This window comes from Zingiber officinale, chromosome 2B, assembly GCF_018446385.1.
Source record: "Zingiber officinale cultivar Zhangliang chromosome 2B, Zo_v1.1, whole genome shotgun sequence".
Classification (NCBI taxonomy): Eukaryota; Viridiplantae; Streptophyta; class Magnoliopsida; order Zingiberales; family Zingiberaceae; genus Zingiber; species Zingiber officinale.
The window spans coordinates 61,422,181-61,494,269 of NC_055989.1; the positions used below are offsets into that span (position 1 = coordinate 61,422,181).

Genomic DNA, 72,089 nt, shown 5'->3' on the forward strand with positions numbered 1-72,089 from the left:
AAATACTCCTTGTGGGTGGAGAAACCTCGCCACAATAGCTTGCAACAGCAATATGGAAATACAAAGAAGAGCAAGAACAAAATACACAACGAATGTACAAATACTCGCTTGCCTTCTCGTCGACTGAAGTCCCGGATGAAGCAACAACTTCACGGACGAATGCCAACAAGCAACTCACAGCAGCAACTGATTAGTCAAGGAAAGCTCATCCGAAGCTTCAAGAAGGAGCTCACACGAAGCTCAGTAAGCTAAGAGCTCAGTAAAGCTCGATCACAGTCAGGAGTAGGAAGAAGAAGAGCAGCTCTGTAGAGGCCCTTGAACTCCTTTTATAACCTGCACTCACCTGCGAAGAAGAAGCCAGAAGACAGCAGAAGACAGAAGACCGTTGTGAGCCAACGGATAGTTCTGGACCGATCAGGCTGAAGCCTGATCGGTCCACACTGTCCCTGATCGGTCTTGGGGACCGATCAAGCTAAGCCTGGACCGATCAGGCTATGTCCTGATCGGTCCAGGAGGAGTCTGATCGGTCCCTGGACCGATCAGCCTTTCTCCTTCTTCTCTTCTGTTTGCTTCCTGATCGGTCTTCAGACCGATCAGATAACCCAAAGAAGCATTCTGTTTGGTTACTGATCGGTCACCAGACCGATCAGCCGTATCACTGGATCGGTCCCAAGATCGATCCAGAGCTTGGTTTTTCCCAATACTTAGTCCCAAGTCTCCCACACCAACATCCGGTCAACCTTGACCTATTGGTACATCATGCTTAGCATCCGGTCACTCCCTTGACCTGCTAAGACTCCCCACCAAGTGTCCGGTCAATCCCTTTGACCCACTTGGTCTTTCCAACACCAGATGTCCGATCACCCTTGATCCATCTGGATTTTTCCCTTGCCCGGCTTCACTCACCAGGACTTCCCAACTGCCTAGCTTCACTCACTAGGACTTTCCCTTGCCTGGCTTCACTCACCAGGACTTTCCAACTGCCTGGCTTCACTCACCAGGACTTCCCAACTGCCTAGCTTCACTCACTAGGACTTTCCGACTGCCTGGCTTCACTCACCAGGACTTCCACCAACTGCCTGGCTTCACTCACCAAGACTTTCACTTTCACCTAGCTTCACTCACTAGGATTTTCACCTGGCTTCACTCACCAGGATTTCCTGACTGCCTGGCTTCACTCACTAGGACTTTCCGAACTGCCTGGCTTCACTTACCAGGACTTTTCGAACTGCCTGGTTTCACTCACCAGGACTTTCCGAACTGCCTAACATCCCAGTTAGGACTTCCCAATCAAGTATCCGGTCAACCTTGACCTACTTGACTCTTCTTCATCCAACCTGATCAGACCCTGATCAGTATCTCTCCGCATGGACAACTGCACCTGCATTGTCCATGTCTACATGTCTTTCTGTATTGTCAAACATCGAAACCATGACCAAGGTTTACACTTGGTCAACTAGGTCAACCTTAACCTACTGGAAATTGCACCAACATATATCCCTCTACATTAATACTCCTAGCCTCTCTAATAGTTCTCTCTTTTGTGATAGTATAGGTTCGACTAAGTAGCAAGAACGAGAAAGAATATGGGAAAAAACTATTGAAAACTGAGTTAAACAGTCATCAGTTGATTATATCATATATCAGTCAATTGATACTATCAGCAGTCAAGTTCCCACATTTATCAATCGGCTAACACATTGTATGTTCCCAGTTCTGGTCACACCAGTCGATTGGTGTTGAACTCCTGTCGACTGGTCTTCAGTAGTCAAGTCTTGCAGTCGAATCAGATAAGCTTCTATTCATGACTTCTCAAGCATCAGTCGATTGAGATTTATGACAATTGACTGATGGAATCAGTTGAATGCCCTAGTCAAGTTTGACTCACTTTTGTTCATAACCTTATGAGCATCAGTCGACTAGGATACTACAGTAGTCGACTGATAGAATCAGTCGAATGCTCCAATTAAGTCTGATACGCTTTTGTTCGCTAATTCTAGCACATCAGTCGACTGAGCCTAATAACAGTCGACTGATGGAATCAGTCGAATGCTCTAATCGAGTCAAATACGCTCTGTACCCAAATTCATACTGATCAGTCGACTGGTGATCCATATTAGTTGATTGATTACTGAAATCTATATTTCTAACATTGATCAGTTGACTGGTGATCCACATCAGTCGACTGACGACTGAAATCTGCATTTCTGAATGTGATTTTTTAGCACGAGAAAACTTAAAACAATGTCATCATTTGCATTCTTCGGGGATAATATGAAAAACTCAATTTCTAAGTTATAATCCTAAGTTTCCCAATGCTATATTCGATGCCTATGCATCAATTTACTCATCCAAAAGGAATCAAATGCAAAATCGATGTATACATACCAAATAGTTAAAAACAATCCTTATGCCTTAAAAGAAGATGATAAACTAATACTTAGCTCTTATACCAATTAAAAGCGATATAGATACATCAAAACAAACTAAAGGATGCATCTAACGATCTAGTTATCTAACGATCTCATCCATTAGGCTACATTCGATAGAAACCAAAACAACGGTAAATGAATGGTCAAACCTAAATTCATCACATTAGCCATTGATCTTACTTATCACAAGAGTTTCTATAAGCACGAAATTATCTTCTACAAGAATGATTGACAATCCAAATCTTGATCTCAATGGGGAAGAGTCTAAGGAGAAAGAAGCTCTCAAACCCTCTTGATACAATAAGATGCCTTAATTGGAAAAGTTTCTTCCCTTATATATCAAATTCATCTTATATAAACCATTCACATAAAGCTCATATATCATTAATAGCCTATTAATATTAATGAATAGGGTTAACGAATCTATATATTAAATTCACATTCAAATCTCCTTTATGCTATAAGTATTATATCACTTAATTAAGATTTAGTTTCTTAATAACAATTAATTGTGCTTATTAGCGTAAGTTCACCTTAATGAAATTAAGTCCCATATGAATTCGTGTGGACTTAATCTTCATGGAAGGGGCTGAAGCGGACGGAGTAGCCGCTGAAGGGCGTCTTGAACATCGGCATCGCCGATTGAGCTTCGTTAGGGATTAGAAGACAAAGATCGGGTGTGGTGACGTAAGTGTCAATTTGGGGATCAGAATACTCTTTAAAGTTTAATCACGAACAAATTTTCATTTATTCACTGAAGCAGTGATGAACTTCGATCATATTATTCACTGCAATGTTCATCGGAATCAGCTTCTTCTTCTTCTACTTCAAGTACTTGACATATGCGACGTGCGACGAGTTCGACACCCTGCTCAACGTCCCCAGCAGCGGCGTCAGCCAGCACCTCGATTCGTTCTCCCAGAACAAGAACCCTCTGCACTTGCAGTCGGCGCTGCATCTCCTCCTGCACTCCTCCACCTTCAATTTCCCTTCGCCGTTGCTGTACGTGCTCAGGAAGTTCTCCACCCCTTCCACTTTGAAGTACTTCGCCGCCGTGTCCCCTGCTTTGCAGCCTGCCAGGCTCGGCGGCGCGCATCCCCTGCTCCACCCCACCAGTCCGCCCCTGCTCGGGCACGCCACGCACATCTGGTCCTCGCACACCCCCAACTCGCCGCAGCGGCTCGGCAGTGCGCATCCAGCGAGCCAGCCCCTCGCGTCGTCGAAGAAGGCGAAGGTCCGCTCCCACGCCTGGGTGTCCACCGGGTCGTAGTACGTGTACACCGCCAAGTTTCCGTCGACGTCCAGGCGGAGGAACGATAAGGTGGCGTTGTACTTGGGACGCGCCAGGTTTATGATCAGTCTGCACTCCCATGCGAACGCGTCCTCCGTCTCGGGCTCGCACACGAACGTGACCGACTCGCCGGAGAAGCTGAGCAAGCCGTCGGAGTAGTTGTAGTACGCGAGCGGCCTGGCAGCCACGCTGTTGATGTACAGGGTAATCCCGCCGGGCGAGAACACGAGGCTGTAGATGCCGAAGGAGCCGTCGACGACGGATCTCCGGCTGACGAGCTTGTTAGGGCCGCGGAGGCGGAGGGACTGCCCGACGAGAAGCGTGTCGGTGGGGTGGTCGAAGCTTTGCCACACGAACCGGCCCTTGGCGTCGTAGAGGACGACATTTCCGGTGGGCAGTAGGCGGAATCCGACGACGCCTCGGTTAGCGGTTCCTGTCGACCAGACGACGCGGCCGTCGGCTTCGGCGAGGACGAGGTCGCCGGAGGACAGGAGCGAGAAGGTGGCGTTCTCGCCGACGGGGCGGCCGCGGTTGGCCTCCCAGACCCAGCGGAACAGCGACTCAGACCGGACGGTGCCCATGCGGAGGGCGAGGTAGAAGGCCCCGGGAGTGGTGTTGTAGAAGGCGAACTGGAAGGGCGAGCTGGCGACGGGGAGGACGCGGTAGCTGGCGTCGTACTCCGTGATGTAGGGCCCGAACTCGCCTTCGTTGACGTAGGTGAAGGTTTGCACGGTTTGGCCTCGAGCCAACGCGATAGCAGAAGAAAGAAGCAGAATCAGAAACCACACCACAAAAGAAGATGAAACAGCAGCCATTTTTGAATTGATCAGTGATGATGAACAATGCGAAGCAACTTTGGACAAGCCATTGTTTATATACTCGTCTTGGATCTCAATAAATGCTGTTCTTGCCAGCTATACACGTCTCTGTTTTTGAGTTTCGGATAAGATCTTATTGATGGTCAGTTGAAAAGAGTTCATTATGTGGGTGTCGGTGTGGAGGAAGACGTCAATTTTTGAAACAAAACTAAGCTTACTTTCGAGCATCGCTGAGAAGTTCCAAGTTTTTGTATGTCATAATCGTCGGCGCGCTGCTGCCTGTGATGGGGATAAGAATGAAGGCGGGCACATGCAGAGCTGACTCGACCGCGGATGCAGCAGTGCGTATGATGACAGCCGCGCATCACTCTGTGGGTTGTGGCTTGTGGCTTGTGGCTTGTGGCTTGTGATGGTGGGGAAAAGGGTCACTGGTCATTCCCAGGCGAAGGTGGATTTTATATGTTATCTTTTTCTTCGATAAGGGCAGACAACAATGGAGCTAGTGGGGGTCCTGGAATTCAAGAAAGACAAATAAGCAGCTAATCTTGGCTACGGTTTCCTCTTTTTTAAAGAAAAAAATGGTAGGGCATTCTTCGTCGTCGATGGTGTCCTTTTTCGTTGCTCGGTTTCTTGTTTCTGATTTCTCGTCTCCGGAACTCATTTGTAATCAAGGTTACTGTAGTCTTCGAGGTGGTTAAGTGAGTAAAAAGACACTGTGCTCATCCCAACTCCCCCGTCAACCAAGGTCGTGGCTAAGCTCCAATGGCATGCGGAGCCAAGAACATCAGGGATGGGTGGCATTACCAATACAGCAAAGAAAATCAGCAACGCAAAGTGAATCAGAGGATGAAGTGTTAGAGAATTCTGCCAAAAAGAGTCACATTCGAGCCTGAGAAGAAAATCATACCATAATTTACCTTTGAATGTTATTATTATATAACCGTTGGAAAGAAATCTCCATATAGCTATCTTAGAGGCGACAGCTAAGGGACTAAAGGGTGCCCGCTGTTGAAGAAAATCCCTACATGGGCGGTCACGTTCCCATCCGCTATCCATTTGAGGGAAAGTTAGGGCCTTAGGGGATAGCCATGGAAGGAAATCTCCAAGTGGGCTGTCACGTATACATCAACTATCCATTTGAGAGGAGGTTAAGGGATAATCATTGATCCCATCTGAAAGATGAGTCAGATGAGGAAGCCGGTGATGAAAGTATGGACGTTGACGAAATGAGAACTTGGATCTAAGGTCTGCAGGGGTGTTGTAAGCTTTCTCGCCTTACAACGAAGTAGGGTGGGGGATGAAGAAAAGGTCACTGATGGTACCCACGAGTCTACACACATGTAGAGACATCACGCGAGTGCATTAGAACGAGAATCAGGGAAGAAGTCTCTGACACAAGTCCTCTGACTCTCAAGTCAGGAGCAGTAAAATGTCGAAAGAAGATGAACAATAGTACTTTAATAGATGTGTATGTGTGTGCGTATCTGACCAATGAAGAGAATTTTCCTTTTTATATTGCCCCTCATAACCTCTGATCCGTGATGATGAAGCATCAAAAAATGTTGGGTGTCAGAGTATGTCGGGTGATAACTGAAGTACGACGAATTCCCATTAGGTAGAGAAAAGTTCCATGTTATGCATATAACAGAGTATCAGAATATTCCCTGACGAATAGTTATTATTCTCTAACAAGTTGTTGTAATTATCTGACAATGTTATCTCCTGACAATAATCCGACCGGCATTAGAACCGACTGGGAATAGACTTGGGCGGTGCCCAGGGGAAATAAGGGGATTGAGCCTAGGTGGCCGACCAGGTAAGAAGCCGATCGAAAGTAGATAGGGTGGTGCCCAGGAGAAATAAGGGGGTTGAGCCCTGGGGCCCAACCATCTAAGACCGGTCGGAGTAGACCGGGAGGTGCCTAGAAATGGGAGGACTATCACTAACAAATAAGCCAACTGGGAGTAAACTGAGGCAGTGCCTACGAGAAATGAGGGAATTGAGCCCTGAGGGCCCGACGAGCTAAGGAGCCGCCTGGGAGTCTATCAAGAGCCGTGTTTATGAGGTAGGAGAGCCAAGTCCTAGAAGAACTTCTCAGCCTTACTGTTACTGTAAGATACGACAAATTTAAGAATAAGTGTTATTGGAGTAATAACCTTATTAAATTTTTTAGAATTTTTTTTTAAAAAATTTGGGATTTAAACGGAGTCTGTATGACTCGTTTTGAGGGGAAGAATCAGTTGGGCTAGGAGGAAGCCTGCTTGGAATATTTTAAGTGGGAGTATATTAATTTCGATTAACCTAAGTTATTAATAATCAAACCCTAAGTTGATATTCTTATCTTCCCTGATCCTATCTTTCTCCCCTCATTTGCGTTGATTTCTCCCTTCTCCATCGCGACACCCATCGCGCTCGGATGCCACTGCCGCCATCACCGCGTGACCGCCCCTCGTTGGATCATTGACTCTTCTTCCTCTCATCATTTCCTGAGCCCTAACTCCTCGATCCACCGCCGGATCACCGATCCAGGTCGTCACCCTCTCCCTTCCTCATCAAAATCGTCGTCACCTTGGCTTGAGGTCAGATCCACAACACAGTTGATTGTGGGAGTGTTGTATGTATTGGCTCAACGGGGCCGGCAAGAGAGAGATGAATTGCCTGAAATAGAAAAATAAAACTCCTTCCTGATTCTTAGACTTAAACTAGAAACACAATTAAAAACAAAATTAACAACTTAAAGAAATAAGTAAAAAACCACTATTTACTTGGTTACAACCTAGTTGGTTGTTAATCCAAAGCGATTGAAAAGCTCATTAAGAATCTCCTTCTCTGAAGGCGGAGAAGCCTTTTATACACACTGAAAGCTCAGAAATAACTAGGAAAGTTATTACAGAAGTTGTTGTTCTATTTTCTAGCTCCAGGGGTCTTTTTATGGCTCCTGGAAATCCTATCATAACTTGAGGGCGCCTCCAAAGGACTTTGAGGGCGCCTCCAGCGAGGCACCAAGGGATAGAGTTTTATCCCTTGGCAACGGTTAGTTTTACTGGTCGAAGGCGCCTTCCATGCTCATGGAGGGCGCCTTCTATGCTTACGGAGGAGGGTACCTTCCATGCTCATGGGAGGCGCCTTCCGCCTGAAGGTGGCAAAGGCGCGCGGGCGCATTGGAGGGGCCTTCAACTCCTGTTGAGGGTGCTTTCAACAGTCTTCATCAGCTTCTTTCGCTCTTCTGCTGCTCCGACCGCCTGGGTGATTGCGGTCAACTGAAATAGGGCTCACCCGAACCTAATTTCCGACCTTCTCCTCGAGCAGACTTCCGATCTGGCTTCTCGTCCCTCGAACGTCGTGTATGTTCTTTTCGTCCACCGGTGTACTCTTCCGCAGCACCTCATTCCTCGGATGCACCGAGCCCGTTGGCTCCCTTCCCGTGACATCCTTCTCGTTAGCTGCATCTTCCGCTTGACTTCCTATGCTCCTAAGCTCCTTCACACTTAGACACAAGGATCAAACCAAAACAGGACCTAACTTAACTTGGTTGATCACACCAAAACAACCACGGCATCCAACAATCTCTCCTTTTTTTTATATGCATTAACCCAAGTTCAAGTTAAGATAATAACGAACAAAATGCAATAAAATAATTTGCAAAACAAACATTTTAAGTATAAAGTTGCAAATAAAAGAAATGACAACATATAGAGTTAGTAGAATTCAAAAAATTCTAACTCCCCCTAAACTTGTACATATTCCTCCCCCTTTGATCACATCAAAAAAATAGGGTACAATAAGAAAATAACTTGAATTTAAAATAATTTCTAAGTTATGAAGATTTCAAATAATTGACAAAGATTGAAAATATTTCATTAATTTTACAAACTTATCAGTTTGTTAATTAAATATTCAATTCAATAATTGGATTCCAGGCTATAGCGAGGCACTAGGCCTTCTTAGTTATTGGATCATCAACCACTTCTAGACAAAGTCTTTTAAAGAATTTAAATATTTAACTTTTCTGAAAGCCTTAGATTCAAAGAAAAAATGTTAATCTAAGTATGATTTTGGAACCCAATATAGATTCCTTCCTACTGGGTTAGCTAAGAATCTAGGGGGTATATGTCCTTTGGGAATTCTTCTAAGTTGTCCCTGATGTTTTCTAATGTACCAATTTAACCTTCCATAAATTCTAATAAAGTTATTTGGTTTTAAGCATGCACCTTTTTTCAAACTTTCGATTTTCATTTTCAATTTTATCATTTTTTAACTTTAAATTGTTAAATAATTCTAAGGGACATGTCTTAGCTAAGTTCAATTTTAACTCAGTATTTTTCTTTTCTAACTTCACTAAATCTTTAGAAAGAATTTTGATAAAGTTAAAAGACTATTTGGGAGATAGAGCACGTACCTTACTTACCTCAATTTTTGATGCTACCCCTTCATCACTACTTTCTTCTGATGACCCTCACCCTTCATCGATGCTCATCTCTGAGCTGGTTTCATCTTCTACTTGATGATTGGCCATTAGGGCTAGTCCTGAGAAGGCCTTAACCTCAGACTCAGCGGATGATGATTCATCCCATGTGACTTTCAAGTTCTTGTGTTTGGAGGATGTTAGTCTTTTGTACTTTTTCTCTTCTTTCTTCTTTGTTTAGGGCATTCATCCTTGATGTGCCCTTCTTCGTTGCAGTTGTAACAGCGAACTTTCCTTTTGCTTCAATAATCCTTATTGGTTTGCGATTTAAATTTATTAGATCGAATAAACTTATTGAACTTTCTTACCATTAGGGTAGCTTCATCTTCATCAATTGATTTTTCAGAGTCAGAATCGTTCATTCTTGCCTTTAGGGCAATGTTCTAGCTCAGTCTCTTTTGTCCTGCACACTGAGATTCGTGTAATTCAAAAATGAAAAAGAGATTGTTTAGTGTACTTACCTCGAGATCCTTTGAGATATAGTAGGAGTCTACTATAGATGTCCATTCTGGTGTTCTTGGGAACACATTTAATGCATACCTTTGTGCGTCCCAATTCATTACCATTTCTCTGAGGTTTGATAATCTGGTGATTAGCTCCTTGAGTCTTTTGTGTAGTTGTGCTATTGACTCTCCTTCTTCCATCCGGAGGTTCGTCAATTGATTCCGGAGCACGTCCCGTCTCGCAAGTTTTGTTTCGGAAGTTCTTTCGTGCAGTTCCAGAAACTTCCCCCAAAGTGCCTTTGTTGAATCATAATCTATGATTCGATTTACCTCCTGGGGTGGAAGTATATTGAGTAGGTGGAACTCGACTCATCCATTTGCTATGAAGTCTGCTTGCTCCTTCTTGATCCACTGATATTCTTCTTTCTCTTCTCCTTGGGAGGGGGGGGGGGGTTTAGGAGCTACAAAATCGTATTTAATTATTAGCAATATTTCAAAATCGGTTTTGAAGAATATCTCCATGCGTTTTTTCCATGACGTAAATTTTTCTTTGAATTTTGGTGGATAGATCGTTGGTTCGACCATCGTCTTGATCTTGATGCTTCAGTCGACGATTAGTCCTTCTGAGGCAGTTAGACTCTGATACCACTTATTGGCGCAGCAGGCTGGCAAGAGGGGGTGAATTGCCTGAAATAGAAAAATAAAACCCCTTCCCGATCCTTGGACTTAGACTAGAAACGCAATTAAAAATAGAATTAATAACTTAAAGAAATAAGTAAAAGATCACTATTTACTTGGTTACAACCTAGTTGGTTGTTAATCCAAGGCGGTTGAAAAGCTCACTAACAATCTCCTTTTCTGAAGGCGGAGAAGCCTTTTACACACACTGAAAGCTCAGAAATAACTAGGAAAGTGATTATAGAAGTTGTTGTTCTATTTCCTAGCTCCAGGGGTATTTTTATAGCTCTTGGAAATCCTATCCATAGCTTGAGGGTGCCTCCAGTGAGGCACCAAGGGGTAGAGTTTTATCCCTTGGCAACAGTCAGTTTTCCTGGTTGAAGGCGCCTTCCATGCTCATGTTGGGTGCCTTCCATGCTTATGGAGGGTGTCTTCCATGATCATGGGAGGCGCCTTTCGCCTGAAGGTGGCATAGGTGCGTGGGCGCATTGGAGGCGCCTTCAACTCCTATTGAGGGCGCCTTCAACAGTCTTCATTAGCTTTTTTTGCTCTTCTGCTGCTTTGATCGCCTAGGTGATTGCGGCCGACCGAAATGAGGCTCACCCGAACTCAATTTTCGGCCTTCTCCTTGAGCAAGCTTTGGCTCTGACTTCTCGTCCCTCGAACGTTGTGTACGCTCTTCTCATCTACCAGTGTACTCTTCCGTGGCACCTCATCCCTCAAATGTACCGAGCCTGTCAGCACCCTTCCCATGTCATCCTTCTCGCTAGTTGCATCTTCCGCTCGACTTCCTGTGCTCCTAAGCTCTTGCACACTTAGACAGAAAGATCAAACCAAAACAGGACATAACTTAACTTGGTTAATCACACCAAAACAATCACGAGATCCAACAGTAGGTTCCCTGTGCTCCGATCTCCCCTAGTCATCGACCTCTCCCACTCACGCACACCCTCACCGTTGAAATAACCAGTGCAGCGATGCCGTCGCAGGTGCTCCGTCCGTGCCCTAGCTCCCATTGCAGTTACTCGTCACCAATCACCACTTTCCTCTGCCCTGGGACGGCGCCACAGCAATATCCCGATTCCCTCCTAGAGCATCTTGGATTTGGTTCAGGGGTAAGCCATGCTCAATGTTGTATTAGTATGGTTTTGATTTCATATTCTGTTTGGGATGTGGAGCTTTGATGCTTGGCTAGTTTTTTTTTTTTTGTAGCATTCAGCCAACACTGTTCGACGGAGATCCATAATTCCGTCCATCCTATACCAGTAATGAACCTCTTCAGTCGTGAGTCGACAAAGGAGTAATCCAATTAGGGTAAGTTGGCATTAGATACCAGATTTACATAGGGTGGATTTCATGTCTATTTTGGGTTGATTAATAAATATGAGTTGATGGTGTTTGTAAACAGTTGTAGTTTGTTCAATTTGAGATTGGTTGAATTTAGGAGTGAAAGAATGATCAACAGGAGGGTTATCTGGGGATTTATTTGTTATTGTTTAGTTGAATGGTTGGTGTAGATGATTTCATGATGGTTAATTGGGTTCGTTAGATTGATATTGTGATGTGTTGGGATGGATTTGTATTCATGTTGAGTTGACTTGTTTCTAAGTGGGTTACTACATGGATGAATTAAGGAGTTGATAATATTGGGGTAAATCTAATTCAATTAAGGAATTGATATTAGTTGGAGTTAATAATCAATCGGGGATTTGCTGAAGATTATATTTCGATTGTGGTTACCCTAAAATAGTTTGGAGATTTAATTTAGCTATTTAATTCATATTAATTAGCTAAATTTGTATTTTTTTAGGTAGCATTCAGCCTGTTTTATACTTATGTTTGACCTTTGAGATGATCTATTTATTTCATATACAGTCTTAAGTTTTGAATACCTATACTCTGTTGTATATTCACATGTAGAGTATGTATCGTAGATATATCTTGTTGACTGAGTTAACATGCTGATTATGCAAATGATGTTATGTGTACACATATTTGGTATGTACCATAAGAGTTATCATGCTGACCGTGCATATATATGTTGTATGTGTACACATGTTTGGTGTTATCTATTGGAGGTTTCATATTGATTGTATCCATATTGTGTGTACATGTGTCTGATATGTACTATTGGAGAAATCATGTCGATAATGTCTATGTTGATGATCTTATGTGTCTAGTGTGATATTGGAGGTATCGTGTTGATTATACCTACGTTGTAGGGTGCGTACGTGTATGGTGTGTATGTGTTTGGTGTTGTTACTTATTGCATTTGTTATTTAGTAGACACCAGTTGGATCTACCCATTTCTAAAGATATAGGTGTTTGATTGATCATTGTATTGGAGGTATTTATGATGGACTGAGGTATTGCATTGATGATGACTATTCTGTATTACGATTATTTACATCATATTCATCATTCATTGCATACTGACGACCATTATGTCCCTTGTGGTGTGAGAGAGTCGTCAGTCATTTATAGCTTCCATTCGGCCACTGTAGGAGAGTGGGAGGTAGGAGTGAAGCTAGTCCTGTCGTGCTCACTTGACCACTCAGTGTTATACTCTGTCAGTCTCGGTCACTCATGAGTGTGGTATCTGGAGGGTACAGTAGTCTAGGGGCTAGAGATGTGAGTAGTTAGATAACTACTTAGCGAATTGTCTGCCTCGGCCGCTCTATAGTGGTTGTACTGGAGGCTAGTTGATGTGCGTAGATATTATGATCGTTTATGCATGCTTTAACGCATATTCACTTGCTTTATTTGTATATATTCTTTGCACGATCATCTCTCTTATCGTTTATTTAGTATTTATTACTCTTTTGTCAGAGATCTGCTCTTTATTTGGTTTATGTTGACAGGGACAACTTTTGGAGCGAAAACGATGATTGTCGATGTACCCGAGCAAAGCAAAGCACGGTCGTGCACCCCTGCACGGCCGTGTGGTGATTCCAGACAGAGAGCAGAGCACGACCGTGCAACCCTGCACGGTCGTGTGACCATTCACCGAGAGCAGAGCATGACCGTGCAACCTTGCACGGCCGTGCCTCACAACCAGCAGACAAGATCCACACGGTCGTATGGACTAGGGATGACAATTTCACCCGAACCCGATGGAGGATCCGATACCCGACCCGAATGGAGGAGGGTATGGAGGGACTATCAATACCCGATACCCGACCCGGACACCCGATTAAATAATATATATACATATATTAAATAAAATTTTCTTTTTCCAAAATCAACTTGCTATTTTTGTTGATATTAGGAGGAGACTATATAGATGTTTAATCTATTTTTTAATTATATATATATATTTTAATAAGATATTAATTTTAATATATTTTTGTTGAATGATAATAGTTGGATAGAAAGAAGAAAACTTGAAATTATACAAGATATCCGATCCTTTAATGGGTATGAGTATACCCATAGGAGATCCTATACCCGATGGGTATGGGGACGGAGGATATAGAATCCGACCCGAACCCGACCCATTGTCATCCCTAGTGTGAACCTCACACGGTCGTGCAGTGCAACCCGAGCCAAAGCAAGACACGGGCGTGCAGATGTGGCACGACCGTGCTACTTTATCCGAAGACAAGAAGAGCTTGGCCATGCAGATTTCGCACGGTCGTGGCACGAGCCATGAGGCGCCCGTGCCCTAGCCTATATAAAGGCTTTTAGCTCTTCTTCTAGGGGGAGGAGGCGAGCAGTCATAAAGAATTTACCAGAGTTGTAAGCTCCTTCATAATCCTATTATTATCCGCCATGGAAAAATCCAAGTGTGGAGGACTACAGTCATATGAATCAGATGACCTCTCTTATATCCTCAAAGCCGAAATGTCCTCTATCTCTCGGTCAAGATCAAGTAATTTGTCAAGACATGGTCATACACCAAAATCAACAATTAGAACACAAGTAGATAGACAATAAAATGAAGAAAATATAAACAAAGAAAAGAGAAACTATGCACAATCTAAAAATAAACAAACAATACTAGTTCCCCGGTAACAGTGCCAAAATTTAATTGAGCTAAGATTGTCATAAGTGTAGCTCCCAAATTAATAAATTGTTCTCAATTGTAACCCTTCAACTACATAGTGATAATATAGTATAGATCCCAAGGTCGATTATCCCATGAAAATAATAATAGGATGTTTATCTTAGATTAAGTGGAGTAAAAGCTATTTTGGGGTTTTCCTTGGATGATGGGTTGTTGTATTAAAAAAGAAATTGTAAATACTAAAAGAAAAACTGATCTAATGCAATAAATAAATCCTAACTGCAAACTAAACAAATTAACACTTAACAACTAATCTTAAGCTAAGCTAGCACTTATGAACCAAACTAAGCAACTTAACAATAATTCAAATTGAACGAAATTGAAAAGATGCTAAAACGTTTGAACTAACTCAACAAATTGTCATACACATTCTGTTCAAAACTAGAGATGTCGAAACTGAAAAGAACATGCAAAAACAAGAATTGCAGTAACTAAATTATAGAAATTAAATTACAAAAACTAAATTGCAGAAACTAAATTATCCACACTCAATCACAATCGAGCTTCTCAATCAACCATCTTGTCATCACACAAGAAGCCAAAGGTGAAACCTCAACTTCAATAGTTAGAGAAGAAGAAGATAACTATTGAACTTGAGAACAATCTATAGCTTGCAATCCTTCACCGAAGACACCTCTTTGATGAAGAAGACGAATAACTAAATCTGAATGTTGTTGCTGCAAAAACACCTAAAGTCTATCAATCTGAACCAATTGATGGAATGCGAAGATGGATGATGATTGGAATGATGTTAGGAACCATCGGTAAAACCTCTTCGATGAAGGACGATGACGGATGGATACACCTCTACTTTCTGTTGGTGTAATCGACCTCTAGGGTTTCAATGTTTGATAATATACCTAAGTTTGGTCAATTTGACCAAGCGTTGATCCAAACATGACTTGATGTTTGAAAGAGAGAAGTTTAGTCAGGACTAGATGACTAGCAAAGGTAAGTCCTACCTAAAGGATAGGCAGGTGAGAAGTCTACTAAGTGACTAGTCCTAATTGGAGGTTAGACAAAGTGAAAGTCCTGATGAGTGAAGCTAGGTAGTGGAAGTCCTGGTGAGTTAAGTCGGGCCTTAGTGAGTGAAGTTAGGTAGTGGAAGTCCTGGTGAGTTAAGCTAGGTCCTAGTGAGTGAAGTTAGGTGGTGGAAGTCCTGGTAAGTGAAGTCGGACCCTAGTGAGTGAAGCTAGGTAGTGAAAGTCCTAGTGAGTGAATCCAGACCCTAGTGAGTAAAGTTAGGTGGTGGAAGTCCTGGTGAGTGAAGCCGAGCCCTAGTGAGTGAAGCTAGGTGGAGGAAGTCCTAGTGAGTGAAGTTAGGCAACCCTAAGGGGAGATAACCCTACGTTATACTTGAATTCTGTTAACACTATTTTACCTTATCATTTTATCTATTGTGCTAACTCGGTGTTGCAGGGAAGTTCAGATAGGTTGACGAGCTGACCGGATAGCTGGCACGAAGTTTAGACAGGTCGACGTGGCTGACCGGATGTCTGACAGCTAAGTTAAGGTAAGTCACTGGAGGGGAGTAACTTGGTGAGGACGTGTTCCCAGTTAGGGAAATGTAGGTGTCGATCCAACTTAGAACTATTTTAAAAATCTAAGTTGAGATCGTGACTAGATTCTGGTCTCGAGGAGATATAATCTAATTATTACTCTATTTGACTATAATTGTGCTAACACTTTATTTTGCAGGATAGTATACTTTGTATTTACCTCAGACTAACATTTTCTTGTAGGAAAGTGAGTTGTTGGAAAATGATGGTCCGGGCGCCATGATGGGATCCGAGCGGTCGGAGTTGGTCCGGGTGCCCGGAGCTGGCTCGAGCGCCCGGAAGGCAAATCTTATCTCCACCAGTTAGGAGCGCGCCGATTGGTTGGACGACATTACGGTCCAAGTGCCCGGAAGGGATCCAGGCACCCAAAGCACTCCTATAAAAGAAGCCTTCTGCCTAGAGCAGGAACAAGAATTTCCTTCTGCGATTGCTTTGTTGCGCACTACTCCTGTGACGCTACGAAGCTCTTTCGGCAACCTGCGACTCAATTTCTTGTTGCTGTTGTCGGTATTTCTTTTTATATAATTCTTGTACTCAAACGTGTAACATTTTACGAATTATTAGTGATTGTCCAACGAAAGCACTCTCATATGCGGGCCTTGGAGTAGGAGTCGACAAAGGCTCCGAACCAAGTAAAATTAGTCTTGTTAGCATTGTGTTTTCTATTTTCGCTGCTTACTCGATAACGATTTTCGAAGATCGCTATTCACCCCCCCCCCCCTCTAGGGAACTTTATGATCCAACACTTTCTTCATTATTTCAAGTAGAGGAGACGGGTGATTCAGATCGTAGAGGACTCATCGACGAAACCTCTACGGTGAGCTTCTAGATGATCAAACGTGGTCTAGCAGCTGCCTTGAGCTTCCACACCTATTCATTACTTAAGGAGTTGACCGGGATGAAGAAATGGGGGTTGTAAAGGAAATGCAACGATGAACAGTAATGCAAGCCACTGTTCATCGTCGTGATTTTTGGTTTTTAAACCTCCTTTGAACCGAACTTGGACTTTAGCATGGTCTAGTTCATTGGGAATTAGGATTTTGGTGTGGGGATTTGGACTCAGGTTGAGCTCAAGAAGTTGGATCCTTTTACTTTGGTTGAAATCAGTTTGAACTCTAGTAGGGTTTAAGTCGAGCATCTTCATTTGGTTCAATGAACCAAGCTTCCTATAAAAGAAAATGCAATTATTAGATGAAATTTCATAAAATATAGAAAAATTACATCAAAGCTCTAAATAAATCTCAACTCATAAAATGTAAGATAAATCAATAATTAATCATATGAGGAGATAAAAAAAACATTCAATATAAGAGCTAAAAGAATGTATCAAGATGTTAATTATTAGGCGTTTGACTTGGAGGGGGGGTATCCCGCTAGTCGTCTCAACTTAGATCGACGAGGCAGCTGAGCCCATAGAGGAGGAGATGTCGGAGTTCACCTTGTTGGGACCAAGGGGAGCTAGAGGGAGGTGGGGGTGAATAGCTCGCTCGTTTCATTGAAGATGATCTTGCAGTAGAATACTTGAAGCGAACAACTCTTCAATGCTAACACTGTAACACCCCAAATTTCATGATTTAGAGTTCTGAAAGACCTTATTAAATTCTAGAAATGTTTTAGAAAAATTCTAGAGATTTTTAGGAATTTATAGAGTATTTTTATGTAATTTTTGGAGTTCGTTTGGTATTTTTACCAAGAGGAAGAAGTTTAAAAAAAAAAAAAGAAGAAGAAAGAAAAATGTTTAAGCTGGGTTTTGAACCTAAGACCTCGGGCTTGACCCGAGTCTTAACCGAACTCAGACAACCAGCTGGTCCATGGCTGTTTTGTTATAATTTAAGGGAATTAAATATGATTAAGTAGTTTTAAGAAATGAAATTAAAATTCCGTTTAAAAGAAAGATAAAGAGTCGAGGGCGGCTCGAACCCGAGACCTTCGGGAATCCATTTTTCCAGCAAACCAAGCGCGCACGTTGATATTTCGTGAACAAATCAATCACGAATTGGTCTTAAGCCGTAGGTTATAAAAGGATAAGAAAGAGAGAGGGTTAAGTTATATTCTTTTCTCTCCCGTGACCTAATTCCTTCGACCTTCCCTCTCTCGCGACCTAAGCTTTCCCAACCTCGATTCTTCGAGCGGTGCTATTTTGTGCTCGGGCGAAGACGAAGCCAAGAAAGGGTTTCTCTCCGGCGGCCGGTGAAGGGCAAGTCCCGGGAGCTCTTCACCGAATAGGGACTCTCCTGTCGAGGAAAATCCGTGGGCTCGAAGGGGCGACCGAAGAGTTGCGATCTCAAGCTCGCCGAAGCCCTAGAAGCTTTCTTCCGGCTGTGAGTTCAAGAACACGAGGTAAGTCGCTACTCACCTGCAGTAGGATAGTTCCGGATTTCGATTCGTTTTGGTGTTCTTTTCCTTTTGTTTCGAATTTTTTGTGAAGAATGTGGTTTAGGGCTTACTGCCGTGAGTTGTTAAGGAAGAGGGAAAGGGATTTTGTTTGGATGTTTTCTTGTTTTCCTTGAATTCGCAGCATGTTGTAAGATTTGTTGGTTGTGACTTGATGAGAATGTCCGGGTTGAAGGGAAACTTGCAATCTTGTGTTTTTCTTTTGTTGCCGTGGCACATAGCATGTAGAACAAGTATGGTTTTGAGGTTACAATAGCAATTTTCATTAGATTTGTTGGTTGTGACTTGATGAGAATGTCCGGGTTGAAGGGAAGCTTGCAATCTTGTGTTTTTCTTTTGTTGCCGTGGCGCATAGCAGGAGGAACAATTACCACAGTGCAGTTTTGATTTGTTATCAATTCATTGGTATGTTGTTAGCCATTTTATCACTTATTCCCTAACCGCAGCTTTAGTTTTTGTTTAAGTTGTGTAGATTAGCAATGAAAAGATTGTGTTCAGTGCTGGCTTTATAGATTCAGTGCAATGTGGATTAGATTGCTGTTAGACCCTTTTCGTCCATGCTCAGTACTGATGCTTTCTTAATTAGTTGGAACAACCTTGCCTTAAGCTTGCTAGTTAGATCTCTTTACGCTATGCATTGGGCAAGAACAGTCCTCATTTTTAAAGTATGCAGTATAGATTTTCTATTAAGCTATTATGCAGATTTTTATTAAGCTAGTATGCATATTTCTGTTAAGCATTAGTGCAGATTTTTGATAAGTATTGTATGTGCATATTTCTTTTGTATTCTATGCATGATTATGTGTTACATAGTTAGTTTCATTCATAGATGCATAAGAAAGATAAAGAAAAGTATAAGAAAGATAAAGAAAAGAAAAGAAAAGGCCGAGGCCTTAAGTAGATCCCAAAGTCGAGACTTTAGGGATTTTTGGCACACAAGGTGCCTATTAAAATGCCAAGGCATTTAAAGAAGAAGTAATTAAGATTATAAGTATTTTACTTTTAAGAAGAGGCTAGTACCCGACTTCCGAGGTTGTCGTTAAACAAATCCAGGTGTCCAATTCCGATGTCTTGGCCCTGGTAGACCGAGGTCTGCTCTTTTAGGATTGGTGGCTCGCTACCCCAACCTATTAGGGAACGCGCATGAGATGGTACTATGCCTGGGCCCAAGAAGAAGTTGATTACTATTTTGAAGTATTATAAGTATAAGTTTTTGAACAAGTAAAACGAGTTTTACATAAACATAAAGTATTAAAGATTAAGTTAGAACAAATGAAATAAGTTTCATATGGTTCTAAAAATCAATAAGTTTAGTTCCTTATTCTACCATGTTTATCTAGTAGATGAGTAGTTTTCATGTTTACCTATTAGATGAGCAGCATGATTAACTATTAGAACTACATGAGTAGATTCCTTAGCTTTTCTTTGCTATTAGTTTGACATGAGCAGTTATATTTATGCTTTATTTCTTTTTAGAGCATATAGTTTCTAGTTCTTTTCGTATACATGCACATTCGTGATTTTGTGAGTTAGATAGCGCTTACTAAGCAAATTTTGCTTATAGACTACACTTCCTCTTACTGCAGATAAAGGAAAAGAAAAGATTTAGCAAGGAAGGCGACAAGGTGGCGCGGATGGTGTGTGATGCCAGGACTATGGAAGCCTTGGGACTTAGTTTAAGAATTTATTAAGATTGTCATTTATTAAGAATGTATTAGATGAGTCATTTAGTCTTCCGCTGTTAGTTAATTGTATGTTTTTATTCTGTTTCCACTATTCATTACTTGCATGATTTGATTTCATTAAACTGCGTGGTGATGTTATTCCTTTTGTGTGTTTGATATGTGTTCCAGCCGCCTGTGGCTGTGTATATTATGTTATGTATGTCAGTTTAAGGTCACCGGTACAGGGGAGACTCTGTCGAAATTTTTCGGTAGGGTTTCCATGTGATTTTTAATCATACCGGTTAAGTAGAGTTAGTAGTTAAGTAACGGTCATCCTTAGAGAGTTGTAGTAGTAAGAAGGGTGGTCGTTACAAACACAAGGATTTACTTAGTATCCACCTTCTTGAGGTGACTAATCCAAGAAACCACACAGTGCACACATCTACACTATGAAATCACTCATTCTCGAAAACAATCCGAAGATGGAGAAGTCTCTTACAAGCTCACAACACAAAATACACCAAGAAGAGGAAGAACAAATACAATGAAATCTTAACTTGCTCTTTTCTTGTTGCTTGTCTCTTGGTGGATGGAAATGCAACATCACTAAGCTCCAAAAACTCCCAAGAGCTGGCGTTGAGTTGTGTTATGGAGAACAATCACGAAAGACCCTTTTCTAGGGTTAACTCGGGTGCCTTAATCGATTCATCTTTTCCCTAATCGGCTGCCACATCATTCAACAGTCCAACACTTTCGGAATGACTCTTTTTTTGAACCCTAATCGATTGGTGAGCCATCCCAATCGATTCAGAGAGTTTTAATTAATTACCCAATCGATTCTGTAACTCTTTGTTCACTCGGAAAAATGCCTTAATCGATTAACACAATTGATTAAGCCTTCTCGCGATAAAACACCACCTAATCGATTGACCCAATCGATTAGCAGTGGCTGAATTGATTGAGCCAATCGATTTAGCCTTGTTTTAGCTAATTCCTCTCCGTCAATCTTTTGGTCCTAATAAATTGGTCCAATCAATTAGGCTCGACCCAATCGATTTGGGTCTTTTCTATGTTTTCGCAAGAAGCTCCTAATCGATTAGCTTAGGACCAATTGATTGCCCAATCCTAACTTGTTTAATCATGACATGTTGGGACTTCTCTACTAAGTGTCTGGTCAATCTTTTGCCCACTTGAACTTTTCTCCTCGTGTCAAATGTCTAGTCCTCCATGACCCACTTGGACTTCGAAACACCAAGTGTCCAGTCAACTTTTGACCCACCTGAACTTTTCTTCTTGTGCCAAATGTTCGGTCCTCCATGACCCACTTGGAATTCCAAACACCAAGTGTCCAGTTAACCTTTGACCCACCTGAATTTTTCAATTGGTTTCACTCACCAAGATTTTCTCACTGTTTAGCTTCACTCACCAGGACTTTCTAATTGCCTGACTTCACTCACTAGGACTTTTTTCCATTGCCCAACTTCACTCATTAGGACTTCTCGCACAAAGTGTATGGTCCTCCATGAACCACTTGGTTTTTCTTCTTCTGCCAACCATCTCATTGGTCTTGCTCTTGCCTAATCTCTAGTTAGGACTTTCCCAATCAAGTATCCAGTTAACCTTGACCTACTGGACTACTCTCTTATATCAAATTGGTCAACCTTTGACCAGTGGATAATTGCACCAACAATCTCTCAAATAGACAATTACACCTGCAATATCCATATATTATCAAATATTAAAACTCAAGTTTGAGTCAAACTAGTCAACTTTGACCCCCAAACAATTACACCAACACACCTTTCCCAACATCATTACAACTCTTTCATTTCTAACCCAGCCTTCAACTTCCCAGTCCTTAGAGGAGCGCATTGTGAGACTCGAGGAGACTTCCTCCCCTCTCCATGAGGAGGTGGCTACTAGATTTTGGTGGATGGATTGGAGGATGGACGACATTCTTCATATCTTACATTTAATTCACTCTCCTCCACCCCCATCAGCTGATGACCCTAAAACATTCTTGGTACTTTGGTTTATGTTCCTTTTTTTGGACATGCTTGTACCTTCTATATGTTTGACTTACTGGTTTCTTTTGAGTATATATGTATATTCCTTTGGTTATCCATTGATTGTTTATTCTTGTTTACTTATACTACTTAGTTTATATTTTGATGAATACCAGAATGGGAGGATAACGAGTTAAAAATAATAAAAATCATAACCCAACATAAAAATAATGTTAAGAGAATGAACATACTACTAATTATTTTTTTCTCATAAATAAATTTATGTTTTATTATTTTTATAAATTTTTCTACCTTTAACTCAGGTTGTCATTATATCAAAAAAATGAGGAGATTAGTTGTGCAGTTTATATTGATAATCAAACTCAGGTTTTGATGTATGATAAAAGGTTAAAGTTAGATGTTATATGTTCTAAATCTATTTATCAAGTGTGTAGGACGGAAAGATGTGATGAGATCTGACACCAGGCTGAAATTTAGTAAGGTCTGGAGGACTTGATAACTGGCAGAAAGACCATATAGGTTGATATCTGGTAGGAAGTCTAGTTAGATCCACAGGACCTAACAATTGGCTGAAGTCAGGCATCTGACAGGAACACCTGGTGGATCAACAGTTGAGTAAGTCTGCAATGGTAAGTGAGATAAGCACTGGAGGAGAGTCATTCAGTGAGGACAAGCCCTAGTGGGGCTGTAGGTGCTGGTATAGCTTAGATCTATTTTAAAATTTTAAGTTGATACCATTACTAGACCATGGTCTTGAGAAGACAGAATCTAATTAATACATTTTATTCATGTGCTAACTCTGTTTTGCAGGGTATCTTTGTTATTTGATCTAACATGTTTACATGAACTAAAATACAAAACTTAGCATCCGATGAACAGTACTCGAGGCACTTAGAAGCTAACTGGAGGCGCCTCGGAGCTGAATGGAGGCACCCTGGATAGCACGGAGGTGCCCTCTCGTAAATAAGTTTCAAAGATAAAATTTCACTGATGGGAGGTGCCTCGGAGCAAAATGGAGGCGCCCTGGAGCGCATTGAAGGCGCCTAAGAGTCTATGGAGTCACCCTCCATGGTTAAGACCGCGGTCTTCGAATCATATAACCGCAACTAAAGGCTCCCTGAAGCATTGGAGGCGCCTCCAACACTATTTATAAGGAGCATTCGATCAACAACTTTGAGCATCATCCCTTCTACGCTTCAAGCTTCGTTACGCTTTTAAAACGATAATAATCTATTGCATTCAAGTCTCAATGACACGACGTCGCTACATGCTCAAACGAGCCTAGACTTGGGTAACATGTAATTGTTGTTTTATATTACTCTCGTTTTATTCCTATATTTTATATTCTAAGGTTGGTAGTCTTGTTACCGACCTATCTTTTATAAAAAAATGATTGGATAGTGAATTAACCATAAAAAATGTCCAAAGTGTGTGAGTCTTGGAATAAAAGTCACCAAAGACTCTGAATTAAGTAAATCAGTATGTTTTATTTATTTCGCTTCCTTCTTACTTGATTGTTTATTCCACTGTACACTTGTTTTTTAAAGTATGAAAAAGACTCATTTTTAAATACATGTGATTCATCCCCTCTTATATGCCTACGATCCTACATAATGGCCTTTTTAAAATTGATGTAGTTGGCCACTACGAATTGGTCCAAATTCAATCTCAATCTCAATCTCATACTGTCATCAATTTATCATGTCTCCTTGTGTTATTGATAACAAACAGTCATCGCAGGTGCTAGGCAATGAAGGAAATGAAGATGAAAAGGAAGTGTAGGAGATTAGATTTTTTTTTAAAGAATAAAATAAAATAAAAAGAAAGAGATGTATTATGAAAAAGAAAATGATAAGCGATATTTGATTAATCTGAAAATAGGTACTCATTTTGGACAATATACACAAACCAGCACTTTGTAAATTGGCGAAGAAAAAAATTAAAAGAAATTGAAACAATCCCCTGCTTTGCGCCGCCACGCCCCAATGGCTCAAATACTCAAAGTCAATGCCTTGGCACTGCGATCAGCACCACCGAGTGCGGCCGACGAGTGCCCGGCGGCTGGAAATCCTTAAATCCTTCCTTAATCTCTCTCTCTCTCTCTCTCTCGCTTTGATTACAGGAATTCACGGCCGCTGCGAGCCCGTCCGGAGGCTACCGAGATCCCAGCCGCGCCTCCTTCCCCGCGCGGCTTTCGACGAGCGCACACCCACAAGCTCTTTCCCCTTTCTGCTTCGATCTTCTAAGAGCTAGCCACATCCCGCAGCCCCCTCTTTGAATCCCTCTTCTTGTAATCAAACTTTCTGTTCTCGCTGTCTCTCTAACTATTAACAACGGACATGCCATAGATTTTGTGGTTACTGTTTTTGCTAAAATAGCGTTTAAATTCAGTCCAATACACGCCATGGATTTGGTGTATTAGACTTACGATGCCTTTTGCATTGCCCATTACATGTTTGATTTAATGCTTTACTGAAAAAGTAGTTGATTTTAGTTACCTTGACGCACCATGTGAAGTATAACCTTTCAATTCACTCCTTTTCTTCTTCTTCTTTTTTTTTTTTTTTTCAGAATCAGAGTGATAGCTTCTAAGAAGGGGATGCTACTCCGGAAGATATTTATGCGCCATAGTTCTTGTACAAGAACACAGATAAGAACTCCACGATTTAGTTTTTCAGCTCACTTTGCTTCTCAAAGATCGGTTAGGAACAATGAAGAAATTGAAGATAAGAGAGATGTTGATAGTGGAGAAGACTTTGCTTATTCTGAAGTCCTGAGGCCTGGTCCAAAATGGCAGAGGAAACCTTATCCGACCCCTATGAAGGTGCTGATTAGGAGGGCCAAGGAAGAGAAGCTAGCTAGGAAGTTAAATCCATGCCGGATCCTCGAAAGTGCCCCGGAGAACGGCCTTCTCGTCCCAGACCTTATAGAAGTAGCTCATCAAGTTTATAATGCCAGAGAGTCGATGCTTCATGGTCTCTCAATCCTTGTCGAAGGTGAGGCAGCCATTCCCATTAACAAGTGCAGGTATGCTGTTTGACATATTTTCGCCGAAAGTGTCAACGAAGCAGTGGATAACTGACATTTTATGATAACCAGGTTTTGCTCTGAAGTGCACATTGGCCATGTGGGTCATGTAATAAGGTCATGCGAAGGCCGGAATAGCGGAATGAGGAATTCAAAACATTTATGGAGAAGAGGAGGAATAAAAGATATCATTGGTCTCCCATATTGTTACCATCTCTACGATAGAGTGGGAAAGCCGAGAGTTGGGCACAAAGAAAGATTTGGTATCAAAAGGCTTCCGGCAATTGTAGAGCTATGCATTCAAGCAGGTCTCGACCTTGAAGCTTACCCAACCAAGCGAAGAACCAAGCCTGTTTACTCAATTGAGGGGAGAATTGTAGACTTTGAGCCAGGAGAGGATACTGACATATTGGTAGAAGACAATTTTCGGACTGGAAATCACATTGTTCCCACCTTCTTGGAGGATAGGAGGCTCGAAGATGGAGAAACAGTTAGCGAGTTGAGTGCTAGGACCTTAAAGTCCTGGTTGGATATGAGATCAGGAGCTGTGAAACTTATGAAGAAATACAGTGTGATCACCTGTGGGTACTGCCCTGAAGTCCAGGTAGGTCCTAAGGGACACAAAGTTAGGTTGTGCAAAGCAACCAAGCACCAGTCTCGGGATGGCTTACATGCATGGCAAGAAGCCACCATTGATGATCTAATTAGGCCAAACTACGTATGGCATGTTCGAGCTCTTGACGGCCCCCCTCTGATCAATGAGCTGAAGAGGTACTACGGAAAGGCTCCCGCCCTTGTGGAGCTTTGCGTACGGGCAGGCGCCCCGATACCCAAGCAATATGAAAGCATGATGAGGTTGGATGTGGTGCCTCCTGCACCCGATGAATATGATCTTGTTGTCTAAGATCTACATATTTATTTGAGTGTGAGGAGCAAGGTTGGCTATTTTGCCTCTCCTTTCGATGAGATTCACCTGTTAATTCATTCTTGTTAGAGTGATCCCAAGAAAATAAATAAATTTTCTATTACCTTCCACAACACATTTCTCATATCCAATCCATCTAATAGTTTAGTTTGTAACATTCAACTCATATGATATAGGGATATAAACAAATCAAGCCAAGTCAAATTTTGTAATGTTCATTGGATAAAGAAATCGAGTCAAACTAAGTCAAGCATAAAATTAATCAAACCATTGAAATAGTTGTTCAAGTTTGGTTTTGTTTCTTTTTTACGAATTTGAGTTTGGTTCAAGCTTAGCTTGATTCATTTAGATGTTATCTAATTTTCGAGTTAAATTTGTTTGATTTTGGGTTAAATTTGTTTGATTGTTTGAAAAATTTTATAATTTTAAATTTATTTGATTGGTTATTAAATTGAATAAGACTCGTACATATCAAAGGAAAATCATCGACACAAACTTTGGTCATGAAAATTATTCACAAGCCCTTGAGACAATGGTATAGAGGCAATGTGTTTTCTCAATTTCCCATATATCTAAGGATTAAGTCTCAACTTCGACAAATTAATAGATAAATTTTTTTTAATAAGAAATTGACCTAAGAATGCTAAGCTGACGGGGCACTTGCTTACTCGTACATATCAAAGGAAAATCATCGACACAAACTTTGGTCATGAAAATTATTCACAAGCCCTTGGGACAATGGTATAGAGGCAATGTGTTTTCTCAATTTCCCATATATCTAAGGATTAAGTCTCAACTTCGACAAATTAATGGATAAATTTTTCTTAATAAGAAATTGACCTAAGAATGCTAAGCTGACGGGCCACTTGCTTTTAGTGCTTCTCGATTTACACTTACAGCAAGTGAAAAATTTCATGAAATCAAGCCGATCACCCTTAAGATTAGTCAACATAAATTCAGTGCCTGCTACCAACTAAAAACAAAAAACAAACACTATTTATAAATAATTCACAATTCTTGCTTATGAACATTAACAACTGAACATATATATTTAAATTTATTTACTTAATTTAACGAGTTATTTAAATTTATTTATTTAATTAATTTTATATATTTAATAAATATTTAATTTAACGAGTTGTTTAAATTTATTTATTTAATTGACTTTCTATATTTAACTATAATTCAAACACCAAACTTAATCATTAAATGCTAATGGTGTCTCCAATTCACTAAAATAAATGCATTGTTAAGTATGACATTTAATGTAATAATTAAGTAGGCTCTTAGTGCAACAATAGTTAGATGAAACTAATCTCCATTCCCACAATGAAATGCTTGAAGTAAAAACGAAGTTTACAACTGCACATCACAATAGATTCATTCTGAACACACAATTGATTTATATACACCAAACAAATATGCTTCTCATGAACAAATAGCAGAACATCAAACAAACACACAATAGGGAATATCCATTCATCCAAAACAGAAATATCAATAAGCACCAGCTGCAGCCATGGATGAAAGAAGTGTTGAGTATAAGCTTCAATTCCTTGAAGAAGAGGAAGTCGAGGAGTCAAAGGGCGGGATCCTGCGCCTCTTGTTAGAAAACAAGGATCTTGGCAGATGACCTACTTGCGAATTTGCTTTATCAAGTATGGACTCGAGGCCTTGGTGGACTGAGGTCGCAAAAAGATGCCTGTCAACAATGCCAGAATTCCCTTCAGGTGTCATCACAAGTACATTCTTTACTCGGCCATTTAAAGTGGAGATCTCGCCCTTAATAATTTTCAGATGTAAACTTTGGAGTGTTTGCATAAGATCTGCAATGATATCTGGTCGGTCCTCGCAACATATTGATGCTTTGATGATAAAAATACCAGTATTTGTTGCATCGCGTTCAATTTCAACTCGTACTTCATCGGCATCAGAGGGGATGGTGTAACCTTTGCTATTTTCTGCAGCATTCTTCTTCAGTTTTTTTACATGATTGATCACTTGTGCAAGTAAGGCAGCTTTGTCCAACTGCAAGAAACAAATAAATTTCTCGGTTGTCTTATACTAAAATTAACTGAAAATATATTAAAGGGAAAAAAAGTCCCCGAGTTACTTCTTCACTGAACCACGAGCTTCACTGGAAACATGCACAGGAGATTGACGACTTGTGAATCTAATGGTACTATTATTTGTGAAAAATAATAAAGTTTTGACATAAAAAAATAAAAAAGGAAAAAACATATGTAAAAAAAAAATGCTTCACAAACACATATCTAGTTTTGATTTGTGGTCTGGAGCTATTTTGGTTCGTTAAGTCATTGTAACTCAAAATTGTATGATGGATCACCAAATCTATTCCATATCACAAATAAGATTCATAGATTGGAGTTGTGATCCTCAAGCTACAAGGAACACAAATCTAGGCCCGACCACAATTCAGAACTGCCGATTTGACGGTTCGAGACAGGTCAATCCTTAACTTCAATCGTCCAAGACGGTTACGGTTTACGGTTCGAAACCGCCGATTCACAATTTGTCGTGATTCAAGATTTATAAATTTATAAAAAATATATATAAAGAAAGACTTGCACTTATTTAAGTTGTTAACGTATCTCCTACGATTTCAACAGAGTATCCTGAACCGTGGAAGTATCGCTATTGGTACTTCCTTATGTCTTGGGTGTCGGCACTTGTTTAAATTTATCATCGATAAATTAAATACAGTGATCCTCATTCGGATTGACTATTTTCTTACCCCTATCGATATGATGAACCTCTTCCTTCCATTATAATTGAACAATTAAAATCGAAAGCGACAGAGATTTCAGAATTGACAGATGAGAGTAGAGAAGCTCCTTAGTTAGAGTTTAAAGAATGATAAAAAAAAACAGCCAAATAATTTCAACGGTTAAAAAATACAAAAAAAAAATCTCTCTTTCCCCCATCGGAATTGCTTTTACTCATTCCCTCTAGCTTTTAAATCACATTAGTATAAACGAACTGTTACAAAGTTGAAAGAAATCATTTACTCGCTTACACGTCTTCCAGCTATTAAGAATAACAATATAGCAAAAGAAAACTATTGATTAATTATTAACTAACACAAAGACATCAATAGTAGTAGTCTAGTTGGTTAGGATGCTCCGGTCTTATTCGAGAGAGACTCGAGTTTGAACCCCAGTAATGAAATTTTATTTAACAAATTTTCATTTATATAAAAAAAACAGTTAAATGGGGGCTTGAACCTTAACCGGCCTGAGCCGAGCCGGTTACAGTATAGGCCCGGTGACCCATGCCAACGAGTGGTCGGGTCTACACATATCTGGTTTTAATTTATATTTTGAAGTTGATTTAATTCAAGTAATTTTAAATCAAAATTGCTTGATAGGGAGTATATTGAGCATGAATAGAGGGGATGAATGATTTAAAAAAAAGAGAGATTTGAGTGTGTCATTTGGTGAACTGAAACTATTATTTGAAAATTACTCAGACATATCTGATAATTATCAAAACTTCTGTTTTAATTAACAAATGTATTTTATGGTAGTAATAATTAATAATACATCATGAGTAATGTATCTGATAAATTATTCAAACTGTTATTGTTTGACTTGTTTTTAGTATATTATTATTTAATAATATCCTTAATAGATTAATAGTATGATTATCAATATTTGATGTGTTATGTATTAGTCAGATTGAATAGAGATTAGCAACCTTATGACTAATTTTATTATAAATTAGTATTACAAAATTTAAAGTGAAAATCCTTACTTGCGCTTGTGCAATTTGCAGACCACTACGGTCTCCACCTCTTATCGACATCTCATACTAATAGAACTTGTGTGAAGATCCCTTTCAAAAGATGTTGTATTCAAATCTCAAAGCGCTAAAGGGGAGCCGCTACTATAATTAAAGGATAGAATCTACCCACCGAAATAAAAAACATAGCGCCATAACTAAATGGAAGCATCTAATATAACTGAAGGCACCTAGTATAATCAAAAGGTAGCATCTATGTGGTGGGAACAAAAATGATAACACCTATCGTAACAAAATGGTAGCATCTACGATAACTAAATGGTACCACCTACCTACTTGTAATAAAAAATGATAGCATATAACTAAAGGGTAATATCTGGCACAACTGAATCGTAGTGCCTTGAATGACCAAATGGTAACACCTAATTGCATGGAATAAAAACAAATGGTAGCAACTAATATAACTAAATGATAACACCTAACATAACAAAACAAAGTAGCAAAAATTCAAACAAGATACATGTTAGATGAAGAAGGTTGATTTTTCAGTAAATCAGTTGGTTCTTCAAATAATCAAATCTCACCTGATGTCATACTTAATCCATCTCTTTCCATCAATTGCCCTTAATTTTTTGTTGCTTTCTTGGCTCAATCTTATGATTTTGATATGATGTTAGAAAAATCGAATGATCTCAAATCAGTCATGGTCATTTCACATCCAACTAAGCTGATCCGTTTCAGAATTGGCCAAGTTTTCAATTAAAATCTTATTACAGATACTGAAAACACATTTAGAAGTCTTATAATCAAAATCATAAACTAGAAATTAGGAGCAACAATGCCTACAGATAGTCAATAAGAAAGTGCATGTTTTTAAAGAGGCCCCTGGAAACATAAATCAAATTTAAAACAATAAACACAGACTAAATGCTATTGGCTTCGATATATGGAACATGAATAAACTACAATAATAATTGGTGAATCCATTAGCCATAACGGATAGGGAAGAATGATAGCAGCTTATTAAAGAAAATAAACAAAAAGATGCTGAAATTCAAAACAAAGAAAAAACCCTATTAACCATTAACCAGATACTTCAATGAATATCTAAGAAGGGTGTTCTGATTTTGTTGTTTTTGTTGTTTCATTCCCAGTATCCTCTATCTCGTTTTACTTCTTGCTCATTGCATTCATATAACAGGAACAGTTACAAGTGTAGACGTTAAAGACATGATTCGTATTAGACATGAGCAAGTACGCAAGTCATGAAGGTTAAGGAAAAGGCTGCTCAGTTGTAACTGTAGGAAGTTCTTACTAGCAACAGATTGACACAAAAAAGGAAATAGTCATTTAATCGAACAGAAGACGAGCAAAGAGATAGCAACACGAACCTTGTTTGTGCAGGGAACCATACGCCGCAGCACGGCGAGGTGGCCGTTTATCCTCTCCCTCCGCCGCCTCTCCGCCTCGCTGTGGCTCTTCAGTGCCATGGCCGTCTTCACATCCACGATCCCTCTACCATCCTTCTTCACCCCCAATCGGGAAGGTGCCACCACAAACTCTCTTCTTTCTCCGTCCATCCCAAACGAAGAAGACGACGAATCCAGCCGAAACCCAGACACCAGGCCATTAGGAAAACCCCTAAAAAGCCCCAACTCCCCAGCAGGAACAGAACTCATCAATCGCAGCAACAAAGACAGGATCCAAAGAAAAAGGAAGGCAAAGAATAAGAGGACTAGGACAACGAATCAGAAAAAAGCAACCCAAGATCCAAACTTTATTATCGTTCAGGGAGGTCAGGAACCAGGAGGACGGCATGGCGGATAAGACCAGAAGGGAAGTCTCACGCGCCGCAACTTCCTCACTTCGCCATCTTCGATCGATCCGTTCGTCGCTCTTCTTCTAATAATCCAATCGATTGCTTCCATGGCGAGGATAAAAATGAGGGAATCAAAACCAGGAACTTATAGGAGGGCTCATCTTCGATCTTCTACTGAACGTTATCACATCCCACGCCGACAACAAGCAGAAGAACTCGGAGTTCGCACAAAGGCGAGACCTTTTTCCTAAGGAAGAAGGAAAAGTGGATTACTATCACAAGCAGAGCTTATGATTTTATACACCATCAATTTGGATAAAACATTCAGCAAAAAACCGAAAGAAGCGTGTTTTCCTCAGCCTACCCACCACCGCCCCACGTCTTTTTTAGTTTTTACAAAGTCTTTTAACATTTTTTTAAGTTTTAATTTTTTTTATTATATATGTAATGAAATGAAAAATGATATAATTACAAAAGACGAATGCGTTTGTTGTTAGTGCTCCTATCAAATCTATCAAATCGTCTCGGATTAATATAAAGGAAATAAATTATGAACGATTTGAATAATGATTAACATGTAAGAAAATATTTATCTTAACTTTATCAAAATGAAAAATAATATGCACGTACAAGTGATGGATTAAAAAAAATTGAAAATAATAGACCATAATATATATTTATCTCAAAATTTTCTATATATATATATCATTATTCTAATGAAATATAATATTCATAAAATATTCCTCTCATCTTATTATTATTTTATTAAGAATTTAGATGTTTTATTAAACAACTTTCCATTAATTTAGTCAAATTTAAAATGAAATTATGTTAATATTTTTTTAAAAATAATTTTAAAATTTATTAATAATTTCTATAAATACATTAATCAGGAATGTAGAGTTCGAGATTCAACTGCGACGTATTATTAAAAAAAAATTTCTTTAGTTTCATATTTTAGAATTGACAATATTATTAACGGAGAAATTTTTATAAATACCTTGGACCTAAAGAATATTAATTTTTTATAAGGGGAGTTCGTTATAATAGCTTGTTGTTGGGATTCTCGAACATCATTTTTGCATTATACTATTACATGAGTTTGACGTATCCTTACCTAATTTATGGACGATATTTTAACTAAAATTAAATGTAGTATTTATTTTTATCAGTTTAATATTTGATATAAAAATTAAATTACTTTTTTATAAAGGAGAGTGACTTAAAGATGTAAGGGCGACATTCTAAAATAAATTATATTATTATTAAAAAATCTTATTTAATTACTCGATAAAAAATATATGTTCATATATTATATTACATACACAAGATATATGCAACATATGTATTCGGTCCCTAATTATTATTAAAATTACTCTATTTTTAATAAATTTTGATTATATTATTAACTTCTTAATTATTATTTGATTGTTCATAACTTTAACATATTTAAATTATTTTGATTGGTTAGCAAATTTGATATTATAAATTTATTAGAGATTTTGATAAGAGCGTTATGGATAAATATAATTTAAAATTTATATTTGCTCAACAATACAGTGTAATGTTTAACTTGTTCATTTAATTGCCCCAGGGCAATGGTGCCGAATGAGGCTTTAATGATTGAGCTTTAATTTTAATAAATTAAGGGATTAAAATTTTTTTAATAGATGATTAATCTAAGAAGGGTGAAATTATGTACAATGAATTTTTTTTCGGGATCTCGTATAACGGGAGTTTCGTGCATCAGACTGTCCTTTTTAAATAATTAATCTAAAAAATATTAAATTAATGGATCGTTTGTTATAAATATTTTTTAATTTATCTAGTGGTTAATAAAAACTTTTTATATGAAGGTTGAATTAATCATCTCAGGATTAATCGACATAAATTGAATATCTAATATTATTTTAAAATATATATATTTAATTTAATAAACTTTTCAAATTTATTATGAATAAATATAAATAAACTCGTATTAAATAATTGAACCCTCGTAAACTTTATATTCCTACCATCCTACATCTTGATTTATAGAAGTTTGACCAAGTAATTTATCCACTACAGCCATTTAGTATCTGAAGTATTATTTTTTACAAACCCGTTTTAATATTAATGTGTACAGCTGAATAAATTGACACTCTACCAAAAGTCAACTGCTCCAGCCAAAGCCAGGTCAACCACTAGAACAGTATCTTAATAATTGATGTGGCCACCTTAACTTTTCTCCTAACATTTCACAAGTCAATCCTTTGACACTTTGTTAGCATCAAGAGCCCTGAAAGCTCGAGGAAGTTTCATTATTTGTACAGCTTGTGCGATAGTGAAGGTCATTGGCCTCTCTCTACTCAGAGTCGTAAAACTAATAATACTAATGCCAAACTTGATCTTGTGTCCCTTTACGTCTACTTCGTCTCTTTCATTTTCGTAACTTCCACTATTAACATATCATTTAAATGGACAACGTTGAAAACTATGGTTGTGTTTATGATGTCACCACAAAATTTTAATAAAATGATGACTTGGACCTCGGGTAAATTCGGAACATAATTTATACATATTCAGAAGTCGATCCATTTTCAAAATATTCATCTCATATTTGTGATTCAATATTTTACCAATGTGTCATACCCGTGGAGGTAAAAATATATTTTGATAGACTTGTCCATCGTGAGATTCATTCTTTTTGACAAATTAAACTTGTCCATTCCATTTGATATGAATAATCAAATATCTATTTTAAATTTCATTGACAAAATATTGAAAATCTCCCATGTTTATCATCTCATATTTCTTTTTCATCTCAGATTTGGAATTTTGGATCAAATATGAAATATGTATCACCTCTTGTAACCAAAAGATTGTCAACATGCATCGATTAGCATATGTTTTCCATCGTAAAAATGTTGGAGAGTCTATTACTAAAAATTTTAAGAAAAAATATTAAATTTATAAATTAAATTCAAACTTACTGTCGGCCTTATATCACCGACTCCAAGTGACGAGTTCAGGAGAAATCACAGTATCACCCCAATAAATATCGAGTCGGTACCTCATTACTTAATTAGTGTTAGTGTTGGCGTAACATTTCATGGATCAAAATTGATCAGATTGATTAAGTTTAAGTTGGTTTAAATTTGAATATTGATGTTTGATAATATGTAGAGATTGTAGGTGCAATCGTTCGATTGGAGAGATTACTGATGCAATTCTCCTCTGGTCAGGATTTAACTAGATTGGTGTGAAAAAAAGTCAAGTAGGTTAAGACTAAACAAATACTTGATTGGGAAAGTCCTAACGGGAGGTTAGGCAGTTGGAAGTCCTAGTAAGTGAAGTTAGGTGAAAGTCCTGGTGAGTGAAGTCAAGTGGAGGAAAATCCTGGTGAGTGAAGCCATGTGAAAATCCTAGTGAGTGAAGATAGGTGAAAGTCCTGGTGAATAAAGCCAGATAGATGGTAAGTCCTAGTGAGTGAAGCCAGACACGTGGCAGTCCAAGTAGGTCATGGAGGATCGGACACTTGGCACGAGACGGTAAGTCCAAGTCGGTCAAGAATTGACCGGATACTTGGGACGAGGAAATCCAGATGGGTCAAGGGTGACCAGACATCTGGTGGAAGTCCAAGTGAATCATGGAGGACCGGCCACTTGCACGAGACGGTAAATCCAAGTGGATCAAAGTTGACCGGACATTTGGCACGAGGAGAAAAGTCCAAGTGGGTCAAAGGAATTGACCGGACCGGACACTTGGTGAAGGGGTCCTAGCAGGTCAAGATTCACCAGATGCTAGGTATGAGGTTCCAACACGTCACGGTTGACCGGATGTTGGATTTGGGGACCCTAGACTTAGTTTAAGCAAGTCAAGGGGAGACCAATCGATCAATCGATCGATTGAACAGTGGTTCAATCGATCAGCCGATCGATTGGCACTATGCTGCGACAAGCAGCGACCCAATTGATCGGTCGATCGATTAGGCGCCTTTGTCACAGGCACAGAACGCTTCCCAATCGATAGTCAATCGATTGGGAACCTCCAATCGATCAACCAATCGATTGGGGGTTGGCTTCTCTTGCACAATCGCGAGAAAGCCTGAATCGATCGGTCGATCTATTTAGGTGTTTTCCAGAGAGCACAGAAGAAGGCTGAATCGATCAGCCGATCGATTCAGCCTCCCCAATCGACCAGCCGATCGATTGGGAGGCGACCATTGCGCAGGATAAAGCCGTTGATGAGTGTCTTTCTCCATAGATCTTCCACTTCACTTCCAGCGATCACTCTCAAAGATTTACGCTAGTTCTTGAAACTTTCTTGGAGCAAAGTGTTGTTGCACTTTCAAGATCAATAGGTGTTCCACACAAGAAGAAGAAGCTAGGGTTAGGGTTTCATGTTGTAAATCTTGTAAGATTTTACTTGTATTTGCTTCCCTTGTCTTTCTTCTTATATTGAGAGTTTGTACAATACTTCTCCGCCTTCGGAAGTTACCGAGAAGAAGTGTTTCGATTAGTGGAGTGTGTGTTGCATGTGGATCCTTGGATTAGTTACCTTTTCTTGAGGTGGATACCAAGTAAATCCTATTATTAGCATTGTGAGCTTGTTGTGAAGACTATCCGCTGCAAATCATCATCATGGAGCAAGCTACCAAAGCGCGACGAGCTATTCACCCCCCCTCTTCTAGCACTAAACGACCCTAACAAGTGGTATCAAAATGAGCTCACTCTTCACCGGAATCATCGCCGGAAGGGGCAACAAGACTAGAGGGTGAAGAAGTTGAAGCACCGGAATTCAACAAGTCAAAGATTTTATCAAGGCTCAACTTCAAATGGAATTCGGAGATGGATTCGGATTCGACGCGAGGGTGCCTCCACCATTCGCATCCATAAGCTTCAATTTTTGGAAATCAAGAATCAAAAATTTTCTTATGATGGAGATAGAGCAATGGTTTGCTCTAATGGAAGGATTTGAAGCTTCAACAAATTCAAAGGGCAAAATTCTCAAGAGGAGCAAGTAGAGCCAAGAGTAAATCCAAAGATGTGAGGCCAATGATAAAGTGACCAAGCTATTGGTCAATCTATTGTTGAGCAACATCTTGGAGCAAATTAGAGAATTCAAGGATGCCAAGGAGCTTTGGAACAAATTGGCCAAGCTTCATGAAGAACCCTCCACTACACTAAACCAAGAGAAATCCAAAGAGGGCAACTCATTGGAGCAAGACCAAAAGGAGGAGGACACCAAGGATGAGAGATGCTCAACATCGGAAGAAGAAGAAGCTTCATCCTTAATGGAGTGCAACAATAAGGGAAAAGAGGGAGCATGCTCTTTGTTCCATGTAGAGGATGAAGATGAAGAGGCCTCCACCTCAAGGATTGAGAGGGGAGCAACCTTCGTTAACACCGGATCAAGAAGAAGGAGAAGCTTCTACATCCGGGTCAAGTGAAGAAGAAGATGATGCAACCTCCAAAAGCCATGAAGAATCAAATGGAGGATCAAGTGTCATCCCTACACATGAAGGTATAATTAGTTCAATTAAAAATAAAAAACATATTATATGTTTTGAGTGTAGGAAACATGGGCACTACAAGAGTAAGTACCCTAAATTGGCCAAGAAAAAGGGCCAAGTGGAACTTAAGGGCAAGGAGAAGCCCAAGGAGACCACCCTCACAACAAAGAAGAGCACGAAGCACATTGTGTGCTTTTCTTGCAACCAAAAAGGATATTATCGAAGTCAATGTCCTAAGGGGAAAAAAGTGGTCAAAGTCAAAGGAAAAAGCACGAGTCAAGAGGGAGCTTTCAAGGTAAAACCCAAGGTATCATTTATTGAGCTCATTCCTTTAAATTATGGTAAAAAGCATGCTAATTCTAACTTATATCATTTTAATGCTATTTACCATAAAAATAGGAGGTATGATAGAATTAATGAAAATCATGTGGCTTTTCATGCTAAGACTATCTTACCTAAGATTAGGAAGGTAGATAAACTAGGCAAGAATACTAAGGACCGTAGTTATAAACTTAGAAATAAAAATGCTCAAAGACTAAATGAAAAACCAAAATCTAGAGATTTATGGAAAGAAAATCAAGTCTTGAGGTCAAGGCTTGATAAAATGGAAAAGACCCTAAAAAGGATGAAAAATATCCTAAAAGGGCAAAATGAGCATAACCTAGGTCTAGAAGTACAAAAGTTAGCCAATGACCATAGATGTTTGGGATACAAACCTAAGGCTAAGAAGGATATGACTTCTTACCATAAGGTTCCATATAGCTATGGAACCAACTCTAGGTCTAGGGGTCAAGTCAAGGATATAAGGGAAGTTATTCCTAGGAGTATCTTTGCAATGACAAATGTGACTAAGACTTCTAAGAAGTCTAAGAAAGTCACTAAGAAGGTCACAAGGGAAGCAACCCCTAGAGTTGACCTAGAGGAGATGACCAAGGCTTCTAAGAAGCCTAGAAAAGTCATTAGGAAGGTAACTAGGAAGGTTATCCCTAGTGAGTACCTAGAGCATCCAAGGAACATCAATAGGTTTTGGGTTCCTAGGAGCATTTTCTCTAACCCTTAGATGGGTTAGAGAGTGTCAACTCTAATTGGAAAGGTAATTAATACAACCTTGATGAAGTTGACACTCGGAGAACATTTTCAAGGTTATCGTTAACCTTTGAAAATGAAATGGATTATTGTTTACTCTTTGGAAGAATAAAATGTACCATAATTTGAGGAAATGGATTTAATTTTCATTGGCATAAAAAGGAAAAGAACAAAATAAATGTCAATTTGGGTTTTGACATTTTCTTGAAGAAAATGGGGGCAATCTAGATAAATTTTCGGTTTAGCTAAGGATTAAGGATACTTAGATAGATAATCTAAATATATTTTATTTATGCTAAAACTTGCCATGATTATTTGCCCATTATATGTCATGACATCATATTTTGCATTCATGCTTATTATGAAAAATATAAAAATATCATATCATGTCATACATATATCATGTAGTTATAGCAGATTTTCTTTTGAAAATTATTCATTTTTGATGTATGACATAAATCATCATGCATTATTTCTAATTCCTTGCAACTAAGGACAATGACATCTACTAACGAGTGGTGAATCCCCTAACAAGTAGGATCCTAACAAGTGACATCATAGGTGGATGATCATAACTCTCTGAAATGTTTAGATAGATGTGCATGATCCCTAGTTTAGGGTAAAACCAAATCTAAATCTCACAAAGGACCATAAGGTGACTTGTATATGTTTTAGTACACATTAGATACAAGTGAGATGTTATGATGATGAAAAAGACTCAAGATGTTGATTTAGTGCATCTAATTGAGTCTTGATTTAATCAAAACACATAGTTATCTGTACTCGAATCATTGGGAAAGCTAATGTACAAGTCATGTGCATTGAGCCCAAAGAACATGGTTGGAAATTAGTTTTGAAAAATATTTTAAATATATTTTGGAAAACCTTGGTGAAGACTATCTTTTGATAGTAATTATCATTGAAAAGTTAGACACAAACTTGGAAGAAACATTGAAGTTTTTACAAGTTTCAAATTTTGTGTCAATCTTTAAAAATAAGATGTATTTTCTTAGAAAAATATTTTTCCATGATAGTATATATCCTAATAGTGTCTACAAGAGTCTTCATAATTTTTAGAATTTTGTAGAATTTTTAGAGTATTTTTGAAATTCGAATGAAATTGGATTTCAGAATTTCAAAAACCCAATCGATCGGTTGATCGATTGGGAAGCCTCAATCGATTAGCCGATTGATTGAGCTGCGTTTCTTCACGAGCAGAGCCTCGCTGGATTGATCAACCGATCAATTAAACTTGCCTGGGTTGATCAGTGGATCGATTCAAAGGTAATTTCCGCGAACAGAAGCTCGCAGAATCGATCAAGCGATCGATTGAAATAGTTTCAATCGATTGAGACCCAACTTCAATCGATTGGGAATGCTGATTTTGGTTGAGAGAGCCTAATTTCAGTATTTTAAATCATTTTTAGTCTAAGTAACCATTTCTAACCCCTTGAAACATATTTGTATTCATTAGGGGGAGTTTTCATGATGAAAACAAGTATGGATTGGTTAAAGAAGACTAAGTAGAAGTTTAGGTTGAGGTTTAGTTTCAATATTGGATTTTTGAATCTCAAAACTTCTAAATTTGGGATTCCTAAAGATTTAGAGATTTCAAGTTATTGTTGGTGCAATGACAGAAGTAACACATATGTCTTTAGGGGGAGTTATTGTTTAAGGACATGAAAAGTAATTTTTCATACACCTTGGAAGGTGGTTAACCTTCCTTAGCGTCAATGCTCAAGGCTGAGCATTTAAACACAATGGAGAGTGGATATCTTCATTGTTTAGTTGTGTATGCTCAAGGGCGAGCATTGGATACAATGAAGGGTATGAGACCTTCATTGTGTTTGTGAAGAGGTTAATGTTCACGGATGAACATTGGAAACAATGAAGGGTATGAGACCTTCATTGTGTTTGTGAAGAGATTAATGCTTATGGATGAGCATTGGATACAATTAAGGGTATGAGACCTTCATTGTGGTGTTATGAACAACATATCAGATTATGAACAACGTTGGGTAACTCTTCAGGGGGGAAGTTTTGATATGTGTCAATAGGAGGAGAATGTAGGGTTTAAATTAGGCCTTTACTCCTCTAGGAAAGTTAGGGGGAGAATGCAAGGTCTGTACTATGCCCCTCTTAGGGGGACAATGCAGGGTCTGTACTATACCTTCATTACCTTAAGAGAGAGTTTGGAGAATGAAGGAAACCCTCATTCATGATTTGGCATGAGGAAGAAGTTGAGGCTATGGATTAGCCTAACTTAAAGGTATTAGCAAACATCAAAAAGGGGGAGATTGTTAGTACAATATCCCTGGGTCAAGGTTGATTAGGTTGACTAGGCTTGAGTTGGCTCAAGCCTGAGTCTTGATATTTGGGTTTCGATGTTTGACAATACGTGGGGATTACAGATGCAATCGTCCGATTGGGGAGATTGCTGGTGCAATTCCCCTCTGGTCAAGCGTTGACTAGATTGATGTGAAGAAGAGTCAAGTAGGTCAAGGATGAACAGATACTTGATTGGGAAAGTCCTAATTGGAGGTTAGGGAGTTGGAAGTCTTAGTGAGTGGGTTAGGTGAAAGTCCTGGTGAGTGAAGTTAGGTAGAGGAAAGTCCTAGTGAATGAAGCCAGGCAGAGGAAAATCCTGGTAAGTGAAGCCAAGTGAAAATCCTAGTGAGTGAAGCTAAGTGAAAGTCCTGGTGAGTGAAGCCAGACAAATGATAAGTCATGGTAAGTAAAGTCAGGCACGTGGAAGTCCAAATGGGTCATGGAGGACCAGACACTTGGTACGAAATGGTAAGTCCAAGTGGGTCAAGGATTAATGGGATACTTGGGACGAGGAAATCCAGATGGGTCAAGGGTGACCAAACATCTGGTGGAAGTCCAAGTGGATCATGGAGGACCAGACACTTGGCACGAGACGGTAAGTCCAAGTGAGTCAAGGTTGACTGGACATTTGGCACGAGGAGAAAAGTCCAAGTGGGTCAAAGGGATTGACCGGATACTTGGTGAAGGAGTCCTAGTTGGTCAAGGTTGACCAAACGCTAGGCATGAGGTTCCAACAGGTCACGGTTAACCGGATGTTGGATTTAGGGACCCTAGACTTGGTTTAAGCAAGTCAAGGGGAGACCAATCGATCGATTAAATAGTGGTTCAATCGATCAACCGATTGATTGACACTGTGTTGCAACAAGCAACGACCCAATCAATCGATCGATCGATTTGGGCGCCTTTGTCATAGGCACAGAACACTTCCCAATTGATTAGCCGATCGATTGGGGGTTGGTTTCTCTTGCACGATCGCGAGAAAGCTTGAATCGATCGGTCGATTGATTCAGCCATTTTCCAAAGAGCACATAAGAAGGCTGAATCGATCAACTGATCGATTCAGCCTCCCCAATCGATCAACTGATCGATTGGGAGACGACCGTTGCGCAGGATAAAGTCATTGGCGAGCGTCTTTCTCCGTAGATCTTCCACTCCACTTCCAGCGATCACTCTCAGAGATTTACGCTAGTTCTTGAAGCTTTCTTGGAGCAAAGTGTTGCTGCACTTCCAAGATCAAGAGGCGTTCCACACAAGAAGAAGAAGAAGCTAGAATTAGGGTTTCATGCTGTAAATCTTGTAAGATTTTACTTATATTTTCTTCCCTTGTCTTTCTTCTTGCATTGAGAGTTTGTACAAGGCTTCTCCGCCTTTAGAAGTTATCGAGAAGGAGTGTTTCGATTAGTGGAGTGTGTGTCGCGTGTGGATCCTTGGATTAGTCACCTCTTCTTGAGGTGAATACAAAGTAAATCCTATTGTTAGCATTGTGAGCTTGTTGTGAAGACTATCCACTGCAAATCATCATCACGGAGCAAGCTACCAAAGCGCGACGAGCTATTCACCCCCTCCCCTCCTCTAGCACCAAACGACCCTAACAGTTAGTACCTGAGTGCCTAGTCGAGGACAGAGTTGTTGGATTTTGAGCTATGTCCTAAGGCAATCATCTTATGATTTTACTATTTATTTGATAAATATAGATTCACTATTTGAGTACATATTATATGTTTGAATAGTCTTAACTCATTTACTGAATGTCTGCAATACAATTCATAACATGAGAAAATTTGTGATTGAATCACAACTTATGATTATCTCTACATTATAATTATAAATGTATTGAAATTTGCCTTGTCGTCGAATTGGTGCATTCATACATCATCAATGTTGTAAGACTAGCATGGATTACACTTTGGTTCGGCTAAGCAACTATTTTCATTAGCTAAAGACATTAGAATGTCGAGAGTTAAACGTGGATGCTAGTTATGGTAACTAGTTTATTGGAGTGACTTGTTGTAAGACTTCATATAGTTCTCTACATATATGGATATGTCTGTGAAATTCTTACCGCAGCTCGAGTGCAAATTTCCTTCGACTTGAGATATACAAGTCATCTTGGTCATAGAGACTTATACTTTGACATCTTAAGCAAACATCTCTTGGAAGTGTGGACCCAAGATGATTGGGTACAAGTCGAAGTGTCCAAAGGTGTTTGGATAGCCCACAGAGGATTCACCGCTCCTTGCGAGGAGACATATATTTTATGACCACTCGTTAGGATTATTACTCAAAGTCTTTAGTCAAAGCATCACATGTTAAGAGTATGAGACTCTTGTACACATGTACGAGTAATTTGAATCCGTAGAATGAGGAAGTATTACTTAGACTAGGTGTGACGTAGTCAGTCTAGTGGGGGCAGACATATAGACCATGTTTTGAACCAAGTGGATATAAGACGAGTGAAAGGAACAAGACACGACTCACTGCAGCTGCTGAAGGATTCAGAATTAGTTCTAAGACCAACTATAATTTTCTAGTTAATTGGAGATCATGATGTACTACTAGGTGTCACTCATGATCGTTCTATAATTAAATAGTTAATTATGGACAACCAAGATAAACCAGGAACCTATTGGGTCACACACACTACGAGTCTCTAAAAGATGTAAAACAAGTTAGAGAATAAGATTCTCATATTAAGATATAAATGTTTGGTTAGACATATATAAGACAAACATAAAAATATTTATCGTAGCAGAAGCGCAGATGTGCCATATCTTTTATGAAAAAGTTGAATCCTATTTTGTTTAGCCATGAACCAACTTCATCTAGTTGTGAATCAAACTAAGGGGTTAATAAGCTAATTTTTGGTTAAGGCATAATGGGTTGGGTTGGATTTGGATTTTCTAATCCATCTCATTAAAGAGAACTATATATTGATATGGTTAAGAGAGAATTAATACACAATTCATTATTGTCTTAAGTTTTGGAAACTTAAATCCAATACCTCTCTTTCCCTCTCCCTCTCTCTTGCCACCGGCCATAACAAGAGGGTCTCCTCTTGTTACCGTGAGCTACCTAAAGGCAAAAGATCTTCCTTTTGCTTCTTCTTCTTCTTCTTCTTGATCCTTCTCCTTCACTCGTGGCTAGTACATTCCGAAGGTGAAGCTTGTTCTCTTAGAGTTGTCTTGAAGATCTCGTCGTGGATATAAATAGAAGTGAAGTTCGATAACGTCACAAAAGGTTGATGTCCTTCTCGTTATAAGTCATCCGTAATGTATACTTAAAATAATTGTTATTCGATTTCATTTTATTTTATGATCTTGTCTGCACGATTGTAGCTTGCATGCATGTGGTGTGTATGATGTAATAAATTAGTTTATGTATCATTAAGTCTTTCGCTATGCATGTTTACGAAACGTATTTTTAGCATACACCACATCGGGCATATCCCAACAGTGGTATCAGAGCTCAACCATGTTTTGACATGATTATAAAATTATTTTATGATTCATAATTGGTGTTGTAATTAATTTTTAGAAATTTTCTGGATTATTAAGAATTTTTTATTTTTTTTGGAAGTTTCCTAAATTGTTAAGAAATTTCACTTTTAAAAAGTTTCTAAAATAATTTTAAAAAATTAAATTTAGAAATACTTTGTTAATTTAGAAATTATTATTTCTAGAATTTTAAGAAATATTCCATTTTAAGAAAATTTCTTAATTTATTAGATAATACCAAATTTAAAAAGATTCTAAAATTCTTTGAAAATCCAGATGTGAGATATTCTGAATTAAATTATAGAAATTATCTTTTCTAGATTTTCAAATTTATTAAAATATTCTATTTTTAGAAAGTTTCCTAAATTATTAGAAAATATTAAATTTGAAAAGATTTTAAAAATCATAAAAATCTAAATTTAAATTATTCTGTAATAAATTAAGAAATTGATCATGTTCGAAAGTTGAGAAGATGGCAGACTGGGAATATGGATCTAGTGTTGATTGGAAGAAGACTTCACGGTGGCTCTAATTCTGACTAGAAGAAGACTCCTTGTTGTCCTGCAAAACTAGGAGCATTAATGTCGGGCCAGGAAGGGGTCCCCAATGTTGGCATTTCGACGCTCAAGTCGTATTCGACTTTGTAAAATGGAATAGTAGCAATGAGCAGTAGCGAAGAGTATGTAGAACAGTGAAGCGTAGCATACCTCCACTTGTGAATGTAGACCCCCTTATATAGTACCACTATAGCATATGCACATGCATCTCAAAGTACAACACATTTTCCAAAGTATCCTAGGAAAAGATAAATCAAAAGTGTCCCTAATACCTTTCCTTAAGTGGGCACGCAAATCTCTGATGTGATAGGCTAGAAGCTTCTAAAGTATGATTTGCATGCTGGACATGCTCTGTTATTTGTGGTACAAACTTCTAAAAGAGTATGACGAGATACGTGGGTGGGTCCCATTATAGGTCGATTGGAGGCCGCTCGGTCGGGGCATCCTAGCTCAGTCATACTGAATAAAGATATCAGTGCTTTCCTGTTGCCGGAGGGCTAGCTTTTGTCTGACCGAATATGCCATCCGATAGACAGGGATGGTGGGCCAGGCGATCTATTGTTTGTCTCTTAACCCTAGTCGTAAGTTTTCAGAGGATGGCAGATCAGCATTGGAGGCTCGTTCGACCAACTTCGCCTGATCTGTGGTCCTTGGCCTTTGACGATTTTGACTTTAACCTCCACGTCAGCCACTCTTCCATACTTTGACCTATCTTTAGTGGGGCCCCTCTTCATCATTGTATCAGAAATATTAATTATTTATTTCCTAAATTATTTGAAAATTAGCTTAGAAATTTATTTCAAAAATAATTAAAGATTCTTGATTGATAGAAAGATTGTAGATGAGATATGTTAACTAAATTTGAAAATTGGTTTCCAAATTTGATTAGGTAAATCTTAATTTATTAAAATCAGATTAACATATTTTTATTTTTAAAATATAATTATAACATATTTAAATTTATGTCATGTTTATGTCATATTGTATGCCATGTAGATGCATTAATTATGACATGATTAGATTTTGCCATGTGTGTAATGTAATTAGATCTTGTCGTATGTGTGATATGTCATGCTATGTCATTCGTGCAATGTGTCATGTCATTATTTATGTCGTGCGTATAATGTCATGTAGATAGAATATTTACATGATATAGATTAGACCAAATCCCTTACATAATATTAAAATCTACACCTTCCGTTAATATGGTAAGAACCAGAGTTTAAGTTCTTATTTGAGTTGTTGACCAAAGTCAAGCTCAACTTGAAATTAAATATGTTCAAATCATGGAGATGCAATCTCATGCTTAAAAGGTTGGTTTTAAACTTGAAGCGTTAATTTGTTGTGTCAAAGACATGATCAATATAGATAGAGGTGAAGTTGATGATATGCATTTGATGTATACTTGTTAATGTATTAACAACCCAATGTTTATGCGAAAATCAATTAGTTGCTAGCATAATATGATAGTTGCATCTAAGCATATGCAATCGGTAAACTTGTTACCTACCACTATAGCAAAGAATGACTTGTTGGCCAAAGTCAAGGTTGTTCTTATCTATGGTGGATATCAACCCACTTGGAGAAAACCTACCATCTCCCAAATTCAAAATAAGGATATTTGAATTTGATAAATAAGCATGCTTTTATTACATGTAAATTGCTTACATAAATAAAATCATGTCTCTAATACATTCTCATTTTTGTATTTTTAGGTTAATCATTTAAATATGATTTCTGTTAATCTGCATTCGATTTTGGACTCAAACAAACTACTGGGCTGAACTTCTTAGACTAGTTTCAAATTTTAAGAATTGTTTTTAAAGTTGAGAAGCTAGCTTATGTCCTTGATGAGTCTTGATGTCGATGTAACTGCGAACCAATTGTTGGCCCATCAGAAACATAAGGATGATTCTGTACTTACAAGTTGCATCATACTAGCAACTATGACTCCTAAACTATAGAAGTAACATGAGCATTTGGATGCTTATGATATTGTCTATCATCTTCGTGAGTTGTTTGATGAGCAAGCTAGATCCGAAAGGTTCGAAGTCTCCTAGCTTCTCTTTTGCTTAAAGATGCAAGAGGGTTCGTCTACATTATAATTTGTACTAAAGATAAATGACTACATAGAGCGTTTAGCATTACTCAATTTTACGATAGATCATGAGTTAAGTATTGACTTAATTCTACATAGTTTGCTAAAAAGTCATTCCTAATTTATGATAAACTATCGGCTGAACAATTTAGAATCGACCATCCCCTAGATGATTAATATGCTCAAGACTATGGAGCCTTCTATTAAAGGTGAACAAAAAATTGTAATGTTAGTAGACTCCTCCAAGAAAGGTTTTAAGAGGAAGTCAAAATATCAAGCTAAGGGGAAGAGCAAAAAGACCAAGACAGTAGAACCAGCACAAAAGGGTCCATGCCATCATTGTGGCAAGATGGGACACTGACGAAGAAACTGCAAGATTTATCTTAAGTCCGTAAAGAAGAATAAGGTATCTAATGCCCCATCCTCTTCAGGTATTTTTGTTATTGATTGTCATGTTATTTGCTCAGACACTTAGATATTAGATACTGGTGTGACTCACATATATGTAATGACATACATGTGCTAAGAAATAGTAGAAGACTCGTCAAGGGAGAGTCAAGTCTGCGAGTTGGGAATGGAGTAAAGGTTGATGTAGTCACCATCAGAACATACTTGTTAAAGATTCCTAGTGGACATATCTTAGAACTGTATAATTGTTATTTTATTCATGCATTAATAAAGAACATTGTTTCTATTTCTTACTTAAATAGAAAAGTTTTCCATTTGACTTTTAGTAACAATTGTTGTTATATAACTTTGAATGACGTTCTTTATGACACTAAAATTTTATGCAATGACATTTACGTGTTAGATATATCTAGTAATGTATTCAATATCGAAACGATCACTAAACGCACTTGAATAGATAATCAATTAACCTCTTACTCGTGGCATTGCCGCCTTGACCATATAAGTAAGAAACACATGTCCGAATTGTAAAAGATTGCAGTTCTTGAATTATTTGAATTAGATACATTTAATACATGTGATTCATGTTTAAAAGGCAAGATCATAAAGTTATCTTTTTCTGAAAAGGGTGAATGAGTTGATGAGTTACTTGGGCTCATACATATTGATATATGTAGACTAATGCCAACTCACGCACTAGGAGGTTATACCTACTTCATTACTTTCATTGATGATCACTCTCAGTATGGGTATGGGTATGTGTATCTAATGAAACATAAATCTGAAGCCTTTGAAAAGTTTAGAGAATTCAGAAATGAAGTAGAGAAATAACTTGGTAAAAGTATTAAGATACTTTAATCTGACGAGGTGGTGAGTATTTATGCCAAGAGTTTTAAGATTATCTAAGGGCAATGGTGTATTGTCTCAATGAACTCCGTCTTATATTACACAACATAATGATGTATCAGAAAGGCATAACCGAACCATGTTAGACATGATTAGGTTAATGATGGATCATGCAAATCTTCCCAAAACTTTTTGAGGTTATGCACTAATGATAGTTATTTACTTGCTATACAAAGTCTCAACGAAGACAATCTCAACTACTCCATATGAGGTATGGAATAGTAAGAAACTCTCATATCTTATTTGAAGATTTGGGGATGCCCTATTTATGTGAAGAGAATTATATCAGATAAGTTGGACGTTAAGTCTGATAAGTATTTATTTATTGGATACCCTAAGGAAACAAAGAGTTACCAATTATATCACCCCTTAGAACAAAAGGTATTTGTTTCAAGACATGCTGCATTCCTAGAGAAAGAGTTTCTCTTATAGGAAGAAAGTGAGAGTATAGTTAAACTTGATGAAGTTCAAGAAACTCCAATAGACATTAATGAGATGTCTAGTCAAGAACCGCAATTGATTATAACACAACCTCCTCATAGATCAGGTAGGATATACAGTATTCTTGAGAAATATAGATATCTTATAAGATAATCAAGTGATGTGTTACTCAGTGAGGATGAGGAACCTACTGATTACAAAGAAGCTTTAAATAGTTCAGAGAAGGACAAAAGGCTTATAGCCATGAAGTTAGAAATGGATTTCATGTATGAAAACCAAGTTTGGAATTTATGGACCCACCTGAAGGCATTATGTCTATAGGGTACAAGTGATTTTTTAAGAAGAAAACTGACATGGATGGTAATATGAATACTGACAAGGAAAGGTTGGTGGTGAAAGACTATCATCAAAGGCAAGACATTGACTATGACGAAACCTTCTCACCTGTATCCATGCTTAAATTCATTCAGATACTCCTGGCCATATCAGCTCATCATGATTATGAGATATGACAAATGGATGTGAAAATAATTTTTTTAATGAAAAACCTACTCGAGGACGTGTATATGATACAACCTAAAGGTTTCACATCTATTAACAAGAATAAAGTATGTAAGTTTCAACGACCCATTTATGGACTAAAGTAAGCATTCAAGAGTTGGAATATCTGTTTTGATGAGGCGATTAAAAAGTTTGATTTCTCACAAAATTCAGACGAACTTTGTGTGTATCAAAAGGTTAGTGGGAGTGTAGTTATATTCCTAATATTATACGTGGATAATATATTACTTATAGGAAATGATGTGCCAGATCAACAGTTAGTTAAAGTTTGGTTGTCCACGACATTCTCCATGAAAGACATAGGAGAAGAAACTAACATCCTAAGGATGAAGATCTATAGAGATAGACCGAAAATGTTGCTTAGTCTTTCACAGTCGACATATATAAACAGAATGCTAAAACAATTTAGCATATCTAAATCCAAGAAAGGTTTCATATCTATGAGGCTTGGAATTCACCTTTCGAAGTCTATGTGGCCACGCACAAAAGACGAGAGAATTTGTATGGATAAGATACCTTAAGTATCCATAATAGAATTTATCATGTATGCTATGTTATATACAAGGACAGTTGTATCATATGCTCTGAGTGTTATGAGCAGATACCAGTCAGATCCAGGAATGGATCATTGGGTCACTATCAAGACAATCCTTAAGTACTTGAGAAGAACTAAGGATATGTTCTTGGTATATGGAGATGATGTATGATCATAAGCGGGTATATGGATGTCAGTTTCCAGACGGACAATAATGAATCCAAGTTCTAGTTTGGATTCATATTCATATTAATGGAGGCGTAGTTAATTAGAAGAGTTTCAAGTAAGACACTATTGCAGATCCTATCTATGAGGCGGAATACATTGTAGCTTCAAAAGCAACAAAAGAAGCAGTTTGGATCAAGAAGTTTGTTACAGAATTTGGTATGGTTCCATCCATTGTTGAAGCATTACATGTTTACTATGACAACACTGGAGCTATTGTGTAAGCAAAGGAACCTAGGTCTCATTAGTGATCCAAACACATGATTCGCCGCTATCATCTGATCAGGGAGACCATTAGTAGGAAAAAATACAACTCAAGAAAATTCTCACCGAAAGAAACCTAGCGAATTCTTTGACAAATACTCTACTATAAAGCAAGTTTAAGAGTCACATCCATGCTTACAGTTTAGGACACTATGACGATTGACATTAGGCCAAGTGAGAGTGTTAGATTTTGAGGGATATCCTAAGGCAATCGTCTTATAGTTTTACTATTTATTTGATAAATATTAATTCACTATTTGAGTGCATATTATATGTTTGAATGGTCTTAAACTCATTTACTAAATATCCATAAAACAATTTATAACATGAGAAAATTTGTGATTGGATTACAACTTAAGATTATCTCTACATTACAATTATGAACGTATTACAATTTTCTTAGTCGTCGAATTGGTGCATTCAGACATCATCAATTCTATAAGACTAGTACGAGTTATATTCTTTGGTTCGGCCAAGCAACTATTTCTCACTAGCTGAAGATATTAGGATGTCGAGAATGAAATGTGGATGCTAGTTATGGTAACTAGTTCATTGGAGTGACTTGTTGTAAGACTTCATTTGGTTCTCTATGTATATGGATATGTCTGTGAAATTTTTACTGCAGTTCGAGTGTAAGTTTCCAAAGGTATACAAGCCATCTTGGTCATGGAGACTTATATTTTGACATCTTAAGCAAACATCTCTTGGAGGTATAAACCCAAGATGATTAGGTATAAGTCAAAGTGCTGAAGGTGCTTGAATTGCCCATAGAGGATTCATCACTCCTTACGAGGAGACAAAGGATTTATCGCTCCTTATGAGGAGACGTATACCCTATAGTCACTCGTTAGGATTATTACTCAAAGTCTTTGGTCAAAGTATCACATGTTAAGAGAATGAGACTCTTGTACACATGTACAAGGAATTTAAATCCGTAGAACGAGAAAGTATTACTTGGACTAAGTGTGACATAATTAGCCTAGTGGGGGCAGACACATAGACCATGCCCTAAACCAAGTGAGTATAAGACAAGTGAAAGGAACGAGACACGACTCACTATAGTTGCTGAAGAGTTTATAATTAGTTTTGAGATCAACTGTGATTTTTCGGTTAATTAGGGATCATAATGTACTACTAGGTGTCACTCATTATCGTTCTATAATTAAGTAGTCAATTATGGACGGCTAAAATAAATCGAGAATCTATTGTGTCACACATACTACGAGTCTCTAAAAGACGTAAAATAATTTAGAGAATAGGATTCTCATATCAAGAGATAAATATTTGGTTGAACCATACTTAAGACAAATATGGAAATATTTATCGGAACGAAAGCGCTAATGGGCCACATCATTTATGAAAGAGTTGGCCCCTATTTAGTTTAGTCATAAACTAATTTGGTTTATCCATGAATCAACTTGATTTAATTGTGAACCAAACCGAGTTAATGGGCTAATTTTTTGTTAAGGCATAATAGGTTGGATTGAGTTTTCTAATCCAACTTATTAAAGAATACTATATATTGATATGGTTAAGAGAGAATTAATACCCAATTCATTATTAACTTGATTAGGTTTTGAAAACCTAAACCCAATACCTCTCTCTCCCTCTCCCTCTCTCTTACTGTCGGCCACAACAAGAGGGTCTCCTCTTGTTGTCGTGAGCCACCCAAAGGAAGAAATCTATTGGTACAGTTTTATACTAACGGTCTAACTCAAGTTTTGATTATGATAAGTGAGTTAAGTTAGATATTTTGTGATCTAATTACTTTACCGAGTGTGCAGGAATTGACGAGTCCAAAGGACAGGACTCCAGGCTGAAATCTAGCTAGGACCGCGGGACCATATAGCTGGTGCCAAGTCTAGATAGGTCAACGGGCCGATCGAATATCTGGCAGGAAGTCCGGTTGGATCCGCGGGACCGAACAACCGGCAGAAGCCCAGTTGGGTCTGTGAATTGGACAACTGGCATGAAGACCTAGTGGGTCAAATGACTAGTCAACCAACTTTAAGATGGTAAGTAAAGGTAAGTCACTAGAGGAGAGTAACTTTGTGAGGATGCATCTCGGTTGAGGGACAGTAGGTGTCGGTCCAGGTTAGGTCCATTTTAGATCTCTAATTTGAGATCTTGACTAGTTCCTAGTCCTGGGAGGACATGAGCTAATTACTACTTCTTATATTCACTGTGCTAACTTTGTTTTGCAAGTTAGATGTTTTAGTTTTGGACTAACACAACTTGCAAGGCAAAAATGAGCAAAAAGCCTTTGGATGAACAGTACTTGAAGGCGCCTTCAAGCATTAGAAGGCACCTTCGCACTGTTCATGGAATGCGCCTTCAATGGTTTGAATGTGCCTTCCAAGGGATAAAATTTAGATCTTGGTGCAGATAAGGCACAACAAAAATGGGATAAAGTTTCTCTCATTAGAGGTGCCTTCAACACTTATGGAAGGCGCCTTCCATGCCCTATGTAAGGCAGTCTCAAACAGGCTTCAAAAAACAATTAATATACGAGCTACTATGTGCCCATTTGAGATTCCGACTGCTCCAGCATCCTGTTGTGACTCTGCTGCGAAGGTGTTGTACCCGACTACTACTCTGAGAACTTTCGATCGTGGCTGGCACATCGACACCGACATTCGAGCGCTCTCACTTCAATTCAAACGTATCGGTAACGGAAGTTTTATTTGTAATTAATTATTGCAAAAGAACAACTGTAGGGTGTTGCACTTTTTCTAATTTTCTTTGTACTCGATTAACTCTTTCGAAGGTACCGGAAGAGCCATTTTAGTGGATTACCCATCGATAGGTCCACGCGACCTGGGTCTTGGAGTAGAGTCACCGAAGGCTCCAAACCAAGTAAAACCGACCGTATTTTCTTATGTTCTTTTTCTTCTCAATTTTTCGCTACGTACTTACATTTCATAAAGAAACAAATTTTCAAAACCACGTGATTCACCCCCACTCTCACGTGCGACCCAATCCAACAACTGGTATCAGAGCAAGTTCTGCTCTGAATTGATGCAACCACTAATCAAGCCAGGGGAATTCTTTTATTTTCTTTTCGAATTTTAGTTTTTCGTATTCAATTTGAATTAGTAGAACTTACCTTTTCAAATAACGATTTCTCATTCGATTTTTAACTCAAAGTTGGTGCAACACCACTCGAGTCCTTCGAAATTTCTTATTCTTCTTCTCAAACTTTGCAAATCCAAGACCTAGTCTTGGTACCTTTCTTTAGTTTTCCATCTACATCTCTAAAATGGCCCAAAACGAAGGGTACAACACTGTTCATCCCACACTCTTCAATGGGGATGACTTTCTATACTGGAAGAAGCGGATGGAGGTGTACCTAAAAATTGACTTCGACCAATGGTTCAGCATCACCAAAGGGTACAAGGCGCCAATTGACAACGCCAGCATTCTAATAGACCCAGAAAATTAGAATCCGGAAATGAAGAAAAAAGCCCAAATTGATTTCAAGGCCCTCAACACAATCCAATGCGGGTTAACAAAGGAAGAGCTAAACCACGTTGGCCCACACGAAAATGCCAAGGAGCTATTGGACAAGCTCATAGAACTACACGAGGGAACCAACAACGCAAAGGTAATGAAAAGAGACATATATTTAAATAAATTATTTAATATAAAAATGCAGAAAGGTGAGACTGCTAGTTAGTTGCACGCGAGAATAAAAGATATTCTCAACGGACTTCACACAATCGACCACCAGATGGAGAATTGGGATCTTATAAGGTATGCGCTAAATGCATTTCCTCGAAATGCACTGTGGGCATCCATCGTGGATGCCTATAAGATTTCGAGGACCTTATCCAACTTAAAGTTAGATGAACTTTTTTGTGAATTGGAGCTACATGAACAGACTAACGCCAAACCCAAGAAAGGTGTTGCTTTTATTATAGGAACATCAAAAGAAAAGACCAGAACTAAATCGAAACCTGAAGTTGAGTCTGACCAAGACTCAGATGATGAAGAATATCTGGTGAACCTGGTAAGGAAGATGTTCACTAGGAGAAAGAAGAATTTCCCAAAAAGGGATATGCAAAAGATCAACTCAAACTCAAACTCCAGCAACAACAAGACGAACGTCAAATGCTTTGGATGCAACAGAAAGGGACACTATAAGAACGACTGCCCAAATCTGAATAAAAAGAAAGCCCTCAAGGCGACTTGGGACGAATCATCCGCGGAAGAATCAGATGGCGACGAACCGAAGCACACCAACTACCTCGCGCTAATGGCTTACGAACCAGAATCGGAAAGAGACTTAGAAGATAGGTCCGAACCTGAATCGAGCCACAAGTCTGCACTCGTTTTCGAATGTTTCGATAAGGTATAATTTACTTTAAGCAAAAAGTTTTTTAAAATAATAGCATGTTTAAATAAAAAATTAACTATGTCTGAAAATAAAATAAATGAACTAAATCTACAAAATAAATTACTTAACGATCAACTGAACTCAAACTCAACAGTTAAGCTAATTCAACCTGAAATCCTAACTCAAGTTGCAAAACTTGAGGAGGATAATTCCATATTAAAAGGCGAAATTCTTGAACTAAAAGAACTATTAGAAAAATTTACAACTAGATCCAAGTACCTTGACATGATACTTGGATCACAAAGAGCTGTATACAACAAGTCCGGTTTCGGATATAAATCCAGCTTGACTAAAAAAATCTTTATATCACTTACAGATCAAAATAAGAAACTAACTAAAGCCTGAGTTCCGAAAGCGTGTCTAACCACGCAAGTAGGACTCAATCAATTTTATATACCTAAAAATGAAATCTACTATCTAAAACCAAATCCAACTAAAACTATAAATTCAAAACTGAACCTCAAAAATAAATCAAAACCAAACCAAAATAAACCTTCAAAGCTAAATTCCAAAATAAAATTAAATAAATCAAACATAAATCTAAAAAGTAAAATAAAATCAAACTTAAACAGACAAAATAAATTAAAATCAAATAACTTAAATTATCATCAAGTACAGTATAATTATAAAAGTAATCAATATAAACTCAAAACATAAACTGAAAAGATCAATACTTTAGGGGGGAGACTCCAAATTAGTTGGCACCTCCAAAATAATAGTTTACCCGGTTGGGTAATTAGGATTAGTCAAAAAGAGATAAAAATTTAACTTGATCAATGGTACTGGTGAAGTTTTGGATGATAGTAGGTTAGGGAAACTCTATTTATGCATATCTAGGAAGATATGACTTCGACCTGGTGCATTTGGCTTAGTTAGTGGAACTAACTGAAACTACTCCTTATGAATCCTAACTGGTTAGACCAGAGTTTTATTATTAAGTTTAGTGGATGAAACTATTTGAAAATTTTCAAAGGCATAGTTACTCTAATGATGTCCAGGTGACTCACCGTAGTTCAGAAGTTTATCCAAAAAATACTTATTTGTTGAACCCAAAGTTAAACTTGAATGCAACATAAAGTTAAACCCAACCCTAAAATTTAACCTAATTCATCTCACAACATTATGGGATCCCTGATTGAAAATATAGATCGGGTGAGATGACTAAGGATTTAATTCAAAATAAAATAAAATACTGCACCCGAATGAAAATATAGATCGTTTGAGCTTCCGATTGCTCGAGGCTCCTGCTATGACTCTGCTACGAAGCTACTGCACTCGACGACTATTCCGAGGACTTCCGATCACGGTCAGTAAACCGACACCAACACACGAATGCTCTCACACTCAATCCTTACGTGTTGGTAATAAGTTCTATTTGTGTACTTAATTACTACAAAAGGACAAGTGCAGTGTGTTGCACTTGTTCTAATCTTCTTGTACTCTATTCCCTCTTCCGGAGGTACCGGAAGAGCCCCTGTAGTGGATTATCCATCGATAGATCCGCGGAACCCGGGTCTTCAAGTAGCAGTTACCGAAGGCTCCAAACCAAGTAAACCGATTGTGTTTTCTTATGTTCTTTGTTCTCGCTTTCTTATTTCTTTCTACGCTACATACTTTGTTTTTAGATTTTAAAAAGAAAAGACGAATTTTTTAAAAACCACGTGATTCACCCCCTCCCTCTCACGTGTGTATCGATCCAACACAATCTCCATATATTGTCAAATTTTAAAACTCAAACATTAAAACTCAAGTTTGAGCCAACTCAAGTTTAGTCAACCTAGTCAAACTTGACTCATGGGAAATTGTACCAATATTCTCCCTCTTTTTGATATTTGATAATACGTTTAAGTTAGGTTAGTCCATAGCCTCAACTTTTCTTCAAGCCAAAACATGAATGAGGGTTTCCTTCATTCTCCCTCTTAATAAGAGGATAATCTCATACTTTGGGTAACATAACTTAAACCCTACATTCTTCCCCTTTAGCACACATCAAAACTCTCCCCCAGAAGAGTTATCCACATACCCTTGTTGTTCACAATATTATAATGAAGGTCTCATACTCTTCATTGTCTCCAAATGTTCATCCTAAAGCATACATCCATAATGAAGGCTTATAACCTTCCATTGTTTCAAAAAAAAATAATTCATATCTTTAATGAGTAGCTTCCCCTCAAAACATGCTTTAACCTTCTGTCATTGCACCAACAATGATTTGGAGTTCCTAAACCTTTAGGAAACCCAAAATTTAAATTTTTGAGATTCAAGAATCAATATTGAATGCAAATCTCTACCTAAACTTCAACTTAGTGTTCATTAACCATTCCATTCTTGTTTTCATCAAGAAAACTACTTTTAAATATTCATAAATAAATTTCTTAGGATTAGAGATGGTTAAAGTGACTAAACTCTACTTAATAGACTGAAATCATACCATTTCAACTAAAATCATATTTCCCAATCAATTGAAGTTGAGATTCATTTGATCGAAACCTTTCAATAGATCAACTGATCGATTTAGCAAGGCTTTCTTCATGGAAAAACACTTGAATCAATCAACTAATCGATCCAAGTAGGGTCTAATCGATCAACTAATCAATTTCATGAGCTTCTGCTCACAAAAAAACCCAATTCAATCGATCGACCAATCGATCGAATACTCCTAATCGATCGATCAATCAATTGGGGCTCTGATTTCCTGAAATCAAATTTCATCCAAAATTTAGAAATTCCTAAATAATTCTATGATTTTCTAAAAATCATGAAATTTTGCGTAAACATTATCTGAGTCATATGTTATCATGGAAAAAAGTTTTCTATGAAAATACATCTCATTTTCAAAGATTGACACAAAACTTGAAGCTATTGAAAACTTCAATGTTTTGCTCTCGTTTGTGTCAATTTATACAATGGTGATTCCTATCAAAAGATAGCCTTCACCAAGGTATTTCAAAAGTATTTTGAAATAATTTTTAAAATCAATTTCCAACCATGTTCCTTGGGCTAAATGCACATGACTTGTACACTAGTTTTTTCAATGATTGGATGACACATAACTATGTGTTTTGATAAAATCAGAACTCAAAAAGATGTACTAAATCAACGTCTTGAGTTTTATTCATCCTCCAAACATCTCACTTGTATCTAATGTGTATTAAAACACATACAAGTCAACTTATAGTCCTTGTGAGATGTAGATTTTGAGTTTGCCATAAACTAAAGGATCATGTATTTCTATCTAGGTATTTTAAAAATTGATCATCCATCTAGGATGTCACTTGTTGATTAATACCATTGTCCTTAATTACAAGGAATTAAAATAATGCATGATGATTTATGACATAGATCAAAATGAATATTTTTAAAAAGAAAATATACTATAGCTACATGATGTATGTATGACATGACATGGTAATTTTTTTAATTTTTTATAATAAATATGAATGTAAAATATGATGTCATGACATATGATGAGCAAACAAACATAGTAATTTAGCAAAAAAAAAGTATACCTAAATTATCTATCTAAGTATTCCTAATTAATTACTAAACCAAAATTAATCCTAAGTTGCCCTTGTTTTCTCCCAAGAAAATGTCAAAATCTCAACTTGACATTCCTTTGACTCTTCCCTAATTGTGCTATTTTTTAATTAATCCAAATCTTTAAATTTTGATACATTTTACTCTTCCAAAGAATAAACAATTAAATCTTCTCATTTTCAAGGAGTAATAATACCTTAAAAATGTCCTCCAAGTGTCAACTTCTTCAAGGTTAGATTAACTACCCTTCCAATTAGAGTTGATACTCTCTAGACCTATCTAGGGGGTAGAGAACACACTCCTAGGAACTCAAAACCAATTGTTGCTCCTTGGGTGTTCTAGATATTTACTAGGGATAACTTCTCTTGATACCTTCCTAATGACTTCCTAGGCTTCTTAGAAGCCTTGATCATACTTGACTCCTCTAGGTCAACTCTAGGGATACCTTCCCTTGTGACATTCTTGGTGACTTTCTTAGGCTTCTTAAAAACCTTAATCACATTGGGCTCTTCAAGGTTAACTCTAGGGATAACCTCCCTTATAGCATTGACTTGACCACTTGACTTATGGTTAGTTCCATATTTATATGGAACCCTATGGTATGAAATCACATCCTTCTTGCCTTTTAGTTTATACCCCAAACCTCAACCATTGGATGGTTCTTGCCTATTTTGACCTAGGTTTGACCCTTTTTTTTTATCTTTTGACACTAATTGCCAATTTTTCTAGGGTCCTCTCTAATTTTTCAAGTTTTGACCTTAAGACTTGATTTTCACTCCTTAAGTTCTCAAATTTTGACTTTTTATTAAAACCTTGAGTCTTCTTTTTCTTAGGCATATATGTAAAATTCTTAGAATTATTGTCTAAGTAATCACCTATCTTCCTAGACTTAGGTATGGTAGTTCTAACATGATATGAAATATATTTTTTCTTAATTATATTACGCTTCCTATTTTCATGATAAATAGCATTTAAGTGATATAAATTTGAATTAGCATGCTTTTTATCATTAATTAAAAGAATTGCATTAATAAAAGATACCTTGGGTTTGCTCTTGAAAGCTCCGCCTTGATTTTAGTTTTCTCCTTAGCTCTTAGTTGATTTCCTCCCCTTAGGACATTGACTTCGATTATGTCTCTTTTGACTACACAAGAAGCACCCATATGTTCCTTGTCCTTCCGTATCATAGGGCCAACCTTCTTAGGCTTCTCCTTAGCCTTTGGTGTCACTTGATCCTTCTTCTTAGTCAATTTTGGGCACTTGCTCTTGTAGTGCCATTTCCCCCTACACTCAAAACAAATAACATAATATTTATTATTACAAATTGAAATAATTATACCTTCACTTGTAGGAATGACACATGATCCTCCATTTGATTTTTCTTGATTTGTGGAGGTAGCACAATCTTCCTCTTCATTTGACCCGGAAGTGGAATATTCTTCTTGATCCGATGTTAATGAATGACGCTCCCCCTCAATCCTAAAGGTGGAGGTCTCTTTATCTTCATCCTCATGCACATGAAACAAAGAGTATACCCTTTTGCCTTCGTCCTTGTGCTCTCTTGAGGATGGACCTTCTTCAATTTCCTTCTTAGATGTTGAGCATCTCTCAACCTCCGAATACTCTTCCTCTTGATCCAATGAGTTGTCTTCTTTGGATTTTCTTGATTTGGTGTAGTGGAGGGTTCTTCATGGATTTTTATAAATTTGCTCCAAAGATCCTTGACATCTTTATAATCTCTAATCTTACATATAATTATTCTTGGCAATAAACTAACCAATAATTTAGTTACCTTGTCATTTGTCTCTCACCTTTGAATTTGTTCCTTGCTCCAATTACTCTTTTTGATAATTTTGTCTTTTGAATCCTTTGGAGCTTTAAAGCCTTCCATTAGAGAAAATTATTGCTCTATCTCTCTATTATCAAGAAATTTTTTATCCTTGATTTCCAAAGATCGAAACTTATCATTGTGAATGATGGAAGCATCCTTGTGTCGAATCCGAGTCCATCTCGGAATTCCATCTCGAAGTTGAGATCTTCTGATGAAATCTTTGACTTGATGAAATTTGGGTTTCAACTTCTTCTACTTCCTCTAGCTCTTTGCCCTTTTCGACGATGAGTCTGATGAAGAGCGACCTCGCTTTGATACCACTTGTTGGGATACTCCGGAGCTAGAGGGGGGATGAATAGCTCACTCACTTCATCGATGATGATCTTTTACAGTGGAAATATTCGAAGCAAAGCTCTCAATACTAACATAAGGATTTACTTGGTATCCACCTCAAGATGAGATGACTAATCCAAGGATCCACACACGAGCACACTCTCCATTATCAAAAACACAAATTCTCGGAACAATCTGGAGGTGGATAAACCTCGTGCAACACAAGAACAAGAATACAACTCTAAACAAGAAGTAAATGTAAGAATACAACTCAGAACCTCTTATTGCTTGATCTCTCGTTGCTTGTGAATGCCTCTTGTAAGTTTGGAAGTGCAGCAACACTTTAGCCCTAAGTTTCCAAGAACTGACGGTGAAGATCTGTGAGCTCAGTGAGTAGTTGCAGAGAATTGATACAAATCTGAACCTCGCCAACGACTTTATTCTATCGTGATCTAGGGTTCCAAATCAATTGGGTCTGCTCCCAATCGATTGCCACATTAGATCCCAACAATCACAGTCATCCATAGCTCACAACCTACGCAACGGTTATATCCCAATCGATTGGGGAGGTTTTAATTCATCAACTGATCGATTCAAAGCATCTCTATGCTCTCGTATAAGACCTACAATCCATTGACCAATCGATTCTGACTCCTTCACGTCTTTGTGAGAAAATCAGCTCCAATCGATCGACTGATCAATTGGAGTAGCCCAATCGATCGGCTGATCAATTAGAGTATCCCAATTGATCGACTGGTTGATTGGAGTAACTCAATCGATTGGCTGATCAATTAGGGAGCATACTATGCTCTAGCGATTTTCCTCCAATCGATCAACTGAACGATTGGGCTACCTTTACTCACAACACTCTCCCAATCGATCAACTGATCAATTGAGACCTGGTTCAATCGATCGACCGATAGATTGACCAACCCTAACTTACTCAACTCAAGTGTAGGGTTCCCTTATCCAACATTTGGTTAACTATGGCCTGTTGGGACTTCCTTGTGCCTAGCATCCGGTCAACCTTGACCTGTTGGGACTTCATCGCCAAGTGTTTGATCAATCCTTTGACCCACTTAGACTTTTCTCCTTGTGCCAAGTGTCCAGTCAACCTTGACCCACTTAGACTTCTAAACACCAGGTGTCCGGTCAACCTTAACCCACCTGGATTTCTACTGCCTTGTTTAACTTACCAGAGCTTTCCTTCTGCCTACCTTAACTCTCTAAGGCTTTTTACCTAACTTTACTCACCAAAATTTTTCTTCAACCTAGCTTCACTCACTAGAGATTTTCACATGACTTTACTCACCAGGATTTTATCACTACCTAGCTTCACTCACTAGGACTTTTCACTTGGCTTCACTCACCAGGACTTTTCTCACTGCCTAGCTTCACTCACTAGGGCTTTTCACCTGACTTTACTCACTAGGACTTTTCATCACCTAGCTTCACTCACTAGGATTTTCCTAGACTGTCTGACTTCACTCACCAGGGTTTTTCTAAACTTCATAGCTTCACTCACCAGGATTTCCTCATTGCTCGACTGCACTCATCGGGACTTTCCACACCAAGAGTCTGGTCAACACTAACCCATTTGTATATTTCTCTTCTGCCAACCTTCTCGTTGGACTTGCCCTTACCTAACATCCAGTTAGGACTTTCTAATGAAGTATCTAGTCAACTTTGACCTACTTGACTCTTCTAGTTAACCTTTAACCATCAATCTTCCATATGGATAATTGCACCTGCAATATCCATATATTGTCAAACATTGAAACTCAAACATCAAGACTCAAGCTTGAGCCAACTCAAGATTAGTCAATCTGGTCAAACTTGACCCAAAAGAAATTGCACCAACAATCTCTGCCTTCAAAACCTCCAGCTCGGCCTCTTTAGTCTCTAAGGCTTGTTGCTTCTCTTCAACCTGCACCTCTTTTGCCATCATCTCGGCTATTTTCTCTACTAGCTCTGATGCATATGCACCATCAACCTCCTTTATCTTAAGCAAGAGAGCCTTCGCCTCAACTGTATTCTTGTCCAAATTCGACAAGGCCCTCGCCTTCTGAGTGCTTTCAGATTTAAGCCTGGACTCGTAGGTATGCAAGCTGGCCTAAAGTCTTTTAACGATAGCTAATTGAGAAGTCCCCCTCTCTTTCTTCTCGAGGAGGACCTTTTCAGCCTTCAACAACAACTCCACTTAGTCCACTACCTCCTTCAACTGGGCCAACTCCTCCATCATCTGATTGGGAGGGGCGTCTGAGAGGATTCTAGCTCCTCCACTCACTTCTTCAGAGTTTGGTTTGTTTGGTCTAGGTCCACCAGCTTTTGGCAAATGGTTAGCTCCATTACCTAAAATAAGTAAAGGTGCAAAAAACAGTGAGCTTAAAATAAAGGAGGGGTTCCACTAAGAGTTGAAACTTACCCCTATCACATCTTGGGCAAAATCATCTGCTAACCCGCTTGGCGATCGATTAGCAGTTCACCCTATCCAATCCTCCTAGGTCTCAGCAAGTGTACCCCTCAGCCTTAATTATCAGGTGTTGGGGATGAGGCGGATCAAAAGGAGGCAAAATTATCCCTCTCTAGGAAAGAAACATGAGGGTTGTGCTAATTTTCGTCGAAACAGGCCAACATGAGAAACTGGGTCTGGACACACAACCCTTCTAGGGGGAGTCGGTTGAAGGAGGTGGCAAAAAAGAGATTGACTGTGCAGCAATGGGGTCAGACATCAAAGAGGGACCCACCAAGGGATGGTCGCTAAGAGGCTCAAGATGAATTAAATTAAGATCTCCAGCCTGCTACTCTTAAAGAGATGGCGTTGAGCTCTGCCCATATATGGACAGCGGATGCGGCAAAGGGGCCACTTGAGGAGCTTTGGTGGAGGGAGTAGCCAGTCAGCACTTCTTGCGTTGAATTCGTAAGGATTCACAGGACTCGGTGGACTTCGAAGAAACTCGAATGGGCACTATAGAAGGGCAAGGGGTTAGCATTTCCCTTGTACTTGTTACGTCGCTCCCCCTCGCCCCACTGGCTGCCTTCTCACTGGCATTGGCCTCATTTGTAGAGTTGGTCGAATGAGGGTCATGCTTTTATAGCTCGACTTTCCTGCACTAGTTCAGCTCCCCTTTATCAAGCTTAAGGGTTGGCTTCCACATAGCCCTAACTGCGAAGAAAAGAAAAGACTTCAGTTAGCTATCATATCAAAATAGGGCTAAGTTCCTTACCAAAGCTATAGGGTAGTCCGACGTTGATTGGACTCAGCCCAAAAATATATAGAATGTCCTCTTAGAGCAGCTTGTTGATGTCAAATTTTAGACCAGCCAATATTTCCAATGCATAAATGAAGGTAGACTCTCAACGAAAGTTGTCCAGCTTCGGCATGGGAGGTAGCTCCATTTGCTAGTTGGTCGACCATGATATTAGGGGGCCAATCGGATGAAAAAATAGTAGGTTTTCCAACCCTTATTAGAAGAATACATTTTATCAAATAAAACAACCTTCATTTGGGCTTCGAGAATAAAAACACCTACCTCCGATTTCTTTGGATAATAAAAATAGTGAAAAACATGAGAAGTCAAAGGGATACGATATAGGTAGAAGAGAATGACAACCCCACACAGTAATCGGATGGAGTTTGGGGCCAACTACTAGAGGGGAATATGAAAATATTGAAAGATTTCTAAAAAGAAATGGGGGATGAGAAAACGAAGACCCCCAAGAACTTATCCTTAAAAATGGTGATATAACATGGGGGAGGAAGATGAGGACGATTAACGGGAAAAAAGAGGACATAAAAGCTTAAGGAAAACTTACAAGTGAAGAAGAAGGTCGAAAAGCTAAATCATGGTGGCAGGCGATGAGCGCTGGAAGGATGCAGTAAGTGTAAGCAAAAAACCCTAGGCTGATGGAGTTTATAAACTTAAGGGTTTGAGGCACAACCATCTTATCTTTAGGGTAAAAAGCGGGTTACCAACATTGTCGAATCGAAAGGATAAAACTGCTAGCAATCTAATCGGTGGGCATCCCTTCAGGAATTAAAAGAGCAAGCATGGTCAGGCCACGTGGTGACACCATAGGAAAGGACATTTATGATGGATGTGACTAGCGAATCATTATCCTAATATGTCATCACGCATATCGATTACCATGCATTTATGGCACCCGACATTCCCCCTTCTCGAAAATGATAAGTTCCAACAAAAAGCGTCGCAGAATGATGCCAACAAAATTTGGGGGCCTGATAAAAAAAAATTAGAGAATGAAGAGGTCTAGTTAGCCGGGACTAGGTCTCCTTCGATTAAACTTGAAAGAGAGGCTTGTGATATGGTAAATGAGAAAAAGTCCTTTAGTAGGGCCCAAGAGGTCTAGTTAGCCGGGACTAGGTCTCCTTCGATTAAACTTGAAAGGGAGGCTTGTGATATGGTAAATGAGAAAGAGCCCTTTAGTAGAGCCCAAGAGGTCAACAGGAAAGTACAAGTATTGGTCAAAATCCAAGATGGGTCAAAAGACTGAGTAGCTAGTCTAGCAGGACCTGTCTTCCGCCGATCGAACTAACTCTCTATAGGCCCCACTCTCGGCTCTGCCAAACTCGCACTAGGCCCTGCTCCCCATTCTCTCTTGATCGGTTCCTATTGATCGGACTGACTCTCTACATGCCCCACTCCCGGCCGGATATGCACGGGGCTCTACTCCCCATTCTCTCCCTATCGGTTCCTACCAATTGGACTAACTCTCTACAGACCCCACTCTCGGCTCTGCTGGATCCACACAAGACTCTACTCTCAGTTCTCTCCTAATCGATTCTTGCTGATCGGACTGACCCTCTATGGGCCCCACTCTCGACTCTGCCGGACCTATACGAGGCTCTACTACCCGTTCTCTCCCAACCAATTCCTGCTGATCGGACAAGCCCTCTATGGGTCCCACTCCCGACTCTACCGAACTCGCATGGGGCTCTACTCCATGTTCTCTCCCGATCGGTTCATGCCGATCGGACTAGCTCTCTATAGGCCCTACTCGCGACTCTGCCGGACCCGCACGGGGTTGTACTCCCCATTCTCCCGATAGACTCTTGCCGATCAGACTGGCTCTCTACGGACCCCACTCTAGACTTTGCCAAACCCGCACGGGACTCTGCTCCTTGTTCTCTCCCGATCGACTCCTTACCAATCAGACTGGATGCAAAAGAACTCACACTAACTTGTCGGATCACTCATGGAACTCTACTCCCTCTTCTCTGGTGATATCGCCACAACCCATTTAGGCCTCATAAAATAGTAGGCTCTCTAAGGGGCCCATCGTTAACAGCCCAATAGGCCTCTTGGCCTATGAGCCTATCTTACCATTAATACGACATGTGGATTTGTCAGAGTCAGAAGATAATATTCATGTACAGATATGCAACATACCCTCATACCTATGATGTAACGATCGGATACAACGTAAGAATAGCGATGAGACAAGTTGACTAACAACAAGATAATATCTCATTAAATGTGAGGATTGTGAGGAGCATTATAAAAGAGAGTCCTTAGCTTCTTTGCTAATACAAGTACATGTACAAAGACTCAGACTTTCTCCTACTTCTTCCTATTTTGCACCACCACTTTGCGACCATCGTTTTTTGACTTGATCGTCGGAGTAGCTGTGCCAGAGTATCCCTGGCCTACTTACTGATGATTTCACTCCTTTTGCTAGTGTTTGCAGATAATTTCTAGAGATTTTTGAGTTGAGGTCTCATCCCTGATCCGCATTCCAGCTAGTTGACCAGTAGTATGCTCTCCATTGCTTCTAGACGGGATCATCAATGTTTTGAGCTCCTTAATGACTTTGAAAGTGTTCGATTTCGCTTTAAGAAAATAAGCACACGCATACATACTATAAGCATCGATAAATGTCAATAAGTAAGAGCAATTAGTTAGGGAAAGAGTCATCATCTTGCTACACAAAAGTATGGATCGATCGAAATGTTTGTTGAACGAGAGTGTTTGCCAAGCACACATTCGCTCAGATACATCTTCTTCACGCTTCAAATCAAGTAGCGCTACAACCAACTACAAAATGATTATGCCACAAACCGAATCGGTTTCAACCTTCATAGCTTGAATTGAATAGAGTTTCGACTCCGAAGTAAGGTTCTACTTAAGCAAAAACGCTGTCGGCAAAATATAGTTAATACCTAGCTCAACGAGTTTATAGACAATTATGGCACCAGTAGCTCTGCATCTTATTCGAACCGACTAAATTTAGAGAGGACCAATCCAATCTCACAGAAACCTCCCACTGATCCGGAAGGCTAACAGCCAACGTCCCATAGCAGCACATTCTTCTTTATTGTTTAAGATATTAGCTTTATGTTCATCAATCTCTTTTTCTTATTGTTCAATATGATTAATTGGATTTCGTGGGGGTAGATCCCACCATAGAAAGTCAATTGCTCTGCTAACGCACAGATTTTGATAGATAAATTTGTTGAAAAACAATTGGTGTAACAGAAAGTCAACTGCTCTGCTCGAGCTTCTGTGCCATGGCCGGTGTGAGGGAACGGAGGGAGGCTTCCGACTTCGTTACATGCTGCTGTTCCGAACGAAAAACAGCCGGCCTGGAACAGTTGGTTGACAACGTCACACTCTTAATCTCTGAACCATTCGAGCATTTCGTGCAGTGCCGCCTCCGGCATTATCTCGACCTCGCCCTCTGCTTCCATGCCATGACCCGCCTTTTGCACCTCTGCTTCTGTTACATCTCGATGCCGCTGCCGTCCGCCGCCAATGCTTTCTGGCGGCTCCACCTCCCCCGTGACTACGGCGTCCTTTCCGGTGAGCCACTGCACGACGGACTGGAACTGCCAGGCTTCTGCTTCCACGAATGTTGTCACAATGACTTTGATCTTCGCCGGCACTGGCCGCCGCCCCGCACTGGCGGCGCTGCCACTGCGATTACTCTGTGAAAACATTCCTTGTGGAATTTGGTGAGCGGGAGCTCTGCATTTTGAGGCGGTTAGAGTAGTTCCATCTATAAATATAGTGGATTGTTGACGGAGCAAGGATTTGACAGAGTTGAGAGTAGTGGTTGGTATTCAAATACGACGACTCAGAAAAAGTCAGAGGCTGACTTGTTCTTTTCTATTATATTTTCTCTTTAAATAAATAATATTTCTATTTTTTTCATTTTTCTTAATTTTTATTCACTGTTTCTAGAGTTTTTGACCAGGTCGAGCAGCCAAAACCAAAATATATCTGGTGAAATGAAAGCAATAATGACTTCTATTAACAAAAATAACCTTGATAATTAGAAAATAAGGTAAAATGATTTTAAGTGAAGGAAAAAATAGTATTAATAAAATACTTTTTTTTAATAGCCCAAGTATAAATAGGGCTGTAAACGAGCCGAGCCAAGCCGAGCTTTGGGATGTTCAAACTTGTTTAATAAGGTAACTGAGCTGAGCTGAGCCGAGCTGAGTTTAAAATGAATCGAACTTTTGAAATGATTATTCAAACTTGACTTGGTTTATTTTTTATGAACTTGAACTTGTTTGAAGCTTGACTTATTTAAATGTTATCGAACTCTCAATTCAAGTTTGGCTTGAGCTTGGTTCAAACTTAATTTGTTTAGATGTTATCGAACTCTCAATTCAATCTTGTTTGATTGTTTAAAAACTTTAGTTGTTCGATTGGTTATTGAGTTTGATAATTTAAACTTATTTGTTTATTTTATTTTATTATTTATTTAACATATTGAAAAAAATTTTATTAATGAATATGATTCGTAAACATTGCTCACGAACGTTAACGAGTTGAACACATATGTATTCAAACTTCTTTGTTGAGTTTAACGAATGAACTGTTCAAACTTGTTTATTTAATTAATCTTGTGTATATTAACGAACATAAATAACCTCTTACCAAGTCGAACACTAAATTTATTCATGAACGCTTAATTCATTTACAGCCTTAGGTATAAAGTACTTAAAATTTTTCATTAAATTCAACGCTAACATATGTCTGAGTATTGAACTGTAATACTCCTTTGGTAGACACCTTAGCAATAAAAAATACTCTTCTGTTCTATTCATTATTTTGATCACTCAGGTGGAATCCTATAAACACTTATTTTGTGCATATATAATATGTCTAACATATTTTATTTATTCCTAAAATCAATGAGTCAATTCAACTTTTATTAAAATAAATAGGTAGTCCTAAAAGTACGCCATTGAAAATAAAATTCCACATCAGTAGAATTATTTTTCATAATTTCAATTATATTTTCCGACAATAATATGTGCACAAATATTTTAAAATATTAGAGAATATGATCGAATTATTTTAAAATAGCTGGAAACACAAATTAATTAGAGAGAACAATTGAAGACAGGGTTAATTATGAACAATAAATTAAATATAAAAATGAGAATTTAATACAAACATTAAAGATTAATGAGTTGAAAATTATATTTCATCAAGTAATACTAATGAAAACATGACATTTATTGAGAAAGAACTTCAAATGCTAGTTGTCAAAAAAAAATAATAATAATAATAGGAAGAAGATAATAAATAAAATATAAGAAACACTTATAACCAAACACTTTCTCAAATTTCAAGCTAAAATTCAACATTGTTACCTCATATATCAGGCTCAACAAGAAGCAGAGGAGCAAAATTTTAACAAAGCCGTCATATTGACATGTAAGTTAGCATAGAAATGAAAGAGTTTTGATTGCTCATCTTAATCCGATCGCAAGGCTTTCGGTAGCATATGTAGATCAGGTTCTGCAAGAGTTGACAGAGATGAGAATTGCAGTGCCAATGATTCCTCTTTGCTGTATTTGATTCTTTCATCTGTCCAGAAAATAAGACACCTTGAGATTTATTTATAGAGCAAGCAAAAGAGACGAGATTGCATCTATAAGTGTTTGATATTACCTACAAAGGTGACCTTGCAGTGCTCGCCAGACTTTTGCAACCGAGACACTTTGGATATCTTGTCTGAGGTTGGGGATGCTCCACAATAGCATGTTAAATCAGCAGAGACATTTCCTTCACTAGGAGCCAGACCGACCAGTTCCAGTCGTAGTTCAATCTGAGGGTGTTGTTCATGGAAGAATGACAAAGAATCCTCTGACAAAAGCCAACAACCCCTCAAATCTAACACTCGAAGTGTCTTTGGAGGCATAAAATAAAGAAGCCCAGAATTTGTAAGTACAGCATCGCGATATCCAAGGAACTTCAGCTTAGAGAAAGATGACAAACTATGCAAGAAGACATCGGAAAGGAAATGACTCTTTAAAAACAAACAATGTAGCTGCTTTAGGAAACATAATGACTGCAGTGCTTCATCTTGTATTAATGTATCCTCCAAGTTCAAACTTTCCAGTCGACTGAGATTCTGAAGCAAGCTCAATGAGGAAGCATTCTCTCTATTATCTCCATTTTCAAAAGCAAAACCTGATATTTGAAGGATAAATACTCAGGAACAAGAATTTCTATGTAATAAGTAACTGAAAAAAAGGAACTAAAACACTATACCTTTGATCTGTGTGTGGCTTAGATCAATTACTCTCAGAGAAGGCATCATAGAGATGTATGAAAGTGCAATGTCATCAATTAGAGTCTTTGACAAACATAGGGTTTCCAAGTTTATGACATTTCCAGCCAAAACACCTACCCCCTCCGAGGTGAGCTTTGTATTGTTGGCATTCAAGTATTTCAAATTTTTTCCAGCTTTTGCAATATATTCAACTGAATCATCTGTTATTCCACAGAAACTGAGATCTAAATGCTCTATGACGTGTGTGTTGAACAGAAAATGCAAATTGCAAATGGAAGATCGAGAGATATTCAAGTATGTAATATTTTTAATATCCATCATGGAAAATGCTTCATCAACATCAGAAAATGTGGTTCCAAGGAAAAAGAGCTTGGACAAAGGATCACTAATGGCATTTTTGGCATAACATACAGAAGAGATGTTGCAATTACTCATATTCAAACGTGTAATAGAAGGAAGATATGGCAACTTGGTGACTTTTGTCCAAGCAAGGTTCAAGAAGCTCAATTTGGGAAATGTTGCCAAGACAGCAATTCCTTTATTTGTGATTTTACTACCCCATAGATCCAGGAACTCAAGCTTTTTCAAAACCTACAAAATAGATAAGATGATTGTATTAGTTAGTAGAGGTAAGCACAATTTGTAAAACCGTCTCTTCTTTCAAGGACTGATGGAAATCCCCACATACAAATCTGAAAAGTTTGAGGGACCTGATGTATATAGAGGTTTGCTTTGATGCCAACACTACAATTGAGTGATTCACATACAAACTGAAATGGTTCGAGTGCCAAGTATGAAGGTTTGTTTTGCGGAAAGATAGTGGCTCCTTGAGTTTGTTTTCTCACAGTCTATTTAAGGTTAATCTAAAAGAAATTTCCAATCAATTTGATGATTTGATACTGTTTTTTTTTACTAACAGTCTATTTAAATAGGACCTCATATGAAAGCCTTCGGCAAATTCCCTGGTCAACTCTGCTCCCCCATTCATGGCATGCTCCCCATCATTATAAGCTCTCCTACAGCCTCCTCAGCTACGAATGTCAAGCATGGGTAACAAAAAAAATGAAGAAAATAGATTACAACTAGCTTAAAGGTTCATTTGCAAGTAAGTTCAGTTTCTACATCAATCCAAACTGTTGACTTAACTATTAACTAATAATCAATGGCTAAAACCACTTATTTATATGGAAGCATCCAACATCTAAACTAAAAGCCTAATAAACCTAACACTATAACTGAACCCAAAAAGGAAAGCAAAAAAATTGACATACTTGAATATCTTGTATGCATAGTTGAACTTATTTCTCTTGCAAATAAATGGTTTCAGTGTAATCAGTGAAACATGTGTAGCAGAAGTAAATGAAGAAGGCTAAACAGATGACAATACCTGCAATGAGAGAATATATAACTAGCTTAAAGGTCCATTTGGAAAAAACCTCAGTCTCTACATAAATCCAAACTGTTGATATTAGTTATTAACCAATAACTAAAACCACTTCTTTGTAAGGAAACATCTGAATCGATACATCTAAACAAGCTCAATAAACCTAACACTATAATTGAACCTAAAGTGGGAAGCAAAAATTGACATATTGGAATAGCTTGTATCCGTAGTTGAAGTTTACACTATCCCAAGCAAATGATTTCAGTGTAATCAGTGAAACATGTGTAGCAGAGGTATACAAAGAAGGATAAACATATAACAATACCTGCAATGAGAGAAGCGCGTCATCAGTGACAGGAATTCCTCCCAGATCTAGTAAATCCAAATTGCTAAGTGAAGAAAGGAGATTAACTCCTGCAGAGGTCAATCCGATCTCTGATATATGAAGTTTCTCCAAGCTTTGAATGGATATAAGATGTTTGATGCCAAAATCAGAAATCTTGGAACACCTTGACAAATTCAACTCTTTCAAATTATCCATTCCTTACAAAAATTTAACAGGAAAACTTGTTAATACACTGGAATTTCTGTACCAAACAAACTAGTTGATCCAGATTTACCAATTTGAGCAAAATAACCCCCATATACTGACGAGCTGAAGCAAACAATAGATTTTAGTGCCTCAAACAGAAGAAAGTGAATCCGGAATATTGGAGAATACAACATTTGCAGCATGTAAGACACTCCGAGGAAACTATGTGCTAAAATTTTATGCATGGCTTGCACCAGAGCTATGTTAACTGTGACTTGATAAGTTTGCCCGGACTCATAAAGCGAATACATGACAAACATTTTAAGTTTTGAAGTACCAAAAATCTATGGGCGGTAACAATTAGAAGAAATTTGCATTTAGTAGTAAATACTTGCATGAAGACCCTGATATGCGAGCTTTTGCAGTCTGAAATCTGAATTTAGCAACATAAACAAGTTTCAACACCCATAACAGGCTATTTTCTGAACACAGATCCTTACAAGGCCTTCTAAAACATTTTTCCATGCTCCAAGAGTTGCTTCAGTCACACCAGAAAATACTGTGATATAGAGAATCACAATTTCTTTTTGAAATAGATTCACAAGTTAAACATTGATACAATTGTTAATATAGAATTTTATCCAATTTAATTTTTGCAACTTAAACTATTTTGAATTTTAGGCGATCAGTTAATATGAATTGAACCAATTCATGGCCTTTAGGGTTCTAGTGTTGTTTAATTAAGATTTGGTAG

The 72,089-nt window shown here is 38.4% G+C and overlaps 4 protein-coding genes across 4 annotated transcripts in view; 1 reads left to right on the top strand and 3 right to left on the bottom strand.

The window, feature by feature from the left end:
• Positions 1–3,156: 3,156 nt before the first annotated feature.
• Positions 3,157–4,771, bottom strand: LOC122049139 (EP1-like glycoprotein 2). The gene has a single exon (XM_042610580.1). The coding sequence runs from the start codon at positions 4,536–4,538 to the stop codon at positions 3,255–3,257; it is 1,284 nt and encodes a 427-aa protein (XP_042466514.1). The 5' UTR covers positions 4,539–4,771; the 3' UTR covers positions 3,157–3,254.
• Positions 4,772–23,758: 18,987 nt separating this feature from the next.
• LOC122045682 (APO protein 3, mitochondrial-like) lies at positions 23,759–25,902 on the top strand. Its single transcript, XM_042606006.1, has 3 exons — positions 23,759–24,127; positions 24,409–24,864; positions 24,937–25,902. Exons 2-3 carry the CDS (start codon positions 24,437–24,439, stop codon positions 25,766–25,768), a joined length of 1,260 nt encoding a protein of 419 aa, XP_042461940.1. The 5' UTR covers positions 23,759–24,127; positions 24,409–24,436; the 3' UTR covers positions 25,769–25,902.
• A 1,188-nt stretch (positions 25,903–27,090) lies between these two features.
• On the bottom strand, positions 27,091–31,705 carry LOC122045683 (transcription factor bHLH30-like). Its single transcript, XM_042606007.1, has 2 exons — positions 30,943–31,705; positions 27,091–27,817 (listed from the first exon to the last, which is right to left on the bottom strand). The coding sequence occupies exons 1-2, from the start codon at positions 31,228–31,230 to the stop codon at positions 27,338–27,340; spliced, it is 768 nt and encodes a 255-aa protein (XP_042461941.1). The 5' UTR covers positions 31,231–31,705; the 3' UTR covers positions 27,091–27,337.
• A 36,677-nt stretch (positions 31,706–68,382) lies between these two features.
• LOC122045684 (leucine-rich repeats and immunoglobulin-like domains protein 1) overlaps positions 68,383–72,089 on the bottom strand; it is a 10,578-nt gene continuing 6,871 nt past the window's right edge. The window contains exons 3-6 of the mRNA XM_042606008.1: positions 71,129–71,346; positions 69,398–70,010; positions 68,795–69,316; positions 68,383–68,710 (exon numbers count right to left, since the gene is read on the bottom strand). Coding sequence (XP_042461942.1) covers positions 68,598–68,710; positions 68,795–69,316; positions 69,398–70,010; positions 71,129–71,346 — 1,466 coding nt within the window. The 3' untranslated portion in view covers positions 68,383–68,597. The remainder of the gene's footprint in view (positions 68,711–68,794; positions 69,317–69,397; positions 70,011–71,128; positions 71,347–72,089) is intronic.

What these genes read in the sequence shown, in the direction of transcription:
- LOC122045683 (XM_042606007.1), bottom strand. Translation starts at nt 31,230, where the DNA reads ATGAGTTCTGTTCCTGCTGGGGAGTTGGGGCTTTTTAGGGGTTTTCCT. An exon ending in TGGTTCCCTGCACAAACAAG is followed by an intron (nt 27,818 to 30,942) that starts GTTCGTGTTGCT and finishes TGTTTCTTGCAG; the next exon opens with TTGGACAAAGCTGCCTTACT.
- LOC122045682 (XM_042606006.1), top strand. Translation starts at nt 24,437, where the DNA reads ATGCTACTCCGGAAGATATTTATGCGCCATAGTTCTTGTACAAGAACA. An exon ending in ATTCCCATTAACAAGTGCAG is followed by an intron (nt 24,865 to 24,936) that starts GTATGCTGTTTG and finishes TATGATAACCAG; the next exon opens with GTTTTGCTCTGAAGTGCACA.
- LOC122049139 (XM_042610580.1), bottom strand. Translation starts at nt 4,538, where the DNA reads ATGGCTGCTGTTTCATCTTCTTTTGTGGTGTGGTTTCTGATTCTGCTT.